The sequence below is a fragment of the Zingiber officinale genome, chromosome 4A, assembly GCF_018446385.1.
Source record: "Zingiber officinale cultivar Zhangliang chromosome 4A, Zo_v1.1, whole genome shotgun sequence".
NCBI classification, from domain to species: domain Eukaryota; kingdom Viridiplantae; phylum Streptophyta; class Magnoliopsida; order Zingiberales; family Zingiberaceae; genus Zingiber; species Zingiber officinale.
The window spans coordinates 161,833,125-161,905,213 of record NC_055992.1 but is presented as its reverse complement, the minus strand read 5'-3'; the positions used below and the strand labels follow the sequence as shown (position 1 = coordinate 161,905,213).

Here is a 72,089-nt window from a genome sequence, read left to right as displayed (position 1 = left end):
GCAAATTTATTTAAAGAAGTTAACAGAATATTGAGTTATAAGAGGAGAACTTAGGGCTTGATTTTTTTGGTCGTGACCTAATTCTTTCTCCCTTCTTCCTCTTCGTGCATGCGCCGATTCTGCCGAGCGAAGAAAAACAAAGCCCTAGCTTCGTCTCCGGCGGCCGGCCGACGGGGATTTCTGCGAGCTCTTCTCGGATTCAAGCTCCTCTCGTCAAGAAGGACCTGTGAGCACGAAGAAGAAGCTACGATTTCAAGAGACCCGAATCCTAGAAGCCTTCGTCTCCTTCGATTTGAATCCAAGAATCGTTGTAAGTTGCTCCTCACCTGCGGTAAGAGTAGCTATGGAGTTGTTCTTCTTATTAGTTTCTTGTTTTCCGAAGCATGTTGTAAGGGGCAACGCTTTGAAGTTTCTATCGTGAGTTGAGGTTTCGGATTTTGTGTAGAGAATTGTGATTGTAAGGATTGTTAGAATAGACCCAAGCTTCCGTTTTTTTTCTTCTTCCTTGTAATTCTACTGAAGCACTGAATCAGTTTATATAGGTTTTTGTTTTAAGTCTTCAGCAAGCTTAATTTGGTTGGTTTTGTGCTATGTATGGCATTCATGAAAGCTGTTTTACTAATTAAACTGCCAACATATATAGATATTAATAGTGGTTGTCTATTACTTGATGGTTCCTGATTTTCGTGGAGAAGCTTTTTGCTATAACCATGGGTAAGTTGTGACTTGATAATTTGCTGATTGGCCAAATATGGATTTTTGGCCTTTATCCTTTCAAGGTGCAGGGCATTATATAAGATCACTGGCAATCGGAGTATATGTACAATTCAATTTTGTACCATTTCTCTGTTTCTGCAGTGCTGAAATTTTCCAAGTAATCAGATCCCAAGAATTTGCATTCATTTATGTCATTCTTGGCTGTTAAAATTGGTTTCCAATAGCATGCTGTGGCTTCTTGTTTTTGAAGTTCTAGTAGTTTCTTTTATTTTAGTTTTAATGCATGAGTGCTTGATTGCTTCAATTGCTATAATCCGAACCCTAGATTTAGTTTGTGCTTATGGCTTTAGAATTTCAGTCTAGGTCTTGTTGATTATTCCAAGCACACAGATTTAAGTTTTTCTTGCCGCCACAACATGCATGAGATGGTTTAGTTTTAGTTTCCTATATATATGAAATGGATGGTTTAGGCTTCGGTGTTGGTGTTTTAGTTTCCATTTTTAATTGTCGAGGCATATGTTTAGAGTCAGCTAGTTTAGTCCTTTTAATACGAAGCATGCAGTGTAGGTTTTAATTCCAACAAGTTTTAGATTTAGTTTAAGCTTGTATGCAGATTTTATTAAGTATTAGTGTGCAGATTTTATTAAGCATTAGTGTGCAGATTTTATTAAGCATTAGTGCAGATTTCTGTTGAGTATTAGTATGCAGAATTTTGATTAGCATAGTATGCAAAATTTTTATTAGCATAGTATGCAGAATTTTAATTAGTATAATATGCAGATTTATTTTTGTTTAAACTGCAGTTTTGGAACTTCTCAAGCACAACAAATATAGTTTGTTTAAGTATTCAATTTCAGTTTGTTTAAGCATTCAATTCTAGGTTGTTTAAGCATTTACATTTCAGTTTTGTAAGAAGCAATCTTTTATTAGAAGTATTAACAAGAACAAGTATTTTACTTGAACAAGTATAAGAAAGATAAAGAAAAGAAAGAAAAAGGTCAAGGCCTTAAGTAGATCCCAAAGTCAAGACTTTAAGGATTTTTGACACACAAGGTGCTTGTTAAAATGCCGAGGCATTATATATTAGAAGTATTAAAAGATAACAAGTATTTTACTTTTATCAGTGGCACTGTACTAGACTCTCAGTTGTCCTTGGGTTGGGCTCCCATAGTCGTCCCTAGGTTTAGATAACCTAGTATGCTGGACTCTCAGTTGTGATGGTTGCTACTCGGAAAACCTATAGGTTCCACTGTACAAAAATTTTGTACAAAGGTCTGAACCTTTTCCTAGCTACCATGTGTTCTTTTAAATTAAATTTTGGATCGCCTGCGGAACTTAACACGTTTGATCCAAAACTTAATCTATTTGTTCTTTTAGGTTTTGACTTAGATCTCCTGCGGAACTTTACACGTTCGACCCAAGTCTCCTTAAGTTATTAATTCCATTAAATATTAATTTCCATAATTGGTTCCCAGTACTGACGTGGCGAGGCACATGGCCTTCTTGGATATGGGAGCAACCACCACCGACTAGACAAAACCTTTTATAGAAAGCTAATATTTAATTTCCTAAAATAACTTTAGGTTAACCAAAGAGAACAATCAAATCACAAGGAAAAGAAAAAACAAAAGAACACAGCATCGAAAAAACATATTCGAAATTCTAGAACGTAAGCCTCTTGTATTTGGTATTATTTCCATAAATAACTAGCATGATGTGGAAATAAAAATTACTAGTTATACCTTGTAGAAAAACCTCTTGATCTTCTACCGTATTCCTCTTCTAACCTCGGACGTTGTGTGGGCAACGATCTACCGAGATGAGAAACCACCAACCACCTTCTTCTCCTCCAAGTAAGGTTCGGCCACAAAGGAAAAACTTCACCAAGGAGAAAAAACAAAATACTAACCAAGCTCCAAGAGATGCTAGCTTTCTCTCCTCCTTCTTCTTCTTCTCCAAGTAGTATCCGGCCACCACAAGAGCTCCAAGGGGAAGAGAGAGGTTCGGCCACCACAAGAGGAAGAGAGGGAGAGGATGGCCGGCCACACCAAGGAACAAAAGAGGGAGAGAAATAATAGATGTTGTCTCATGAGGGCACTCTCACCCCTTCTTTTATATTCCTTGGCCTAGGCAAATTAGGAAATTTAATTACAATAAAATTTCCTTAATTTCCTTGACTTGATTTAATTGAGAAAAATAAAATAAAATTTCCCCAATTAAAATCAAGTGGCCGGCCATATCAATGAGAACAAAATTGGACAAGTTTTAATCAACAATTAAAACTTCCTAATTTGTTTCCGGAAATTTAAAAAATAAAATTTCTCTTCAAATCTCTTCATGGTTGATAAAAAGGAAATTTCTATAATTTTAATTTTACAACATGTGAATAATTTTTAAAGAGAAAATAAAATATCTTACCAATCTACAAATAAGGAAAGAGATCTAATCTCTTTCTTTAATCTTTTGTAGATCTTTTACAAGAGAGATATTTTAATTTTAATTCTCTTTAATAAATTATATCTTCCACATAATAAAAATTAAAATTAAATTTCTTTTTAAATTTAATTTGGCCTGTGCCGGCCACCCAATCTTATACCTAGGCCGGCCCTAGCTTGTTTCCCAAGCTAGCTTGGCCGGCCCCTATTGGGTGGGTATAGAAGGTGGGTATAGGTGGGTATAGAACTCTATAACTAAGAGGCTACGATAGGGACCGAGAGGAGGAATTGGTTTTGGTCTCCCGATAAAATTAAGCATCCCGTGTTCGCCCCGAACACACAACTTAATTTTATCAATGATAATTCATTCCACTAGAGAACTATCATTGAACTACCGCACCAATCCCAATTACATTTTTGGGCTCCTTCTTATTATGAGTGTGTTAGTCTCCCTGTGTTTAAGATATCGAATGTCCACTAATTAAGTGAGTTACTGACAACTCATTTAATTAATATCTAAGTCCAAGAGTAGTACCACTCAACCTTATCGTCATGTCGGACTAAGTCCACCTGCAGGGTTTAACATGACAATCCTTATGAGCTCCTCTTGGGGACATTATCAACCTAGTATCTCTAGGACACAGTTTCCTTCTATAATCAACAACACACACTATAAGTGATACCATTTCCCAACTTATCGGGCTTATTGATTCATCGAACTAAACCTCACCCATTGATAAATTAAAGAAATAAATATCAAATATATGTGCTTGTTATTATATCAGGATTAAGAGCACACACTTCCATAATAACCGAGGTCTTTGTTTCTTTATAAAGTCAGTATAAAAGAAACGACCTCAAATGGTCCTACTCAATACACACTAAGTGTACTAGTGTAATTATACAGTAAAGATAAACTGATACCTAATTACACTACGACCTTCTAATGGTTTGTTCCTTTCCATTTTGGTCGTGAGCTACTGCTTATAATTTATAAGGTACTGATAATATCATCTTCTGTATGTGACACCACATACTATATTATCTTCAATATAAATTAATTGAACAACTACAACTAAATGTAGAAAATTTGACCAAATGTGATTCTTTATTCATAATGAATGTTTACAAAGCTTAGGCTTTCAGTATACACTCCAACAAGTTGTCCTTGGGCTGGGCTCCCATAGTCGTCCTTAGGTTTAGATAACCTAGTAAACCCTACTAGATTCGGGACCAGCTATCTCGGGTTTAGTTAGGGATGCGCGCATAGCAAGTACAGTTGCCGGACCCAAGAAAAAAGTTGATTATTATTTTGAAGTATTATAAGTATAAGTTTTTGAACAAGTAAAATAAGTTTCACATAAGTATAAAAGTATTAAAGTATAAGTTTTAAACAAGTGAAATAAAAGAATAAGTTTAGAACAAATGAAATAAATTTCATTTTGTTTTAAATCAGCAAGTTTATTTTTCTTTTATGCTAGCATGTTATTTAGATTAGCTTACTATTCTTTGCTATTAGAAGAGCATGAGTAGCTTTACATGTTTAGTATTTCAGCCTGTTTGATTTCTTACTATTGGATGAACATGAGTAGTCTTCAGTAAGCATTCAGTTAGTTCATGTTATAGATATATATACATGCATATCGAATTTTTGTGAGTTAGATAGCGCTTACTAAGCATTTTGCTTATGGATTGCATTTCCTCTTATTGCAGATACAACAAAGGAAAAGATTTAGCAAAGGAAGGCGACAAGGTGGCGCGGATGGTGTGTGATGCCAGGACGAATGCATTAGATTAAGTCAAATGATGTACTTAATTGACCTTGTTGATGTAAGAATTGGATTTGAGTCAATTATAGAAATTTCACACATTCACTAGTTATCCTCGGAAAAATACGACTTGGGACTCGTTACTACAACACTTATCAATTTGGGGTGCCTCGTGACATGTAAAAAGGGCGACACCACTCCCCCTTGAGCAGTAACCTACTCCACAATGCTCATCTGAGAGCATTTATCATCCTAGCAATGAAGATAACCAATCTTCCATTGTTCCCCAATACTCGACCCTGAGTATTATCTATCACGAAGGTTTAACCCCCTTTCAAGGTCCTTGAAAGTAAATTTTCATGCATTCAAGGAGTAACGCCCCCTAAAAATATGGTCAAACTTCTGTCATTACACCAACAATGACTTGGAGTTTCTAAACAATTAGGAAAACCAAAACTTGAAGTTTTGAGGTACAAAATTCAATAATGAAACTAACCCCCCAACCTAAACTTCACCTAAATCTACCTTAACCAATCCATACTTGCTTTCATCATGAAAGCTCCCCTTAAATGTATACAAATGTATTCCAAGGGATTTGGAATGGTTGTTGGAACTTGAAGTGATTAAAGTGTTGAAATCAGGCTTTTCCAGCCATAATCAGACTTCCCAATCGATTGAAGCTACTTCAATCGATCCATTGATCGATTTCGCAAGCTTCTGCTTGTAGAAATTCCTTCTGAATTGATTGGCTGATCGATCCACTGACCCTCTGTTCACGGGAATTGGCTCCCCAATCGATCGACTAATCGATTAAAACCATCCCAATCGATCGGCTGATCGATTGGATTTCTGATTTTCTGAAATTTAGTTTCAGTGAAATTCAGAAACTCCCCAAAAATTATAAAAAATTACAAAAATCGTGAAAAATCATGTAGATACTCTTTAGGGTATACTCTATCAAGGAAAAATAGTTTTCTATGAAAATACTTCCTATTTTCAAAGAGTGACACAAATTTGAAAACTTCAATGTTTTCTCCTAGTTTGTGTCTAACTTTTCAATGATGAATACTATCAAAAGATAGTCTTCACCAAGGTTTTCCAAAAGCCTTTTAAAATCATTTTTAAAACCAATATCCAACCATGTTCCTTGGGCTCAATGTACATGATTTATACATTAGCTTTCCCTATAATTGGAAAACACATAACTATGTGTTTTGATGAACCTAAAACTCAACAAGATGCACTAAATCAACATCTTGAGTTTTGTTCACCATCCTAACATCTCACTTGTATTTAATGTGTATTAAAATACATACAAGTCACCTTATGGTTCTTTGTGAGATGTATATTTGGTTTTGCCCTAAACTTGTTGGAGTGTATACTGAAAGCCTAAGCTTTTGTAAACATTTATGTTAAATAAATAATCACATTTGGTCAATTTATCTACATTTGTTTGTAGTTGTTCAATTAATTTATATTGTAGATAACATAGTATGTGGTGTCACATATAAAAGATGATATTATCAGTACCTTATAAATTATAAACAGTAGCTCACGACCAAAATGGAAAGGAACAAACCATTGGAAGGTCGTAGTGTAATTAGGAATTAGTTTATCTTGACTATATAATTGCACTAGTACACTTAGAGTGTATTGAGTAGGACCATTGAGGTTGTTTCTTTTATACTGACTTTATAAAGGAACAAATACCTCAGTTATTATGGAAATGTGTGCTCTTAATCCTAATATAATAACAAGCACATATATTTGATATTTATTTCTTAATTTATCAACGGGTGAGATTTAGTTCGATGAATCAATAAACCCGATAAGTTGGGAAATGATATCACTTATAGTGTGTGTTGTTGATTATAGAAGGAAACTGTGTCCTAGAGATACTAGGTTGATAATGTCCCCAAGAGGAGCTCATAAGGATTGGCATGTTAAACCCTGCAGGTGGACTTAGTCCGACATGACGATAAGGTTGAGTGGTACTACTCTTGGACTAAGATATTAATTAAATAAGTTATCAGTAACTCACTTAATTAGTGGACATTTGATATCTTAAACACAGGGAGACTAACACACTCATAATAAGAAGGAGCCCAAAAATGTAATTTGGGATTGGTGCGGTAGTTCAATAATAATTCTCTAGTGGAATGAATTATTATTGATAAAATTAAGTTGTGTGTTCGGGGCGAACATGGGATGCTTAATTTTATCGGGAGACCAAAACCAATACCTCCTCTCGGTCCCTATCGTAGCCTCTTATTTATAGAGTACTATACCCACCTATACCCACCTTCTATACCCACCTAAAGGGGGTCGACCAAGCTAGCTTGGAATCAAGCTAGGGCCGGCCTAAGCATGGTTTAAGGTGGCCGGCCCTAGCTTGAACCCAAGCTAGAGGGGGTCGGCCATATTAAATTTAAAAGAATTTTAATTTTTATTTTTATTATGTGGAATATATAATTTATTAAAGAGAATTAAAATATCTCTCTTGTAAAGGATCTACAAAAGATTAAAGAAAGAGATTAAATCTCTTTCCTTATTTGTAGATTGGTGAGATATTTTATTTTCTCTTTAAAAATTATTATTCAATTCACATGTTGAAAAATTAAAATTATAGAAATTTCTTTTTATCAACCATGAAGGGATTATAAAGGGAAATTTTATTTTTTAAAATTTCCAAAGACAAATAAGGAAGTTTTAATTGTTGATTGAAACTCTCCTAATTTTTTCTATTTGAGGTGGTCAGCCATGATTAGTTGATTAAGAAATTTTATTAAATTTTTCTTAATTAATTATTGTCAAAGAAAGTTAAGGAAATTTTATTATAAATAAATTTCCTTATTTGCCAAAGCCAAGGAATATAAAAGAAGGGGTAGGGGTGCCTTCATGGAGACAACTTCTATTATTTTTCTCCCTCTCTTTTCCTTGGTGTGGCCGACCATCATCCTCTCCCTCTCTTCCTCTTTGTGGTGGCCGAAACTCTCTAAGGCTTGGAGCTTTTGTGGCGGCCGGATACTACTTGGAGAAGAAGAAGAAGAATGAGAGAAAGCTTGCATCCCTTGGAGCTTGGTTGGTGTTTTTCTTCTTCCTTGGTGAAGCTTCCTTGTTGTGGCCGAACCTAGCTAGGAGGAGAAGAAGGTGGTTGGTGGTTTCTCATCTCGGAAGATCGTTGCCCACACAACGTCCGAGGTTAGAAGAGGAATACGGTAGAAGATCAAGAGGTCTTTCTAAAAGGTATAACTAGTAATTTTTCCTTTCCGCATCATACTAGTTATTTATGGAAATAATACCAAATACAAGAGGCTTACGATTCTAGTATTTCGAATATGTTTTTTCGATGTTGTGTTCTTTTGTTTTATTTTTCCTTGTGATTTGATTGTTTTTTTCGGTTAACCTAAAGTTATTTTAGGAAATTAAATATTAGCTTTCTATAAAAGGTTTTGTCTAGTCGGTGGTGGTTGCTCCCATATCCAAGAAGGTCGTGTGCCTCGCCACGTCAGTATTGGGAACCAATTATGGAAATTAATATTTAATGGAATTAATAACTTAAGGTGATTTGGGTCAAACGTGTTAAGTTCCGCAGGAGACCCAAGTCAAAACCTAAAAGAACGAATAGATTAAGTTTTGGATCAAACGTGTTAAGTTCCGCAGGCGATCCAAAATTTAATTTAAAAGAACACATGGTAGCTAGGAAAAGGTTCAGACCTTTGTACAAAATTTTGTACAGTGGAACCTCTAGGTTTTCCGAGTAGCAACCAACAAAACTGAGGAATCATGCATAACTATCTAGGCATTATGAAACCTATGATCATCCACCTAGGATGTCACTTGGTGTCATCCCACTTGTTGAGATATGTACCATTCATGATAAATGCCTTTTGTCCTTAATTACAAGGAAATTAACATAATGCATGATGTTACATGGCATACATCAAAATTAGCAATTTTCAAAAGAAAAGCATGTTATAGCTACATGATGTATATATAACATAACATGGTATTTTTATGTTTTGCATAATAAACATGAATGCTACGCATGATGTCATGACATATGATAGGCAATCAATCATGACACTTAGCATAAGTAAAATATACCTAGATAATATATCTAAGTATCCTTAATTCTTAGCTTGACCTTACAATTAACCTAGATTGCCTATTTGTTAAAGAAATGCCAAAACCTAACTTGGCATGTCTTTTACCCTTTCTTATTTGTGCCAATTGAAATTAAGAATTAAATCCTCAAAATTTTGTTTGGCACATGTTACTCTCTCAAGGAGTAATCTTCTTAGATTTAAGACTTAGGTTTGCTCTTAACTCTTAAAGAAGTTATATAAGTCCTAACTTGACATTTCTTTTACTTTCCCAAGTGTGCCAATTTAACCTAATTTCAAATCCTCAAAACTTGGCACCTTTTTGCTCTTCAAGGCTTAATCACATTTGATTAAAGCATGGGTTTTCTCTTAATTCCTTAAGAAAGTATCAAAATTCTAACTGAATTTTTCTTATACTTTTCTTAAGTATGTCAATTAAGATTAAGTTCAACTCTTCAAATTTTGGCACATATATCACTCTTTCAAAGAGTAACCCAATAATCCTTTTCATTTTCAAAGGTTAATAATAACCTTGAAAATGCTCTCAAGTGTCAACTTTACCAAGGTTGGGTTAACTACCTTTCCAATTGGAGTTGACACTCTCTAAACTCATCTAGGGTGTAGAGAATATGTTCTTAAGAACCCAATACCTATTGGTGCTCCTTGGATGCTCTAGATACTCACTCGGGATGACTTCTCTAGATACCTTCCTAAGGACCTTTCTAGGGTTCTTAGAAGCCTTGGTCACTTCTACTAGGTCACTCCTAGGGATAACTTCCCTTGTAACCTTCTTTGTGACTTTGTTAGACTTCTTGGAAGTCTTAGTCACATTGGTCTTGTCAAGAGAATCTTTAGGGATTCCTTCCCTAGTATCTTTGACTTGGCCTCTATACCTAGGGTTGGCCCCATAGCTATATGGAACCCTATGAAAGGAAGTCACATCCTTCTTGACTTTAGATTTGTATCCCAAACCCCTATAGCCATTGGATGGCTCTTGTCTAGCTTTTCCTAGGCTATGCTCATTTTGACCCCTAAGCATGTTTTCCATTCTTGCTAAGGTCCTTTCTAAATTATCAAGTCTTGTCCTCAAGACTTGATTTTCACTCCATAAATCCCTAGATTTTGGTTTTTCATTGAATCCTTGAGCATGTCTATTTTTAGGCATATATCTAAAGTCCTTGGTGTCATTGCCTAAGTTGTTATTTACCTTCCTAACCTTAGGTGTGGTAAATCTAGCATGAGGAGGAATATATTTATCCTTAAGGCTATCATTCCTCATATTCTCATGATAAATATTATTAAGATGATAAGAATTATTTCTAGCATGTTTTTTATCATGTGTTAAAGGAATGGATTCATTAAATGATACCTTGGTTTTTACCTTGGAAGCTCCCCCTAGACTTGTGCTTCCTCCTTTGACTTTGGTTGTTTTCTTCCCCTTTGGACATTGGCTTCGATAATGCCCATTTTGGTTGCACAAGAAACACACAATATGTTCCTTGCTCTTTTTTATTGTGGGGATTGTCTCCTTGGGCTTCTCCTTGCCCTTGAGTACTACTTAGCTCTTCTTCTTGGCCAACTTGGTGTTGGATTGTGAAAGTCGATAGAGGGGGGTGTGAATATCGAAATCTTTCATCGAAAAGAGTGAGCACAGTGGAAAAGTAAATGCAACGCTGACATAGAACCTTTTTACTTGGTTCAGAGCCTGTGTCGACTCCTACTTCAAGGCACGTACTCATTGAGTACTTTCATTTGGCAATCCACTAGCAATTCGAATATAGATTACAAATTCAGTACAAGATTGCTAATAAAGAAATTGCCGACAATAAAAAGAATTAGAACAGAAAAGGAAAGCTTGTTGGGGATCACAGCGTCGCAGGAGCACGAGGAAGCAGATTGTCAATTCTGAGTTGTGTTTTGAGCTCTGCCTTTGACCCTCCTTATATAGGAGGCTCGGGGCACCCCGGATCCCTTCCGGGCGCCCTGGTGTGACGTAGTAGGCCCAACCAGCGAGCTCCACGTGTCAACGCCGCGATCAGGATAAAATTTTCCTCCGGGCGCCCGGACCACCTTTCTCCAGAAACTCCTTCTCCTGCAAGACAAGGTTAGTCTGAGGCAAATATATAATGTATATCCTGCAAAACAAAATATTAGCACAGTTTATAATTTTAACATAAAGAGTATGACTTAGATTCTGTCTTTCCGAGATCGGAATCTAGTCACGATCTCAACTTAGATTTTCGAAATGGATCTAAATTGGATCGACGCCTAAGTTCCCTTCCCGGGAACGCGTCCTCACAGTCACTCTCCTCCAGTGGCTTACCTTTACTTACCTGTTAGACGTCTAGTCAGCCCTTCGACCCGTCTGGACTTCGCACCAGCTATCCGGACAGCCCGTCGACTTAGCTGGACTTTGTACCAAAAGTCCAGTCAGCCCGTCGACCCGTTTGGACTTCGTGCCAGCTATCCAGTCGGCCCGTTGACCTAGATGGGCTTTGTGCCAGACATCCGGTCAACCCGTAGACCTATCTGGACTTCGCCTGCACACTCGATCAGAGTGTTAGAAAACGACAACCCTAACTTAACATAATTTGTCATTCATCAAAACCTGAGTTAGACCGTTAGTGCTAACCGCACCAACACTTGCTCTTGTAGTGCCCATGCTCCCTACACTCAAAGCAAATGATATGATTTTTATTTTTTATAATTGAAGTTTCTATACCTTTGCTTGTAGGGATGATGCTTGATTCTCCCTTTGATGTAGCTTGAATTGTGGAGGTTGCATCATCATCTTCTTCTTCTCCTTTTGAGGATGTGGGTGCTTCCACCTCTTCAACCCTTGAGGATGTAGATGCTTCCACCTCTTCCTCTCTCGAAGATGTGGATGATTTCTCCTCATCTTCCTTCTCCTCCTCTTCTTTTTCTTCCTTGAATGTTGCACTCGTGTCAACATCCAATTGGTCCTCCTCTTCTTGGACCAATGAGTCATTCTCCTTAGGCTCCTCTATTCCTTGGAATTTTGATGGGTCTTCATGATAGGTAATGATCTTTTTCCAAAGATCACATGCACTTGTGCATTCACCTATACTCACAATGATATTAGGAGGTAATAAATTTAACATGATTTTTGTTACCTCCTTATCCACCTCCGCTTGCTCCCGTTGCTCCTCGCTCCAATGTCAAGGTCAGAGGCGCTTCCCCTTTTTTCTTTAGGAGCTTCAAATAGGTCTGCCAATGCAACCCATTGGTTCCAATCCATTTGAAACCATGTCTCCAACCACGTCCTCCAATAATTGAAGTCTTCTTTGTCGTACGGAGATGGAATTCAGATATCCCATCCGAGCGGTCCTTCAATCTCCATCTTCTTCTTCCTCTAGCTTCTTGCTCTCTTGGCGGTTAGTTCGTAGAAGAGCGACCTCACTCTGATACCAATTGTTGGGACCGATGTGCCCGCTAGAGGGGGGGTGAATAGCGTTTTGTCATGCTTGCGTCGGTTTACTTCGTCTTGTTGTTGTGCAGCGGAATACTCAAAGATAAACACTCACAATGCTAACACCTAGGATTTACTTGGTATCCACCTCAAGAAGAGGTGACTAATTCAAGGATCCACACACGACACGCTCCTCCACTATAAAAACCTCCTTCTCGGTCGCAGCCGGAGGCGGAGCAGTCTCGTACAAACTCACACACAACAACACAACTCACACAAGAAGAAAATACAAGATATGAATGAAATACACCCTTCTTCTTGCTTACTTGTTGCTTGTTGTTGCCTCTTGAACCTTGGGAATGCACCCAAGCGCCTTCAAGAACTAGCGGTGAAGATCGGAAGAAGCTCGCGTGAAAATCGTTGAAAATCGCAGGAAAAGAACGCAAAGTTCTGGAGAAGAAAATGCTCCATCCTGGCTATATACATTGCCTCCAATCGATTGAAATCAACCCCAATCGATTGTCACGTCAGCACCGCTCCATCGCAGCCATCCATCACCTGCATCCTGCGCAACAGTCACTTCCCAATCGATCGACTGATCGATTGGGATTGCCCGAATCGATCGCTCGATCAATTCAGCGCCTCTCTGTGCTCTCACGTCCGCGTGAGAGCTTCTGCTCCCAATCGATCAGCCAATCGATTGGGAAATCCTCTATGCTCATGATTTCACATTCCAATCGATCGACTGATCAATTGGGCCTTCCCACAATCACAGCATAGTCCAAATCGATCGACTGATCGATTTGGACCCTATTCAATCGATTGCCCGATCGATTGAACACTCTAAACTTGACTCAAACTCAAGTCCAAAGTCCCAAACCCAACTTCCGGTCAACCGTGACCTGTTGGGTCTCCATGCCTAGCATTTGGCCACACCTGACCAACCTCGAACTAGCCTTCTAGCCTCCTCCATCAGCCTTGCGTCCCTCGGATATCTCCCAATCCTTCACGTCTTGCCTTCAAGAGCTTTCTTCGGCCTCATCCTAGTTGTCGGGCCTGTAGGGGATCGGACGGCAGGCTTGAAGGGGGGTTGGATAGACGGCACCCCCAAATACTCGCTTTCTACACTATTGTTAGTATGCGCAGCGGAAATCTAATACTAACTACAAATATGAATACAAAGAAAGCTTAAGACAAGAATAAGAAATGCAAACCAAGCTAACACGTTGTTTAACGTGGTTCGGAGATTAGGGCTCCTACTCCACGGCTGTCCGTAAGGTGGACGATCCCGATCCTTCGGTGGATTACTCCCCGGCAAACTCCGGCTAGCTCACGTAGCTCCTTGTGGGTGGAGAAACCTCACCACAACCCTCACAAGAACTCTTTTGACGCTAGGGCACAAGTAGACTACTAATAGAGATTAACCACCTCTATTTCGTCAACTCAAACCAAGCTCTCAAGCTTTGGTTTTATAGGCCACGGGTTGGAAAACCCCGCCTACCAGTCGACTGCTAAAACATGCAGTCGACTGCCCTCTGTGGAAATTCGACCGTTACATCCCAACGGCTCGATTCCACACATTCTGTTCGTTGCAAGTCGACTGCCCCAGTCGACTGCTAAAACATGCAGTCGACTGCTACAGTAGCGCTACAGTACTGCTACAGTAAAACCCTAAAAACTAGGATTTTACTCCGAGTACAATCTCTCGTGCACTCGTACCCTCACCCTTATGACTCACTTGATGCTTCCTTTGCAGCTTTGACCTTTTACCTTCAAGCCTACTTCCTTTGGCTCTCGTCCCTCGGATGCATTCAAGCCCGCGGCTCGTCCCCAATGCCATCCTTCGCGTATGCCTCGAAATCGCTTCCCTCGGCCCTTGTCCTCGCTGCCTTGTCCATGGTCCCTCAGATGTTCCATCCTTCACCAGACCCGAAGCCATCAACCTGAGTCACATGTGTATCCTGCAAACCTGCACAACTCAAATACACATATCAAATACAAGGGTGAACCTAACTTAAACCCTTTGCCCAAACACCAAAACACATGGTCGCACGGACCATTGGGATTGCTCCAACAATCTCCCCCTTTTTGGTGTTTGGCAATACGTTTAAGTTAGGGAAAACAAATAGCAAATAAACATGCTAATACATACAATGGACTTACGATGCCAAGGCTACACACTTGGACTTACTCCACCGAATGGTCTTACGATGCCAAGGCTACACACTTGGACTTACAACGCCGAATGGTCTTACGTTGCCAAGGTTACACACTTGGCAACCGCCGTAACAATGCATCATGCATTTGAACCTATCCCAAGGCTCTCCCTACACCTACGCTCCCCATGAGCTAGGATTTTTACAACGGGCTTTTTAAGAACCTATCCCAAGGCTCCCCCTACACCTACGCTCCCCATGAGCTAGGATTTTTACAACGGGCTTTTTAAGAACCTATCCCAAGGCTCCCCCTACGCAAAGGCACTTTCAGGTTTTCCCAACTAAACCTTACTTCTCCCCCTTTGCCTAACATCCAAAAAGTCCTCCAACAATATCCCAATTGTTGAAAACTTGTCATTCCAATTGACCCTAAACTTGTGTGTTTATCCCCCATGGATTTCATACACTTGTATGAGTTGACTTGGTCAAAATCCAGTGCTGAAAACAATTTCAGACTGGTATCAGTCGACTGCAAGAAGTGCCAGTCGACTGGTCGCTACTGGTTGAGCGAACAGAATGCTTCTGTTTCCAGCCAGTCGACTGCAACTTTTAGCAGTCGACTGCTAAAACTAGCAGTCGACTGGCACAGTTTTTCAGTCTTTTTTCAGCATTTCTGACCTAATTTCAGAAATGCACAAATAATTCCACAGACCTCCAAAAATCCCCAAATTTTGTGGAGAGGTCTGTTTTAGCCATGTCTACTTGGGAAAAATACATTCAAAAATGTATCTATCACCAATCCTAAGATTGACACAAAACTCAAAACTAGCTAAAAAGTTCAATTGAACCTTGACCTAAAGTCCTAGTTTTGGCTTCCTCTTGATGTATTTGCCCATATTAACCCACAATGCATCCCTAGCATTGGTTTATATGGCATTTATACATCCAAAACCAATTTTAATGCTATATGACCCCAATTGTCATATTTCTTGCATGAAACATAAACTAATTGTGCCAAAACCCTAGGTTTGAGACTCAAGTCCGTCTCCAAACCACTTGGCACATTCCATGGCTTGTCTAGACTCCCAAGTAAAACCCCCTTGAGATCCATTGGCCATAGGTCCCAAATTGTCTCTTAGAGCTCCCCCTAGAGCTCTTAGCCTTAGCCACCTCCCTAGGTGACTCATCCACAATGGCTAGGCCACATCGGTCCACCCCCGGTGACACTTGGCCTACAAACGTAACTTTCTTAACCTTGGACATCTTATCCTTGGTTAATTTCTTCTTACCATTAAATGACTTTCCCTTGCCATTAATTGACTTCTCCTTGCTATAGTCATATGCAACCCTAGCATAAGACTTTCCCTTAGCCTTGGAGACCTCTCCCTTGCCATGATCATTTGCCACCCTAGCATATGAACTCTCATTGGCCTTGGAGGGACTAGATCGGTATCCCAAGCCCGATCTATCATTGTTGGGTCTTTGGCTACCCAACATCATTCTTAATTCCTTAGATCCAACATTGAATCTCTTAAGGAATTGTTCCAACTTATCAAGCTTTCCCCTTAAAGCTTGATTCTCCTTCTCTAGGTTTCTAACCCTAGAGTTAATTTGTCCAAATTGGACATTCCTAGACCTACCCTTCCTAGGCATGTGTCTCCCCTTCTTGGGATTAATGCCTTGGGTCTCCCTAGGTCTATTGTTTCTAGATTTTTCATGCATAGATTTCCTAGGGTTTTGATCTACATTAACCCTATTCCTATCATGATATTTAAATCCAAAATTTTGCATGGGCATACAATGATAATCACAATCATTTCTCCTAGCATGCATGGGAACATGAAAATTTGAATTGCATTTCAAATTAGGGTATACCTCCCTTACCCTTGAAGCTCCCCCTTGACTTGAGCTCCTCTTCTTCTTCTCCCACTTCTTTAGATGCTCCAACTTCTTGAACTCTCCCTTCCTTGAGCATCTTGTGTGGTAGTGTCCAAGTTCTCCACACGTGAAGCATCTAATGTGCTTCTTCTCCTTCTTCTTCCTACAACTCAAATTAGATTCTAAAGGAATTGAATTGAGTTTAGGAGATACCTTCTTCTTACTCATTGGACACCTACTCTTGTAGTGTCCCTTCTCATTACATCCGAAGCAAATTATGTTGTTCTTTGACTTCACTTCGATGGAGGTGCTTGCTATGTTTACTTCCAAGACTTCATCTTCTTCACTTGTCTTGGAATCTTCTTCAATTCTTGAGGATGTAGATGATACCTCATCTTCCTTCTCCTCCTCGGATATTGAGCGTGACTCAACTTCCGTTTGCTCCACCTCCTCTTCTTGAGCTACTAAACCCAACTCCTTGGGCTCCACATCCGATTGGTCCTTCTTCTCCTCTTGGACCACTTCATCACTTTCTTCGGATTTTTCTTCTTCTTGTTGTGTAGGCAAAAATTCCTCCCATGGAAATTTCTTCACTTTACTCCACAATTCATGGGCGTTCTCATATTTACCTACACCTACCTACACCACTTATCACATTAGGAGGCAATAAATCAATTAAAATTGCTATTACCTTTGAGTTTGCCTCCGATCGTGAGGTTTGCTCCTCCGTCCAATGTCGTGTTCGTAGCTTCTTCCCTTTCTTGTCTTTAGGGATTTCAAATGGCTCTTCCACCACCATCATTGTGTCCCAATCCGTCTCGAAGAAGTTCTTCATCTTCACCATCCAAAAGGTGATATCCCATAAGCTTCCTCCTTCGAACTTTGGCGGATCTATCAAGCCGGTCATCTTTGCTTCCTCGGCGGTTAGTCCGACGGAGAGCGGCCTTGCTCTGATACCACTTGTAGGGGATCGGACGGCCGGCTTGAAGGGGGGTTGGATAGACGGCACCCCCAAATACTCGCTTTCTACACTATTGTTAGTATGCGCAGCGGAAATCTAATACTAACTACAAATATGAATACAAAGAAAGCTTAAGACAAGAATAAGAAATGCAAACCAAGCTAACACGTTGTTTAACGTGGTTCGGAGATTAGGGCTCCTACTCCACGGCTGTCCGTAAGGTGGACGATCCCGATCCTTCGGTGGATTACTCCCCGGCAAACTCCGGCTAGCTCACGTAGCTCCTTGTGGTGGAGAAACCTCACCACAACCCTCACAAGAACTCTTTTGACGCTAGGGCACAAGTAGACTACTAATAGAGATTAACCACCTCTATTTCGTCAACTCAAACCAAGCTCCCAAGCTTTGGTTTTATAGGCCACGGGTTGGAAAACCCCGCCTACCAGTCGACTGCTAAAACATGCAGTCGACTGCCCTCTGTGGAAATTCGATCGTTACATCCCAACGGCTCAATACTGCCCCAGTCGACTGCACCAGTCGACTGCTAAAACATGCAATCGACTGCTAAAACATGCAGTCGACTGCTACAGTACTGCTATAGTAACGCTACAGTAAAACCCTAAAACTAGGATTTTACTCCGAGTACAATCTCTCGTGCACTCGTACCCTCACCCTTATGACTCACTTGATGCTTCCTTTGCAGCTTTGACCTTTTACCTTCAAGCCTACTTCCTTTGGCTCTCGTCCCTCGGATGCATTCAAGCCCGCGGCTCGTCCCCAATGCCATCCTTCGCGTATGCCTCGAAGTCGCTTCCCTCGGCCCTTGTCCTCGCTGCCTTGTCCATGGTCCCTCAGATGCTCCATCCTTCACCAGACCCGAAGCCATCAACCTGAGTCACATGTGTATCCTGCAAACCTGCACAACTCAAATACACATATCAAATACAAGGGTGAACCTAACTTAAACCCTTTGCCCAAACACCAAAACACATGGTCGCACGGACCATTGGGATTGCTCCAACAGGGCCTTCCTTGCCAAGTCATACCAGGACTTACCTTGCCAAGACCACAAGCTTGGACTTACACCCTTTGCCAAAATCACACTTGGACTTTCCAATTGTCTGGCTCCTCACCAGGACTTTCTCCTTTACCAAGATCACACTTGGGCTTTCCAACTGCCTAGCTCCTCACCAGGACTTTCCACTTGCCTGGCTCCTCACCAGGACTTTCCAATTGTCTGGCTCCTCACCAGGACTTTCTCCTGCCTAGCTCCTCACTAGGACTTTCCCGTTGTCTGGCTCCTCACCAGGACTTTCCCTTGCCTAGCTCCTCACTAGGACTTTCCCGTTGCCTGGCTCCTCACCAGGACTTTCCCCTGCCCAGCTCCTCACTAGGACTTTACCATTGCCTGGCTTCTCACCAGGACTTTCTCCTGCCTAGCTCCTCACTAGGACTTTCCAAATGGCTAACATCCAGTTAGGACTTTCCCAGTCAAGTCTCCTGTCAACCTTGACCTGCTTGACTTGTATTCACATCAAGCTGGTCAACCCTTTGACCATCTCCATAACCGGACGATTGCTCCAACAATCTCCTTATATTGTCAAACATCAAAACTCAAATCCTGACTCAAGCTTGACTCAACTCAAGCTTAGTCAAACTGGTCAACCTTGACCTAGGAAAATTGCCCCAACACTTACCACCTTTCCATGTTGCATTATTGTTATCGCGTTACCGCGCTCGTGTTGGTTGATCCTAGGAATATCGTACCGGTTCCAGTGTACAAAATTTTGTACAAGTGTCGAACCTTTGCTAACAACCTATTATGTTCTTTAGAAATTAAATTCAGAATCGCAAACAGAACTTAACATTATTGATTCTAAATTTAACTTATCTGTTCTTTTAGGTTTAGACTTGGATCACAAATGGAACTTAACATTATTAATCCAAATCCACTCATGTTACAAATTCAATTAAATATTAATTTCAGAGATCGGCTTCCAAGTTAAACATGGCGAGGCACTAGGCCTTCTTGGATATAGGAGCAACCACCACTTCCTAGACAAAGTCTTTCAATAAAATCTAATATTTAATTTCCTTATATAACCCTAGGTTTAACCAAAAAGAACAATCGAATCACAAATTCAAAAAATAAAAAAAAAACACAAACTCAAATCACAAATTCGAAACCTAGAATTATATGCCTCTTGTGTTTGGTATTTCAAAAACTATACAAAGAAAACTAGTATGATGCGGAATAGAAATTACTAGTTATACCTTTTTTTGTAAACAACAACCTCTTGATCTTTTACCATATTCCTCTACTTATCTCGGACGTCGTGTGGGCGATGATCTACCGAGACGAGAACCACCCAAGCTACCTTCTTCTTCTTGTGAGTTTCGGCCACCACAAGTATTCCAAGAATAGATGAGGTTCGGCCACACCACCAAGCTCCAAGGGATGCTATAAACAAAACCTCCTTTCTCTCCATTTTCAAGCAAAATCCGATCACCAACAAGCTCCTTGAGAGTTGATGCCGTCGGCCACCAATGAAGAAGAAAAAGAGGAGAGGAAGAAGATGAGAAGGGCCGACCACCAACCAAAGAAATAAAAGAGAGGAAAACTAGAACATAAGTTGTGTGGTGAGGCATCTCTACCCTCTCTTTTATATTCCTTGGTCTTGGTAAATAAGGAAAATTTTATAAAAACTTCCTTATTCTCTTAGCCAATGAAAGGAAAATTTAATTAATATTTCCTTTCTTGTTCTATTTGGCCGGCCACCTCATGATCCTCCATCTAAGGAAAGTTTTAAACAAAAATTAAAACTTCCTAATTTGTTTCCAGAAATTTTTAAAATAAAATTTCTCTTTAAAAATTCCCTTCATGGTTGGTTATAAAAGGAAACTTTTATAAATTAAAATCTCTCTATTAAAACATATGGATGATTTCCAAAAAGGAAAGTTATCTTTAAAATTAAAATCTTCATCTCAATCTACAAATAAGGAAAAATATCAAATCTTTTCTTAATCTTTTGTAGAAACTATAAAAGGAAAGATTTAATTTTAAAACTCCCTTTTAAATCATGAGGATGGTTAAAAAAGGAAAGTTTTATCAAAAAATTAAAATCTTCCTTTCAACTACAAATAAGGAAAGATTTCAAACCTTTCACTTAATCTTTTGTAGAAAGCTATAAAAGGAAAGATTTAAATTTTAAACTCTCTTTTAAAACCATGGAATCCACATAAGAAAATTTTTAAAAAATGAAATCCTTTTAATTTTATTGTGGTCGGCCACATTTCATCCCATCCAAACCATGTCTTGGCCAACCCTTACTTGGGCTCCAAGCTTGGCTTGGTCGGCCATATAAGGATGGGTAAGAAGGTGGGTATAGGTGGGTATAATACTTTATAAATAAGAGGCTACGATAGCGACCGAGAGGAGGAATTGGTTTTGGTCTCCCGATGAAATTAAGCTTCCCGTGTTCGCCCCGAACACTCAACTTAATTTTATCAATAATAATTCATACCACTAAAGAATTATTATTGAACTACCGCACCAATCCCAAATTACATTTTGGGCTCCTTCTTATTATGAGTGTATTAGTCTCCCTGTGTTTAAGATATAAAATGTCCACTAATTAAATGAGTTACTGACAACTCACTTAATTAATATCTAGCTCCAAGAGTAGTATCACTCAACTTCATTATCATGTCAGACTAAGTCCACCTGCAGGGTTTACATGACAATCCTTATGAGCTCCTCTTGGGGACATCATCAACCTAGATTACTAGGACACAGTTTCCTTCTATAATCAACAACACACTGTTGGCGCGGTTAGTACTAACGATTTAACCCAGGTTTTGATGAATGACAAATCAGGTTAAGTTAGTTTGTTGTTGTCTAACACTCTGATCGAGTGTGTAGGAGAAGTCCAGACAGGTCGACGGGCTGACCGGATGTCTGGCACGAAGCCCAGCTAGGTCGACGGGCTGACCGGATAGCTGGCGAGAAGTCCAAGCGGGTCGACGGGCTGACCGGACGCTTGGCGAGAAGTCCAGTTAGGTCGATGGGCTGACCAGATAGCTGGCGAGAAGTCCAGACGGGTCGAATGGCTGACCAGACGTCTGGCAGGTGAGTAAAGGTAAGTCACTGGAAGGGAGTGACTGTGAGGACGCGTTCCCAAGAAGGGAACATTAGGCGTCGATCCGGCTTAGATCCATTTCGGATATCTAAGTCGAGATCGTAACTAGATTCCGGTCTCGGAAAGACGGAATCTAAGTCATATTTTTTCATGTCAAACTCATGAACTGTGCTAACACTTTGTTTTGCAGGAAATTTATTATACTTGCCTCAGACTAACCTTGTCTTGCAAGAGAAGGACCTGTTCTGGAGAAATGTGGTCCGGGCGCCCGGAGGGGATCCGGGCGCACGAGAGGCAAGTTTTATCCCGATTGCGCGTCGCCACGTGGAGCTCACTGGTTGGACCTGCCACGTATCACCAGGGCGCCCGGAAGGGATCCGGGGTGCCCTGAGCTTCATATAAAAGAAGGGGCAAGGGTAGAGCTTCGATATGAACTGAGAATCCAAGATCTGCTGCTCTGTGCTCTTGCGACGCCACGAAAAGCTCTCCGACTCAGTGCTGGTTTTGTTTTAATTCTATTGTCGGTATTTTCTTTATCTGTCAATTCTTGTACTTAACTCTGTAATATTCGAATTGATAGTGATTGCCCAACGAAAGTACTCACGAAGTACGGGCCTTCAAGTAGGAGTCGTCACAGGCTCCGAACGAAGTAAAAAACACCGTGTTCAGTTTGTCTCAATCTTTATTATTCCGCTGCACTTAACTCTTATTAACGCTGGTTTTTCGAATCGATATTCACCCCCCCTCTATCGACGTTTCACGATCCAACACACACACTATAAATGATATCATTTCCCAACTTATCGGGCTTCTTGATTTATTATTGAACTAAATCTCACCTATTGATAAGTCAAAAAAATAAATACTAGATATATGTGTTTGTTATTATATCGCGATTAAGAGCACACACTTCCATAATAACAAAAGTCTTGTTCTTTTATTCAGTCAGTATAAAAAGAACTTACCTTAAATGATCCAGCTCAATACACTTAGAGTGTACTAGTATAATTTTATAGTTAAGATAAACTAATATCAAATTACACTACGACTATTCCAATGATTTTGTTCCTTTCCATCTTAGTCGTGAGCTACTATTTATAATTTATAAGGAATTGATAAAATGATCTTCTGTGTGTGACACCACACACCATGTTATCTACAATATAAATTAATTGAACAACTACACTTAGCATATAAATGTGGACATTTGACCAATATGATTCTTTATTTCAAAATAAAATGTTTACAAAAGGCTAGAGTTTTACTATACATTCTAACAGCTCGTGCTTGGGGCGTAAGACTGCCATACCGACCGAAGGTCGTTGGTCACGAGAGCAGTCTCGCTTATAACTCTCATTGGGGTGGGAGTCTGGCAAACCCGATCGGGAAGGTCATTAGTCATGAGAACTTACTCACTTATAACTCGCACTGGGGCTCGAGTCTAGAGCCCGATCGGAAGGTCATTGGTTGTGAGTGCATGCTCACTTATAAGTCGCACTAGGGCGAGAGTCTGGAGCTCGACCGGGAAGGTCGTTGGTCGTGATAACATGCTCACTTATAACTCGCACTGGGGCGAGAATCTGGAGCTCGACTGGGAAGGTCGTTGGTTATGAGAGCATACTCACTTATAATTCAAACTGGAGAGAGAGTTTGGAGCCCGACCAAGAAGGTCATTGGTTGTGAGAGCATGCTCACTTATAACTCGCACTGGAGCGAGAGTCTAGAGCCCGACCGGGAAGGTCGTTGGTCGTAAGAGCATGCTCACTTATAGCTCGCACTAGGACGAGAGTCTAGAGCCCGACCGAGAAAGTCGTTGGTCGTGAAAACATGCTCACTTATAACTCACAATGAGACGAGAGTCTGGAGCCCGACCGGAAAGAGCGTTTGTCATGAGAGCATGCTCAAGGGAACATGCCCGTGGACTTACCTTCCGTGGCCTTTGTCGTCCCTTGCATGTATGACTCCTCCTCGAAGATGGGGATGTGGTCTAATTTGAATCTGGCCTTATTTTCGAGATAGGCAAGGAGGCGCCAAATTGACCGTCAATTTCTGCTGCCTTCCACTCCTCTTTCCGAGGTGATCGCATGGAATTTTTGTGCTTCGAGGCGTGTTGGTCGTGTTTTCATATCACCTTCATGATTTCCCTGTCTCTTCCATCATAAATGTCACTTCATAGGAAACCGCCATGTGTCTGAATGACCTCCTTTGATATGACTCCTGACGCACGCCTTTTGCACAGGCCTCGATGCTACCCTCCTTGCAGTGATCCAACAGCCCACCTTTGCGGCGCCCCTTTTGATTGTCCAGCTCACATCTCGATGCCCCCTCGTGGTTTTAGTTTTAAAACCCCAAAGGCGTTAGGTGGCAGCTCGCCGAAAACTTCTTTGCCTTCAACCTTCATCACTTCGGCTTGCTAGCCTTAGCCTTCGTGTGTGTTTCTCTTGTAAGTGCTCTTCTTCTCTTTTCTTCGTGTCTGTGTCTCTCAGGTTATGGCCAGAGAAACTCTAGTTCCGTGGTATGCATACTTTCGCTCCGATTTTGATAGGAGCGATCTCGAATATGTACATTCGAGTTTGCAACTCTCGGATGCTTACACCCTTCGTATCCCTGGTCCCGATGACCACCCTTGTCATCCTCCTTTGGGTTATGTAACTTTTTTTAAGGATCAACTTCTTGATAGTCTGTGCTTTCCACTTCATCCTTTCTTTTCGGCATTGATTCAGTACTTTTACGTTCTCCTTTCTCAATTCACCCCCAATGCCTTCCGCACTATGTGCGGGATGGTAATCCTATGCCGCTTGTATAATATTCCCCTAGCTCCACAGCTTTCCACCATTTCTATTCCTTGAAACGCTCGGACCCCGGTGTCTTTATGGTGCAATCACGACTCGAGTACAAGTTTTTCACAAGCATGCCCTCTTCCAATAAAGGCTGGAAGTCTCACTTTTTTATGTACAGCTTCCTGATCCTGTGGCTTGGCCCACCGAATGGCGCTCTGGTCTCCCTCCTTCTTTCGAATTATCTGATCACTAGCATTAGCCCGACTGCTTTGCCACCTCGGATAAGCTGAACGGGGTGCAGTTCCAGCTTCCCCTTTTGCTACGAGAAAGTGGGTTGCACACCTTCGAGCTGAGTCCCATTCAAACGGCCCTGAGCGCCCCTTTTGGTAAGATTAGCTACTCTCCCTTGGTATCTTCACTAACTGAGGTATTTTCCTTTGCTTGCAGAAAATATCATGTTCAGTGCATACGCCCTTAATTCCTCCACTCTGCCCAGTGACATCTTGCAGAAGCGTGAGAGGGAGATCACTGGCTAGGAGGCTCCTTGGGATAGCACTGTTGGTTGCTACTCGGAAAGCCTAGAGGTTCCACTGTACAAAAATTTTGTACAAAGGTCTGAACCTTTTCCTAGCTACCATGTGTTCTTTTAAATTAAATTTTGGATCGCCTGCGGAACTTAACACGTTTGATCCAAAACTTAATCTATTTGTTCTTTTAGGTTTTGACTTGGATCTCCTGCGGAACTTAACACGTTCGACCCAAGTCACCTTAAGTTATTAATTCCATTAAATATTAATTTCTATAATCGGTTCCCAGTACTGACGTGGCGAGGCACATGGCCTTCTTGGATATGGGAGCAACCACCACCGACTAGACAAAACCTTTTATAGAAAGCTAATATTTAATTTCCTAAAATAACTTTAGGTTAACCGAAAAGAACAATCAAATCACAAGAAAAAAAAACAAAAGAACACTATATCGAAAACAAATTCGAAACTCTAGAATCGTATGCCTCTTGTATTTAGTATTATTTCCAAAAATAACTAGTATGATGCGGAAAGAAAAATTACTAGTTATACCTTTTAGAAAAACCTCTTGATCTTCTACCGTATTCCTCTTCTAACCTCGGACGTTGTGTGGGCAACGATCTTCCGAGATGAGAATCACCAAGCACCTTCTTCTTCCTTGCAAATTCTGGCCATCAAAACTTCTTCTAGGATGAAGAGGTTCGGCCACCACCACCATGCTCCAAGGGATGCTAGAAACAAAGCTTTCTTTCTCTCCTCCTTCTTCTTCTTCTCTAAACTTGATCCGGCCACCATATGGGTCTCCACAAGAAGGATGAGGTTCGGCCATCAAAGAGAAGGAAGGAGGAGAGGATGGCCGGCCACACCAAGGAAGAAAAAGAGAGAGGAAAAATAATAGAGTTGTTCACCATGAAGGCACCTATACCCTCTCTTTTATAATCCTTGGCCTTAGCAAATAAGGAAATTTAAATAAAAATTTCCTTAATTCTTTTGCCATTGATAAGGAAAATTTATTTAATTAAAAATAATTTTTTTCTCATCAACAATGTGGCCGGCCACTTTAAACCAAGCAAGGGAAATTTAATTCAATCAAGAATTAAAACTTTCCTAATTTGTTTCCGGAAAGTTTATAAAAAATTTCTCTAATAATTTTCCCTTCATGATGGTCAATAAAAAGGAAATTTTATAAATTAAAATATTTCTTTTAAACATGTGGATAAAAAGAAAGTTATCTTTAAAAATTAAAATTTCTTCCAATCTACAAATAAGGAAAGATATCTAATCTTTTCTTAATCCTTGTAGAAGCTTTATAAAAGAGATATTTAATTTTTAAACTCTCTTTTAAATCATGAACATGATTAAAAGGAAAGTTTTTACCAAAATTAAAATCAACCTTTTAATCTACAAATAAGGAAAGAGATTTAACTCTTCTCTTAATCTTTTGTAGAATCTTATAAAAAGAAAGATTTAAATTTTTAAACTCTCTTTTAAATCATGTTATCCACATGAGAAAATTTTAAAAAATAAAATTCCTTTTTATTTTAATAGGGCCGACCACCTAAGCTTGAGTTCAAGCTAGGGCCGGCCACATGAATTCACCCATGAACCAAAACATGGCCGGCCCTAGCTTGGTCTCCAAGCTAGCTTGGCCGGCCCCCTATAGGATGGGTAAGAAGGTGGGTATAGGTGGGTATAGTACTCTATAATTAAGAGGCTACGATAGGGACCGAGAGGAGGAATTGGTTTTGGTCTCCCGATAAAATTAAGCATCCCGTGTTCGCCCCGAACACACAACTTAATTTTATCAATAATAATTCATTCCACTAGAGAATTATTATTGAACTACCGCACCAATCCCAAATTATATTTTTGGGCTCCTTCTTATTATGAGTGTGTTAGTCTCCCTGTGTTTAAGATAACAAATGTCCACTAATTAAGTAAGTTACTGACAACTCACTTAATTAATATCTAGCTCAAGAGTAGTACCACTCAACTTCATCGTCATGACTAAGTCCACCTGCAGGGTTTAACATGACAATCCTTTTGAGCTCCTCTTGGGGACATTCTCAACCTAGTATCTCTAGGACACAGTTTCCTTCTATAATCAACAACATACACTATAAGTGATATCATTTCCCAACTTATCGGGCTTATTGATTCATCGAACTAAATCTCACCCATTGACAAATTAAAGAAATAAATATCAAATATATGTGCTTGTTATTATATTAGGATTAAGAGCACACATTTCCATAATAACTGAGGTCTTTGTTTCTTTATAAAGTCAGTATAAAAGAAACGACCTCTAATGGTCCTACTCAATACACTCTAAGTGTACTAGTGTAATTATATAGTTAAGATAAACTAATACCTAATTACACTACGACCTTCAAATGGTTTGTTCCTTTCCATCTTGGTCGTGAGCTACTGTTTATAATTTATGAGGTACTGATAACATGATCCTCTGTGTGTGACACCACACACCATGTTATCTACAATATAAATTAATTGAACAACTACATTTATCACAAATGTAGACATTTGACCAATGTGATTCTTATTTCTAGATAAATGTTTATATCAAAAGCTAGGCTTTTAGTATACACTCTAACAAGCACCTCAGCAAGCATCTCTCCCCAGCAAACGGGAAAGCAGGAACCTCGGGAGGGAGCCTTTTGTTGAACCCCGTGGTTGTTTTGATGTGATCAACCAAGTTGGTTAGGTTCTGCTTTGTGTTTGACCCCTGTGTCTGAGTGTGCAGGAGCTTAGGAGCGCAGGAAGTCGAGCAGAAGACGCAGCTAGCGAGAAGGACGGCACGGGAAGGGAGCTGACGGGCTCGGTGAGCCCTATTTCGGTTGGTCGGAATCATCCAAAAGAACGGGACTTCGGAAGACGAAGTAAAGAAGCAAGCAAGCTGGAAAAAGCTGCCAGCCAGCTTGGAGGAGCCTCCATCAGGCTTGGAGGCGCCTCCAGCTTGAAGGCACCTTCTATTCCTGTTGGACGCGCCTCGGACCTAGCACAAGTGAACGTTGAGCTTTCAGATAAAGTTTTATTCACTCTCTCGATGGAGACGCCTTGGACCTTTATTGGAGGCGCCTCGGACATCCGAGATAGAATTCCCAAAGGCTATATAAAGGCCTCTGGAACTAGGAATTAGATATCAATTGTTCCATCAATTCTGTAATTAATTCCTAACAATAGTTCTGAGCTGTTAGAGTGTAAAAGGTTTCTCTGCCTTCAGAAAAGGCAATTCTTCTAGTGCGCGCTTTTTCATCGCCCTGGATTAACAACCTTCTTGGTTGTAACCAGGTTAACTCCCGAGTCTCAAGCTTTATTATTTTAATTTTATTATTATTGTTATTGCACTTTCGAGTCGAAAAATCCGAGGAGGGTAGTTTTAATTTGTGCAGATAATTCACCCCCCCCTCTTGCCGGCCTCCGCTACACCTACACCTTTCAACCCGCAGTGGAGCCTTCTACTGCTACCGTGGCTGGCGATAAGGCTCCCTCCCCATCCTCTGAGCGACCGTTGCACCTTCAACGCCAAAGGCGCTGCGTGACTCCCTCAGTCCAAGCATCCCCATAAAGGTCGTCCTCGTAGCGAGTGTCTGCCCAGGAGCATACACCCTCCCGAGTCAGCACTCCGACTTCTTCGACGGTCGTGGCCCCTTTGCTAATCCCCGCTCAAGCCGTGGAACCGTCATCCTCTCACTCAGGTGGTCTGCCCACAACTTCTGCCTCGCTGACCTCGCTGGCTTTGTTAGATCATAAAGAACGCTAGAGGGGGGAGTGAATAGCGATTGTTGAAAAATCGTTATCGAGTCAAAGTACGCAGCGGAAAATAATAACAAAAACAACGCTAACACACCAAGTTTTACTTGGTTCAGAGCCTTCATTAACTCCTACTCCAAGGGTCGCATGTGAGAGTGTTTTCGTTGGGCAATCCACTAATTGTTCGCAAAAGAGTTACACAATAAGTACAATAACTATAAAATAAAGTTACCGATAACAAAGAAAATAAAAATTGAGTCGTAAGTTGTCGGAGAAGCTTTACAACATCGCAGGAGCATCTTTGGAGCAGCGCGCAAGAAAGCAGTTGCAGAAGAAAGTTGTGTGTTGTACTCCTGGTGGAAGGTTGCTTATATAGGCAGTTCCAGTCATCTAGATTCCTTCCGAGCGCCTGGACCGCGACGTCAGCTATCCAATCAACGCGCTCTAAGTTGGCGATAAGATTGATTTTGGGCATTTCGGGCCCTCGGACCAACTTTTCCAGCAGCCTTTATTTCTTGCAAAATAAAGTTAGTCCGAGACAATAAAACTTATCTTACCCTGCAAAACAAGTATTAGCATAATTATAGTCAAGGGTAGTAATTAGATTCTGTCTCCTCGAGACCAGAATCTAGTCAAGATCTCAATTTAAATTTTCCAAATTGATCTAAGTTGGATCGACACCTACTGTTCCCTTAAACGGGGGAACGCATCCTCACCAAGTCACTCTCTTCCAGTGACTTATCTTAACTTACCGCTTTGTCAGACATTCGGTCAACCTGTCGACCTATCTGCACTTCATGCCAACTATCCAATTAGCCCGTTGATCTAGCTGGACTTCGTGCTAGATATCCGGTTAGCCCGTCGACCTATCTGGACTTCGTACCAGTTATCCAGTCAGCCCGTCGACCTAGTTGGATTTCTTGCCAAATATTCGATCAGCCTGTCAACCTATCTGGATTTCTCCTGCACACTTAGTTAAATCGTTAGATCACATTAAACCTAACTTAACTTACTTTGTCATTCATCAAAACCTGAGTTAGACTGTTAGTGCAACCTACACTAACATGCTTATCTGGTCCGATCAACCCGGCTCAATCAAGTCGTAGCTTATCCTCGGTTATATGGACTGAACCCGAGGTTCGGTCGACAAATCCCTTGGTCGAACCTGATCAACTCGCTGGAAATCTAATCCTTCTGTTCGGGGGTTCGGTCGACCGATCCGGACGTTCGGTCGACCGAATAAGGTAAAATACGATCCTGTAAAAAATGTTAGTCTTCTTGCAAAACAGAGTTAAACTAATAGCAAATAAAACAATATATATATGTAAAGATTAACTTTCAATAGCCTCCGGACTGTCCGATTCTGACTTTTAGATTTCCCGAAAACCCTTGGTCAAATCGACACCTGTTGTTCCCTTTTCGGGGCACACGCCCTCACTTACTCCTCTCAGAAGAAATTACCTTTTGTCAAACCGGTCCTCCAGATTATCTGGCTTTTTGATCGGCGTCCGAGACTCCAAGACTTTTGGTTGAACGTCCGCTCCACGACCCGTCCCGTCTTCGACCTAGTGTCTGCGACCTTCGAGATTTTCACCTAAAGTCCTCGACTCTAGGATTTCGCCCAAAGTGCTCTACTTGCCAAGGCTTTATCTAGTCCCCCCCCCCCTCCCCGACCAGGATTTCGTTGCCTAACCACATCTAGGGCTTTCCACCTGCCTAGAATCCACTAGGACTTTTGCCTAAGACAACTTAGGCCTTTCCTGCAAGCTCAGTTACACTTGTTAGATAACAATACAACTTAACTTTTGAACCCTTTTTCTATTATCAAAACACAAGTTCGATCGTCTGATCTTCCTACACCAACAATTGTATGTTGTCCAGGATAACAAATGTATAAAGAGAGAGAGAAATTATGTATAAAGAGAGAGAGAAAGAGAGAAATTTGATATACTACGTGCATGGGCGGAGCCAGCACAGGCCCAGTGTGGGCAGCTGCCCACACTGAGCCAGGACCCACTTAAAAAGTATTTATTAACATAACCTAGGAAAAAAAATAGATGATGCAGACGACACAAAAAAAAGAAAAAGTGTTTGTTCATTTTGTCTTGTTACAACAATATTTGATGCATGTTAATAACATTTTTTGCAATCCCAAATTCTTTATAAAATTTCATTGTACTTCAAATACATTATTGAACAAAAACATTAATTTTTTACATATTTTTTCTGTTGCTGGACTTAGGCATCGAAACCACCCTTAATTTTATGATTCTCTCCTCTAGTATTCGCTTTTTCCTAACTAAACAACATAACAAACATATGCAGTATGCCGAAAGCAAGATACATGTTGATACACTTCTTTTCTTGTTGTGTTTTCCATACAAGTATAAGAAAAAAAATTAGACAGATGATGCCAAAAAAAAATTAGGCAGATGATGCAAAAAAAATTTAGCAAGATACACGACAACATGACTTGTAAAGCGGAGAGCTTTAGTTGCTTCACTACTGTTGGGCTGCTGTCGGAACTGGACGAGGCACCCTCCGCAACATGTCCGTCAACGGTAGCTGCAATTGCCTACACTAAACTAATATCCTAGCTCCGCCCCCTGACTACGTGACTGCCTATATGTGACGCGCGTCTGCGACTAAGAGATCAGGTCGTTGGGTGCCCCAAAGTGAATGCACTCGAAGTGCCGTGAACACTTTTGGGTGACTCATGATAGGACAAACAGACCCGTCAAAAAATTCATCATATGACGGGGCGGGGTAGCCTGCCATCCTAATAGGTTGGGAAATCTTCAACCTAACTTAAACCAAGGTGGGGGAGAGTTGTGGGTTCGACGGACCAACCTATGACTCATATGCTGGTCCGTCGAACCCACAACTCACCTCGACCTTGGTTTAAGTTAGGTGGATTAGGCTCAGTGAATTTTGCACTTTAATTTTTAAAATTTTAAAAGAATTTTTCTTCTCAATGCCCCGTGTGGATCACGGGCCTAGATGGGTCATCACTCCTATACTCATCTTAAAATATGTTGATAAAATTTTAACACAATCCGTTTAAATTATTTAGCATAGCTAGAGTTGTAATCGAGCTAAGTTGAGCTCAAAAAAATAAAGAGGCTTGCCTAGAGCTTAATTGAGCTTGTGAATTTAATCTTGAGCTCGGCTCAACCGTCTAGTCACAAGCTCGAGCTTGGCTCGAAAAGCTCAAATTAAAATCAAGTTTTAGCTCGAGTTCGAGCCAAAATCAAAATAAAAGTAATTTTATAGTAATTTATTTATATGATAAATCAAACAATAACAATTATTTGATTCTTCAACCCAAAAAAAAAAACTTTTAAATCTTAAGATTTTACCTAATATTTACCATTAATTATCTGATGATACTAAATTATTTAATATTTACATAAATAAATATAAACAATATATTATATGTAGTCTGGCTCAACCAGACCTGAACTAGTATTGAGTAAGACTGAGATCGGCTAAATATTAAATGAGTCAGATCGAATTTGATCAACACTGAACTCGAGTTAAATTTTAATTAAATTATTCACAAATAATTCACGAATAACTTAACTCATTTACACTCCTACATGGAGCATGCCCATCCAACGACGAACTCGATCAAATTGACATCTCTACCTAATGTGTTTACATGGTAAGTATTAATTTATTTTATTTTTATTTTAAAAATATCATTTTTATTACTTACACATTACTTCAATTTCGTATGTCTATCCGGATTGGTTTGTTATTTTTATATTAAATTGTAAAAATAGAATAACATGCCAGAAAAAAAAACAGAAATATTGGAAGTTAAAGATTTTTTACATATATACAATTTTATCAAAATGTTTGGTTCGTTATTAATTATCGGAATTTTCTCTAAGTCAAATTATTTATTTCGCTATAAATATGGAGTTCCAGACAAGAGATCGCCACACCTTCAACGCCCGCCGCCGCCTCCTCCCTCTCTTCATGGTCATGGGTGATTTGAGTAGCAGAAGCCGCCGCCGCTTTCGCCGCCGGCACGCGCAGTCGGAATTAAAGGAAGAAGACTACCTGAGTAATCTCCCGGACGAGCTTCTCAGCCACATCCTCTCCTTCCTCCCTACCCTCGACTCCATCCGCACCTCCGTTCTCTCCCGCAGATGGCGTCACGTCTGGACTTCCGTCCCCGTCATCAACTTCTCCTACTTCGATCTACAACCCATCATCAAGAAGCACTTCTTCGTTTCCCGCGGCGGCGACTCTGTTTCTCGTCTTCACCTCACCGGACGCAGCATTGATCCCAAAAATCTCGTCTTCAACACGGACGACAAATCCTGCGTAGTCTGCGTTTCGTGTGAAAGACTCGTCTATGACTTAGTCAAATACGCCAAATCCCACGGTGCCCGGCAGGTGACTCTCCTCAATTTCTTCTACACGCAATGGAGATCTTCTTTTTTCAAACTCGTGTTCGATTGGCCATCGCTCGTGTCACTGAATCTACAAGTCGTCGGCTGCGTGGGTTTCATATCTAAGTTTTCCGAACGCATCGCCTTCCGATTGAGCAATCTCAAGACCCTTTCCCTCACACTGGGCGAAAATATTATTCCTACCGAGAGCTTGTCGAGGCTGCTCTCGGGCTGTCCTGTTCTGGAAGAACTAAGATTAAAAGCAAAATATTTCCGGCCCGAACTCGTTCAAATAGCGGCACCAAATCTTCTCAGATTGACTCTTGTAACTGCTCCAGAAAAACTTCAAATCGATTGCCAGAAACTCGAATATTTAAAGCTAAAACCTTATTTTAGTTCGACGAACTTGCAAATCGAAGCACCCTCCTTGACTTGTGTCCGATTATTCAGAATTTGGCGCTTGGGAACATTTGCCCAGACGTTATGCGATGTGACTACGCTGACTATTACTGTGTCGGATGAATGTCTTTCAAGCTTGGCTCCTAGATTCCTGGTACGTATGTTAATTTATATATGATCTTCTAATTCTCCTAATTATATATATTGTTTTAGAAGTAACAATCAATATTTTTGTTTGTTTCAGGGAAAGTATAAGGCCATCGTGCAAGGGTTTCCTGTCTTTCACAAACTGCTCCAGTTGAAGATCAAAATGTATGTGGCAGAGCAATTCAGCCTGGACATAGTGTTTGATCTTCTTCGATGCGCACCGAATCTGCAGTCGCTCGTTTTAACTGAGTCCAAAAAGGTTTGAGTTTGGGATAATCATTAATTAATGGCGATGTTTTCTTTAGTTGGCGCCTTGAAATGATCATCTCTTCAATTTCAGCGACCGAGTGATGAGTATTCCGATGAGTGGGAGAGGAGTTCATCGTCGAGGACTAATGAGCCTTTGGAGCATCTGGAAAGGGTTTCGATGAATATCAAAAGTAAAAGAATCCGATCGGCGTTTCTGAAGACATTATCGGTGACGGTTTCAACGTGGGATCGAGTAGCAGTCACCTACTAAAATTTGATGTGTTAGTTAATACAATTATCTCTATGCCGGTGCTTCTCCGCCAATTAGTTTTATTAAATTATTCATTATAAAATAAAATTTTATATAAATTGTCATGTAACTTTAGATGTGTAAAATTTGATATGTTAGTTAATACAATTACCTCCCTTAAATGAAGCTTACACTCTTCCAAGTCAACTCAATAAGTTTGGCAAACAGTGAGTGAATCATTAAGCTCATGCAATTAGTGACCATAATTGTCATAAACAAAGTCCCAACTACACAAAAGTTTCCCAATCAAGATTCAAGTCCCTGCTAATCAAGAATTTTGGGTCAAGATCACCAAACCTCTGGATAACAATAACTTGTATAAAAATTAACCAAAATTGCCTAGATGACGACACCAATGCATTCAGACACAAAGACGGACTACAAAAATGTAGAGTTGAAAAAAATTTCTATAGTTTAAAGGAGTATTTGATAGAGTATTTAAAGAAGGTAGACAATTGAGACTATATAGAAGTGATCATGAAAACCGAAAACATAATAAAGGAGTATTTGATAGAGTTTTTATGCTTTTTAAATTCTAAAACTTTACTCAGCCTAAAACTGGAAAGAAGAATTTGATTTTTTTTTTTTTTTTATAGCTTCTGTTTGTTTTTTTTTAATGGTCTAATGGCATTATACCCTTAATAAATTTATCACTTTATATAATTATCACTATACTTTTGAGTTTAATAAATTTATCATTTTATATAATTACCATCAGATATTTATTTTTTTTTAAATAATATATTATAGTTTTATATAATTTACATTTCTAAAATTGATTATACATATTTTTATGTATTTATATAAATTTTATCATTTTTTTATTTTTATTAATTATATATTTTTTAAATTATAAAAAATTTAATTTTAATACAATGTTAAACATATAATAATAATTATATAACGTGTATCAAAATTATATTTAGATAATTAAATAATATTAATTTATATAGTTTAAAGATATTATTATAAGTTTATATAGTTTAAAGATATAGTATTATCATTTAACTAAAAATTAAACTTAGAAACAATTATTCATCACACTCAAAGTTTACCTTATATTAACTTTTTTACTTCTATTTTCAAATATTCCATACTTTAACTCCTCCCTAACTTCAAAATAATCTTTATAAGAAACCCTTTTAAATAAGCAAAAGCCCTCTCAAATACTCCCTAAATTAAAGTCTGTTGGTTCTGTTAGTTAAACTCACTCAAATACAACACGGCAGCAGCAGGGATGTGGTGCTTTAGCATGAACATCATTAGCAGCTTCTGATGCATGCTAATCAATGTTATCATGGCACCTACAATGAATTGTATAAACTAAAGGAACTACAATGGGAGAGTGAAAAAAACTATAAATACATATCTTGAGTTTAGTTTATGAAGCATTTAAGAATACTACATATCATGCATTTTACAAAATATGATGCAACAAATTGTTGCCGCAGCTTTGAGGAAAAATAGGATAGGAAGGCAACAAGTGATCTCTATCTGCTGCCAGAATCAAGCCCATAGGATTTGATCGATCTCCAACGAGATTTTAGAGAAGAGAGTAGCAGTTTGTGTGAGATATTATGCTTGCGAGCACCCGCTTTTATAGTTCAGAGGGCATCAAGCGGAACAGATTTGAGGAAAGATTGGATGCGTAGCAGTAGTTCAGCCTTCACAGAATCCGGCACTGAAGCTGTAACAAAGCTCAATCAAATTGTTAAGATAGGGAAAGTGTGACAGAGAACAAAGTTTTAAAAGAATTTACCTGAATTAATGGAATTTGTATACAATGAATGATTACTAAGATGTTTAACAATAATAATATTTGTAATAAAGCAAGTGTAAGGCAAAAAAAGCTTCGAAGTTTAGCTGTGAAGCAAGAGACAATTAGCTCCTTAGATTTAATTGTGTATATAAATGTGGACCTCCTTGGATTAAGATAGCTAATTAGTTCCCAATGTTTGAAAATCTTAATCTTACATCCAGTTAACAAAGCTCCCTCTAGTGTTGTCAATTTATAAAATATGAAATAGAGCAACAGCAAACCCAAGCCGTGATAAAAATTAAATATCCAATAAAACAACCCACAAATCAAAGCAACACAAGCCGTGAGAAAAACTAAATATCCAATAAAGCAACACACAAATCAAAGCAACACAAGCCGTGATAAAAACTAAATATCCAATAAAACAACACACTTCAGACTTGAGAAAGAGGTGAAAGAGAAACAGTTGGGCAAGCCTAGCTCTTCTTCTCTCATATCTCAGGACACCTAAAGCCACCGCCAGAACACCAAACAGGCAATACCGTTTGTATCCTGTTGTTCATTACAAGAGCACCCTAAAGAAGATCACAAAAATGTGAAGAGAGCATGGTCTCTGTCAATTGGATTACCTAAATATTGGTTATTATTTAATTTTTCTTCTAAGCTTAAACCTATAGATAAATTACCTATGCTCAATTAATTACTATTCTAAACCACAATCCATCACACTTGTTGAGGTTACCTAACGTCTCTACTGACCTAGACATTCTCCCACCAACTTCCTTTCCTTTTTATTGATAAACACATCTACCTCCTCTTTAATGGAAGGAGAAACTGTGTGAAAAAGTTTTTCAGTAGCATCAAAGAGGAGGAGATTCTAGAAGGAGTCAAACAGACACTTTGACTCCCCTCATGCATGCCCATATGTTCTTACGTGATCTAACCTTTGATTTGATGTTGCACATGTCATTTACAAACATTTAAATTGATTGAGTAATCACATAAAAAGGTAGATATGATTGGATCCCCACCTATCAAAAAGTTTTCGCAATTGGCAAAGAAAAGAGTCCAATCTAGGGATGGAAAAGGATTACCACACCCTAGGGATGACAATGCAGTGGATTGCGATGGGGATTTTATTGCCACTCCCATATGAAATAGAACAAGTTAAAAATTTATAATTTCATTCCTCTTGCAAACTCATCCATTCATATATAAAGAAACTAGATGAGAAAACTAAAAATATAAGAGCTCATAAACTCAACAAAATCCATCATCATCACCATATTATTTAATGTTGAAGAACCGTTTAGTTTATTCCTTCCATTGAAAATTGGATGGAGTGTAAAAGAGTGAAGACTGTTGAAACAACTTCTTACAAGCTGATGTAGAAATTGCAAATTTGCTAGTAACCGAAATGCACAACTTTTCTCCAATGAACATTAAAAGTTGAAGATTTGAAGAAACAATTTCTTACAAGCTGATGTAGAAATTGCAAAATTGCTAGTAACTGAAATGCACGACTTTTCTCCAATGAACATTAAAAGTTGAAGATTTGAAGAAATGATTTCAAACAAAAGGATAAATAAATTCAACAAGGAAGTACTCACCTCTTCCTTTTGGAGTAATAACATGTACAAGGTCATCAACTGTGACATTATTTCTTCCCTTTTTCTTTGCATATGCTCTTTGAGAAAGACAAGAAGAAACAAAGGTTCAAAAAATCACAGGACCCAAACAGATAAAAAAAGTGAAGCACATGAAATTGTAGACAAACAGCAGCATGTTTGCACATATAGAACAGATTGATATGTCTTCGGACAACCTTAAGTTTCATTAAAATATTAAACACAATTGTTTTTACCGTCCAACTTTGATCATATCATTAAAACAAGTCAGAACCAAACACATCGAGTCTAAATAACTGATAGTAAGATAATAGTTTTGTTAAGCTAATCTGTTTGAATTTCATATCTTTGGATACAACTGTGTGGAAAAGTATGTCACCAAAACGGATATTCTATAAGCCATCAAACACAGAAACACTTATTTTGCGGCATTAATAATAACAAAGTAAATACTTCAAACCTGCAGAGCGCTCTCATCTCGTCCCTCCATCCGCACTCGATCAGCCTCTCCCTCAAAAGCTCCATCAGTTTCTCCTTCTCCCCAGACTCTATTAGCTGAAGAACCAAATTCAACTCATCCACATGTGCGAAGATCTCCATATGAGTATACACACAATCATCCCAATACAGAATAAATAACACTTTCTAAACCCTAAAACCCTTTTTTTTTTCCTTTTAGCATCTTTTTCTAAGATGATTCTCACAAAAAATTGCCTAAAGGCGAAACAGTCCGACACCTTGATGTTGATGATCTCCTGAATGGAAAGCTCTTTTTCCGGCTCCTCGTCCGGATTGGGTGTCGGGGGTCGGTTGATCGAAGGCCTCCTGCATGTCCGCGAGTGCAAGAGTTGGAAATCGAACAAATCGCGGCGTAAAAAGCATCTTCGAACTCAAAGCTGAATCGAAGAAGATCAACGACTCCGATGAACATGAAGAAAGAAAGAAGCGAAAACTTACATGAGTACGGCGTGCCCTTCGCTCGATCGGGAGAGGAAGAAGCCCTAGATTGGTTCTCTTCACGCCGTCGTCTTGCAGCCACCGCCACCAGCAACGCGAATTTATAAACGACAGGGGTGAAACAGCCGGTCCGGTCGACCACCATGAAGCGGAACCCAGCCATATTGTGTTCCGAACCGGACCGGTGAATCAGCCGGACAAGTTACCCATTCGTGGTTCCAATGAGTCGGATCATGTCCGGACCGGACATAGCGACTTAGCGCAGGTCCGATTTGAGTTTTTTTACCCTTTCTGCGTTATGTTTGATTTAATAAATTTTTTTAAAAAATAAATTTAAATAAAGTGTAGGCAATACATTATTTTTTAAAAAGCAAAAAATTCATAAATAAATACAATCTACTAATCATAACACACTAATCGTAAATAAGAAAACACAATCATAAATAAAAAGCAAAAATGTAGATAACACAATTCACCAAATAATAAATGCAATTTATAATTCATCACATTGAATTCAAGATCTAAACTATGGCAAGGATTACATGATGATTGAATAACAATTACATTAATACGATGATGATATGGGTAATTAAAAATGGAATGAGATCCTTGGATCATCTTCTTGATCCATTTCTGAATTTAAAAAAAAAAAGTAAATTAGTGAGAGACAATGATCTCCGTATATTAAATAAATGGGGGTCATTATTTCTCATCAATATAAATATTGGATCAAGAGATTGAGAGCATTTTCAAAATTATTGTTAATATTTGAAAATGAAATGTATTATTATTTATTTTTTGGAAGAGTAAAATATGTCAAAATTTGAGGAATTAAACTTAATTTAAATTGGTACACTTGAGAAAAACATAAGAAATGTCAAGTTGGGATTTCGGTATTTTCTTCAGGAGTTAAGGACAAATTTAAGTGATTACTTTTTGGAAAAGTAAAATATGTCAAACCTTGAGAAATTACACACAATTTAAATTGGCACAACTAAGGAAAGGTAAAAGAAATATCAAGTTGGAGTTTGACATTTTCTTAAGAAAATATAGACAATCTAGGATTAGATTTTAACTTAGCTAAGGAATTAAGGATACTTAGATAGGTTATTTAGGTATATCTTATTTATGCTAACTTGTCATGCTTTGTTTGCCCATCATATGCCATGGCATCATATTTTACATTCACGTTTATTATGAAAAATACAATAAAAATATCATGTCATGTCATACATACATCATATAGTTATAGTGTATTTTCTTTTGAAAATCATTTCTTTTTTATGTATGTCATAAATCATCATGCATTATTTTTAATTTCCTTGTAATTAAGGACAATGACATTTACTAACAAGTAACATTCTAGGTAAATGCTTGAAATTCCTAAAATGCCTAGATAGTTATGCATGATTCCTAGTTTAGAGCAAAACTAAAATCTACATTTCACAAAGACCATAAGGTAACTTGTATGTGTTTTAATATACATTAAATATAAGTGAGATGTTAGGATAATGAACAAGTCATGTGTATTGAGTCCCAAGAACATTGTTGGAAATTGGTTTTGAAAAGCACTTTAAATATACTTTGGAAAATCTTGGTGAAAGTTATCTTTTGATAGTAATCATCATTAGAAAGTTAGACACAAACTTGGAAGAAACATTGAAGTTTTTACAAGTTTTCAATTTTGTGTCAATCTTTGAAAATAAGATGTATTTTTTTAGAAAACTATTTTTTCCTTGATAGTATATACTCTAGATAATGTCTACAACAATTTCCATATTTTTTAGAATTTTGTAGAATTTTTAGGACATTTCTGAATTTCACTGAAATTGGATTTTAGGAAATCAGACCTCCAATCGATCGGGCGATCGATTGAGACGGGTATTGTCGTGAGCAGAACCTCGCTGAATCGATCATCCGATCGATTTGACCTTGCCTGGATCGATCAGTGGATCGATTTAGAGGCAACTTCCGCGAACAGAAGCTCGCGGAATCTATCAGACGATCAATTGAAACTGTGTCAATCGATTGAGTCTCAATCCAATCGATTGAAAAGGCTGATTTTGACAGAAACTGCCTGATTTCAGTATTTTGAGCCATGTTTAGCCTCTTTAACCACTCCTAAACCTTTGAAATATATTTATATACATTTAAGGGTAGTTTTCATGATGAAGATAAGGAGAAATCGTTAAAAAATACTAGGTTAAAGTTTAGGATGAGGTTAGTTTCAATATTGAATCTTTTAAATCTCAAAACTTCAAATTTTTTGGTTTCCTAAAGATTTATGGATTCCAAGTCATTGTTGGTACAATGACTGAAGTTTAAAGCATGTTTTTAGGGGGAACTACTCTTTAAAAATATGAAAATATTTTTCCGTAACCATAGAAGGTGATAAAACCTTCGTTTTGTAAAATGCTCAAGGTTAAGCATAGGGAAACAATGGCAGATCGGATATCTTCATTGTTGGAAAGCAGAATGCTCAAGGGTGAGCATTAGATGCAATGAAAGGTATGAGACCTTCATTATTAAAATTGTTAATGTTCAAGGGTGAGCATTGAAGATAATGAAGGGTATGAGACCTTCATTGTAGTGTTGTGAACAACATGTGAGGTTGTGAGCAACATTAAGTAACTCTTCAGGGGGAGTGTTTTTGATGTGTGCTAATAAGGTAAGAAAATATAGGGTTTAAGTTAGGCCTTCATTGCCCCTCTTGTAAAGTTTGGGGGAGAATGCTTTCTTGGAAAGGGAGAGAATGAAGAAAACTCTCATTCATGCATTGACATTAGGAAAAATTGAGGCTATGAGATTAGCATAACTTAAAGATATCGTCAAACATCAAAAGAAGGGAGATTGTTGGTACAATATTCCTAGGTCAAGGTTGACCAGGTTAACTGAGCTTGAGTTGGCTCAACCTTGATTCTTGATGTTTGGGTTTCGATGTTTAATAATATATGGAGATTGCAGGAGCAATCGTCTGATTGGGGAGATTGTTGGAACAATTCCCGTTTGGTCAAGGGATGATCAGTTTGATGTGAAGAAGAGTCAAGTAGGTCAAAGGGGTTGGCCGGATACTTGACTGGGAAAGTCCTAACTAGAGGTTAGGAAAGGAAAAATTCTAGTGAGTGAAACCAGGTGGAAGTCCTGGTGAGTGAAGCCAGCCAGTTGGAAAATCCTGGTGAGTAAAGTCAGGTGAAAGACCTAGTGAGTGAAGCTAGGCAAGTGAAAGTTCCGGTGAGTAAAGCCGGGGAGTGGAAAAATCCTGGTGAGTGCAGCCAGGTGAAAACCATAGTGAGTGAAGATAGGTGAAAGTCCTGGTCAGTGAAGTCAGGCAGATGGAAAGTCATGGTAAATGAATCCAGACAGATTGAAAATCCTAGTGAGTGAAGCTAAGCAAAAGGAAAGACTTGGTGAGTGAAGTCAAACACGTGGAAATCCAAGTGAGTCAAGGTTGGTCGGACACCTGGTGTTGAGAAGCCCAAGTAGGTCAACAAATTGACTGGATACTTAGCACAAAGAAATCGAGATGAGTCAATGTTGATCGGGCATCTGGTGGAAGTCCAAGTGGGTTATAGAGGACCGGACACTTGGCACGATACGGTAAGTCCAAGTAGGTCAAGGTTGACTGGGCACTTGGCACAAGGTGAAAAGTCCAAGTGAGTCAAAGGATTGACCAAACACTTGGTGAACAAGTCTTAGCAGGTCAAGGTTGACCAGATGCTAGGCACGAGGAGTTCCAACAGGTCACGGTTGACCGTATGTTAGGTTTGGGGCACCTTAGACTTGACTCGGACAAGCTAGGGTTGGTCAATTTGATCAAGTGATCAAATTGGACTAAGCCCAATCGATCAGCTGATTGATTTGGCACAGTGTTGCGACAAACAGTATCTCAATCGATCAATTGATCGATCGAGGAAAAATGTCGCAAGCACAGAACAGTCCCAAATCGATCAATCGATTGATTGAGTACCGCCAATCGATTAACCGATCGATTGGGGGCTGGAAATCACGTGTGACGCAAGAGAGCTGAATCGATCAGTCGATCGATTCATGTCATTTTCTAGAGAGCACGGAAGAAGGTTGAATCGATCAGCCGATCGATTCAGCCTCCCCAATCGATCGATTGATCGATTGGGAGACGACCGTTGCGCAAGATAAAGCCGTTGGTGAGCGTCTTCCTCCACAGTTCTTCCTCTCCACTTTTTGCAATCATTCTCGCAGGTTCACGCTAGTTCTTGAAGCTTTCTTAGAGCTAAGTGTTGCTGCACTTCCAAGGTCAAGAGACGTTCTACACAAGAAGAAGAAGTTAGGGTTTCGATTGTATGTTGTAAATCTTGTAAGATTTTACTTGTATTTGTTTTCCTTTTCTTCTTGTTGTATTGTGAATTTGTATAAGACTTCTCCGCCTTCAGTAGTTACCATAAAGGAGTGTTTTCATAGTAGATGAGTGAGTGAGGGTCGGATCCTTGGATTAGTCACCTCTTCTTGAGGTGGATACTAAGTAAATCTTAGTGTTAGCGTTACTTGAGTGTTTTCCGCTGCATATCATCATCACGAAGCAAGACAATGAAGCGCAATGAGATATTCACCCCCCCTCTAGTTACAAATCAACCCTAACATTTTGTAGTCCGTCCGAGCAGATGATCGAAGTCCCTCGGAGGCTTCCTGATGAGAGATCGGCAGAAATCATTATTTGTAAGTCCTTATGAAAAGACACTTAATAGGTCTTTATTAAAATATTCAACCAAGTGGTCATGGACATCCCATCAGCCACTCAGGAGGCCTCTGAGGGACTTTGATCATATGCTTGGACGAACTACAAAATATATCAATGTAGAGGAGACCCAGTCAGCTTGAAAGAAAGAAGTTATCCCCTGAGCTGGTTGCTGTTCACCAGCGCTGATTGGGTAACAACAATGTGCCCCCAAAAGGGCCCCAAGCGAGCCCTCAACAGCAACATCAGGAGTATCGACCACATGTGGTCCATCACGTGGAAGTTGAGCGGACAAGATTCCCCACCTGAGTGGCTGACGGGATGTATATGGCCACTTGGTTGAATCTTTTGATAAAGACTGGTAATTTCTCCTTGGGTCCTTGCTTGAGTGAGAACAAATTTACAATCATCTTTTGATAGCGACGACTACTGGCGAAGTGTTGGAGGAATACTGCTCGGAAGTTCTTGAATCTACAGATGGATCCTCTACTCGAGTTTTGTGTTCAACGTGTTGTCCTACAATAGAGATGGTCGGGATCAGCGTCAGACACTCGGCTGCCACTTATTGTTGTTACTCCACTGATCCTGTTCGAACCAGAAATCAACAGACGCTGGGCACGTGGCGCTCCCTGGCTCGCTGATGTAGATCTCCGACTGGTGGCGCGATGCTCCGGCTAACCTGCACAGAAGTCGGGCCGGGAAGGGGGTTCCCGGCGATGACCCTCCGACGCTCAAGTCAGGTAAATTACGATGAACAAGGTGGCTCCCAAAGTCTCAGAGTACGTACCCAGAATCCCCTGTCGATGAAACCTGAGGTTCTTTATATAGAGCTGTGAAAGTATTAGGCACGCGTACCAAGGTGCATAAGTGTCCTCTGTCCTATCCTAGGTATGCGGCTGTCAGAAAGCTTACCTGTCCTTTCCTAGGTACGCGGCTGTCAGAAAGTTTACCTGACCCATATCGCTACAGTCAAAGCATGCCCTCGATGGGACAGCAGAATCCCCTGTCACAAGATTTGGAGCATGGCACACACGTGAAACCTACAGGTTGTCAAAGAAAGAAATCCTCTGGCCTTTCCCTTTGCTCCAAACTTGTAGTCCGAGTGGACGGATACCTAAACATCCGACCGGACATCCGCAGTGGTTTACTTGTGCTTTGTGGAGACTAACAAACAGGGGTGCTTTATGACTGCGGTCGGTCAAAAGGTCAGCTCGGTCCATGACCTTTTTAACTGAGCGTCGGAACCCCGATTTGACAGGGTGCCTCCCAACTATAAGTGCTAGCCGGCCGGACCCCTCCGGGTACTCGATTCCATCGGCCGGCCGGCAGTCCAATCGGACCGGCCGTCTACGGCCGTCCGTCCGGTCGGACCACACTCTCCTCTGGGTGGGCGGCTGTTCCGGTGACTTCCCCTTGGCGTTGACTTTGCAAGAAAAAGGGGGGGCCCACTCTTACTACCGGATCACTTGCCTTCCCTTCAAGTCTAGTCGAAGGAGGCGCATAGTCCGACTGACTGGACTGTGAGTCTAGCCGAACGGCTCTTCCATGCTAATACTCTCCGCCCGGTCAGCGGCAGAGATATCCTTGAATGAATCAATGATGGCTTTCGCCGGATCTCCTCGCGTTCTGCGCCAATCTTCGACATCAATGTCGATCATACCTTCATTAAATGCTCCGAATGATTGACTGCCACGTGGAGCAATGCCATCAGAGTACGGAGGCGGTTGCATGATATTTGGATGTGACCGAAGCAATTTGAAATAAACGGCTAGATGTATGCATTGATTCCCGTGACCTGGATCCGACGGTGGAGGCCGACCGGCCCTCACCCTATAAATTCTTCGTTTCCTTCTCGCCTTCACACGCCTCCGTTACCTCTACTGTTGCTCTCTGCGCTGTGGAGCTCCGGCGATCTTGTTGCTGCCTTCTGACGCTCTCCGGCGCCTTTCCTCGATTCATCTCCCCTCAGTAAGGTTTTAGATCTCTCCTCCTTCCTTTCCGGTATCTAATCCGTATTTCTTCCCCTAGCTCGAGTCTTTGAAATTCCATTCCTTCGTCTTTGGAACTTCCTTTTTTGATTTATCCTGTCCGGATCATGGCCAGTTCCTCTCCTCTCGAAGAACAATCCCTAGGCCCATGGTATACTACCATGCGATCCCGTTTCGAACAACGGGATTTTGATATATTGGCTGACAATTTCGAAATCCCCGAGGATATCGAAGTTCGCCTGGCTGGTCCTGCCGCTCGGCCACACAGACCGCCGCGCGGTGGTTTCTGTGTCTTTCGCGACCAATTTACCGCCGGTCTGCGGTTCCCCGTACATCCTTTTATAGCAGACGTCTGCAATTATTTTGGCGTGCCGCTCGGAAGTTTAGTACCAAACACCTTCCGTCTCCTCTGCGGCGTTGTCGTTTTGTTTAAGATTCACAACATTCCCCTCCGACCGGAGGTCTTCTTTTATTTCTATTATCCTAAGCAAGCCGAGCCGGGCACCTTTATGTTCCAAGCTCGGCCCGGTTTGGTCTTCTTCAATAAACTACCCACTTCCAATAAACATTGGAAGGACTATTATTTCTATATCCGCATGCCCAGTCAGCCCAACTTTCCGACCCAGTGGCAAGTCAGTCTACCTCCTACTCCTGAGTTGAAGAAATTCAAGACCCGACCGGATTATCTTCACGCCGCAAATGTACTAGCCGGTCTGCGGCTCGACATCAACAAACTTCTTCACGAGGGAGTGATGTACATTTTTGGGCTGAGTCCTATACGGACCCCACTTCCGACCGGCTTCGGTAAGAATTTTGCTTGGGCACTTGCTTTAATTGCTAACTGATTTCTTCTTCTCTTCATGCAGCTGACATCGTCATGGACTCGGTGATGGCCGGCGTTCTGAAGAGGAAGGCCGCGGCGGCCAAGGAATTCAGCCGGTCGATTCTCACGAAGGAGAGAGCGGCACTCAGGCTGAATCGGCCGCTCAGGCCTCTCAACAACAGGCGGCCAGCGGAGCTACCCCCTCCAGGGAACCAACGGCCCCCGAGGAAGGGTCCGTTCGGGAGGAGGAACAGCCACTGCAAAAGAGGCGCCGGGTGGAGACTCCGCTGCGCTCGGCTACCTCCGCGGTCCAACCATCCGATCGGGCCGCCGTGGCTACTAAAGGAAAGGAGCCTGTGCCCAAGACCATTTCGTCCGACCGGACGCCTTCTGACTGGGACGAGCTGCCTGCTCCGGTTGAAGCCACTCCGGTCGACACTCTCCCCCCCGCTCGCCGTTCAGTCCAATGTTCGACCATCCACTCGCGGTCTTCTGCGCCAGCTTCTGATCCCGGTCGGGCGATCCCTGGTCACGGCCGCACAATACGGGTTACTCTTCATCTTCCGACTTAAGAGTTGCTACCAGAAGCCGACCGGCCCACCGTGCCCGAGCACACCATTACTTTGAAAGGGCCCCTCGCCGAGATGTGGGCCGACGCTCGGGCGCGCGTGGCAGTGATCCCCCTCTGAAACTTAGCCAACAGCCACATGCAAGCGGCTACGGGGGTAAGTTTGTTGTTTTTTCAAGTTTTGCCTAAATATTTCAGCTCGGCTTTTAACAACCGGGCCTTCTTACTTCAGAGATGGGTGGAAGAGATAGCAGTTTCCAGCCGCCTGGCTATGGCGGACGAGGAGATAAGACAACTGCGGGCGGCAGGCGGTCCGAGCGGCTCCCAAGGCCCATCCTACTCCGAGCTGCAAAAAGAGCTGAAGAGGGCTCAAACTCTACTAGCTGCTGAGCAGAAGAAAACAGCTGACCAGGCCCACGCCCTAGCCGAGTCCGAGCGACAGGTCAAGTCGCTTGACACAAAGATAACTCTGGCCACCACTCGGAAGAACACAGCCATCTCCGATCTGGAGAAGAAAAACGTGGAGGCCCGGGGCCTGGAGTTGAAGATAAAGGAGCTGACGGAGCAGCTCGATCGGGAGAAGGCAGGCCGCTCGGCCGATGCGGAGAAGATTGAACATCTGAATGAGGCCCTCACAAGCTCCCAGGCAACCTTCAAAGAATACCAGGATGCCGAGCCGAGCCGAGTCGCCTCTCTCCGACAAAGCCACATCCGATCGCCCGAGTTCTCGGAGAAAATTTGCGAGCGGATGTACTCGACTTTCGACTTGGCCATTACGGCCACTATGACCTATCTGAAGTCGAAGGGCCTTCTTCCGGAGTCCACCAATATTCCGGCCGGCGATCAGGTGGAGCTCCTGAGCAACATTCCAAGGGACCTCTACGACTACATCGAGTAATTCTTGTAATTTCGCCGCTCGGCTGAACATGAACCTTTTTGTACTTAGGTCACTCGGCCTAAGGTTTTAATTTTAATGAAATGCTTTCCTTTCGTGTACTCTATCTTTTTGCACTGTTCCCTTGCTAACACTTGTACTGTCCACTCGTCTTCTATCACATCATACCTTGGGCATTCGAGGTGCATTCTTGCAAGTGTTTTCCCCAGCTCCTCCGTTCGGCCGAATATCATTCTGTGTTGCTAGCCAGAATCGCTTGTTATAAGCCGATCCGAACCTTTTATACCTCGAGTCCGAGCGGAAATTAGCGTCGGTCTGACTCGGCGGAGAATACAGATAATTGCAGTGTCGACGATATACCGCTCGGATTATTTATAGACGCCGGCTCGTCTCTCTATTTTTAACGACGAAGCTCGTCGGTTCGTCCGCTCGGATTATTTATAGATGCCGACTCGTCTCTCGATTTTTAACGACGGAGCTCGTCGGCGCGGATATTTATAGCCGAACGGCGCGGCTCTCGATCTTTAACGACGGAGCTCGTCGGCGCGGATATTTATAGCCGAACGGCGCGGCTCTCGATCTTTAACGACGGAGCTCGTCGGCACGGATATTTATAGCCGGACGGCGCGGCTCTCGATCTTTAACGACGGAGCTCATCGGCGCGGATATTTATAGCCGAACGGCACGGCTCTCGATCTTTAACGACGGAGCTCGTCGGTTCGTCCGCTCGGATTATTTATAGACGCCGGCTCGTCTCGATTTTCGTCGGTTCGTCCGCTCGGATTATTTATAGCCGGACGGCGCGGCTCTCGATCTTTAACGACGGAGCTCGTCGGCGCGGATATTTATAGCCGGACGGCGCGGCTCTCGATCTTTAACGACGGAGCTCGTCGGTTCGTCCGCTCGGATTATTTATAGACGCTGGCTCGTCTCTCGATATTTAACGTCGGAGCTCAACGGCGCGAATATTTATAGCCGGACGGCGCGGCTCTCGATCTTTAACGACGGAGCTCGTCGGCGCGGATATTTATAGCCGGACGGCGCGGCTCTCGATCTTTAACGACGGAGCTCGTCGGTTCGTCCGCTCGGATTATTTATAGACGCCGGCTCGTCTCTCGATTTTTAACGACGGAGCTCGTCGGCGCGGATATTTATAGCCGAACGGCGCGGCTCTCGATCTTTAACGACGGAGCTCGTCGGCGCGGATATTTATAGCCGGACGGCGCGGCTCTCGATCTTTAACGACGGAGCTCGTCGGTTCGTCCGCTCGGATTATTTATAGACGCCGGCCCGTCTCCCGGATTTTAGCAACGGAGCTCGTCGGCGGATATTTATAGCCGACGGCGGGCTCTCGATCTTTAACGACGGGCTCGCTCGGCGGATATTTATAGCCGCCGGCGCGGCTCTCAATCTTTAACGACGGAGCTCGTCGGTTCGTCGCCGGATTATTTATAGGCAGCTCGTCTCGATTTTTAACCGGAGCTCGTCGGTAGCGGATATTTATAGCCGGACGGACGCTGGTTTAACGTCTGGGCTAGACGACCTTCAAGGCTAACTCCTTACCAGGTCGAGCGACCTTGGCCTTCCTTTCAGCAGAGGATACCCTGTGCTTTCATCTTTCTACTTCCTGCATCGCAAGTACATAGGCGACCCAAAAGTATATAAGTTTATATTTAGCGCACCTTTCACCCAACTTGGAGAATGTATTCATGGCCGAACGGCTCAGGGTCTACTTCGTCGGGCATTTTGGCTCGAATAAGTTACCTCCGTCCGAACGGCACGGGGCCTTCGTTCCTCGAGCGCTTGGCTCGACCCATTTACCTCCGGCCGAGCGGCGCGGGGCCTTCGTTCTTCGATGATAATGCCTTATATTCGCTCTTTTGACTTTTCATTTCTGCATTTCCAGTAATCAATCGAAAAATGTTCACAGGATGATTTACATAGGCACACCTTTCACCCCGCCCGGTAAGGCTGGAGGTGGTTCCAAGGGCCTTCTAGCTCCCCCCGTCCTCATCCTCCAAATAATACGCGCCTGAGCGAAGATTTTCAGACCCACGGAGCCTCAAGCTTGCTGACGTCGCCGACCGGCTTGACTTTCTTCCGCACCAGTCGCCTACCGAATGGATCTAGGAATGACTCGTCGGTTGTAGTTTTGCTTCATTCGTTGACGATAGGATGTCAACTGAACGACATCCCTAGTGCGTGCTTCATCGACCAAGTCCAACTCCAGTTGTCTCCGTTCGGCGTTGCACTCATCGTATCGCTGCACCTGATCGGACTCTACCCCCACCTCGACCAGGACGACGGCTTCACCGCCATATACCAAATGGAACGGCGTGACTCCTGTTCCCTTCTTTGGCGTCGTGTGAATGGCCCATAAAACTCCCGCCACCTCATCCTCCCAACTTCGCGCCGAGCGCGCAGAATACGGAGAATTTCCCGGTTGGCTACTTCGGCTTGACCGTTGCTTTGGGGGTAAGCCACAGACGTGAAGTGTTGCTCGATGCCGTAGCTTTTGCACCAATCTTCCAGCACCTTCCCTGTGAATTGCCGCCCGTTGTCGGAAACCAATCGGCGAGGGATACCGAACCTACAGATGATATGTTGCCAGATGAATTTCTTGACCATCTGCTCGGTGATCCTGGCTAGTGGCTCGGCCTCCACCCACTTGGAGAAATAATCGACCGCCACTAGCAAAAATTTCCTCTGCCCGGTCGCCATAGGAAATGGACCCACAATATCCATTCCCCATTGATCGAACGGACATGAGACGGTTGATGCCTTCATCTCCTCTGCCGGTCGGTGGGAGACGTTGTGATACTTCTGGCATGAAAGGCAAGTAGATACTGTCCGGGCGGCGTCTATTTGTAAGGTCGGCCAAAAGTATCCAGCTAGCAAAATCTTCTTGGCTAGTGATCTTCCGCCCGGATGTCCTCCGCACGATCCTTGATGTACCTCTTGGAGGATGTAAGCCGAGTCTTCCGAGCTCACACACTTCAACAGCGGGCGAGAGAAAGCCTTCTTGTAGAGCTGATCGCCGATGAGTGTGAACCGACCGGCCCTCCTCCTGAGCAGCTGGGCTTCATCCCGACCGGCCGGTGTGGCTCCCGAGCGGAGGAACTCTATGATGGGTGTCCTCCAGTTGCTTGGAAATGTGAAGCCTTCCATCCGGTCGACGTGCGCCACCAGCAGTACTTTTTCAATTGGTTGCTGAGTGGCGATCGGCGTTATAGAACTTGCTAGTTTGGCTAACTCATCGGCTGCCTGGTTCTCCGTTCGGGGAATCTTTTGAATAAGGACCTCTCGGAAAGTAGCTTTGAGTTTTTCAAAGGCTTCAGCGTAGAGCTTAAGCCGAACGCTGTTGATTTCAAAGGTACCAGAAAGTTGCTGAGCGGCCAACTGTGAATCCGAATAGAGAGTCACCCGACCGGCTCCCACATGCCGTGCTGCCTGTAATCCGGCTATGAGGGCCTCATACTCTGCTTCATTGTTGGTGGCTTTGTAGTCCAGCCAGACGGATAGGTGCATCTTTTCTTCTTGCGGTGAGATCAGCAATATTCCAATCCCACTTCCGAGTCGAGTGGAAGACCCATCCACATATATCCTCCACAGAGCTTCCGGCTCTGGCCTCTGCACTTCGGTCACAAAATCAGCCAAGGATTGCGCTTTGATTGCCGAGCGGGGCTGGTATTGGATGTCAAATTCACTTAGTTCTGTCGTCCACTTGATGAGCCGTCCGGACGCTCTGGATTTAACAGACTCTAGTGGACTGTTTGTCCGGACAATGATGGTGTGAGCCAAGAAATATGGTCGGCTAGGCTATAATCAAAGCAAAGGCCAACTTCTCGAGCCGGGTGTAACGAGTCAGCATCTTTTAAAATGTGGCTTAGAAAATACACCGGCTGTTGCCCGCCCTCACAAGTGCCGAGCCTACAACATGCTCGATGACAGATACATATAAAGTGACTCACCCCGATCGGCTTGGCAAGTATATGCAGAGAATTCAGATATGTTTTCAATTCTTGAACGCCGGTCACATTCCTCATCCCACTGGAACTGTAGCCTTGCGCAGATCTTGAAGAATGGTAGGCTCGGTCGGCGGTTTTGGAGATGAATCGGACAAAGCGCTTATCCGACCGTTAACTGCTGCACTTCCTTGTATTTCGGGAGGCATGTCTTGCGAGCTTTCACCTTGCTAGGATTGGCTTCAATTCCCGCTCGGTCACTATATATCCCAAGAAACGCCCCTTTTGCTCCGAACAAGCATTTCTGGGGATTTAGCTTGACTCCATATCTGCGTAGCGTTTGAAAGGTTTCTTCCATGTCCTTGAAGAGATCGGCCGCTCGGAAGGATTTGATAAGAATGTCGTCCACATAAACTTCCAGATTCCGCCCGATCTGCTCCCTGAACACTTTGTTCATCAAGCGTTGATAGGTGGCCCCGGCATTCTTCAATCCGAACGGCATCACATTGTAGCAATATGTGCCGTCGGCAGTCACGAAGCTAACCTTTTCCTGATCTTCACGGGCGAGCGGTACTTGGTGATAGCCCTGGTAGGCGTCGAGCATGCAAATTAATTCACAGCCGGCCGTAGAGTCCACCAGCTGATCTATCCGGGGCAAAGGATAAAAATCTTTGGGGCATGCTTTGTTTAAGTCCCGAAAGTCGATGCAAACTCTCCACTTGCCGCCCGGCTTGGAGACCAATACCACGTTGGCCAGCCAGCTCGGGAACTGCACCTCGCGTATGTGGCCGGCCTCCAGAAGTTTCTCTACTTCCGCCCGGATGATAGCATTCTGCTCGGCACTGAAATCTCTTTTCCTCTGCTTCACTGGCCGAGCGTCTGGTCGGACATGCAACTCATGCTGCGTTAGGCTCGGCGAAATTCCGGGCAACTCATGTGTCGTCCAGACGAAGACATCATGATTTCGTTGGAGGCATTGGATCAGCTTCTCCTTCTGTTCTTCCTCCAGATCAGAGGCGATAAAAGTCGTGGCCTCCGATCGGGTCGGATGGATCTGAACTTCCTCCTTTTCATCATAAATTAAAGCAGGAGGTTTCTCGGTTATGGCGTGTACCTCGATTCGGGGCGCCTTCCGAGCGGAACAAGCTTATGCTCGGATCATCTCTATATAGCACCGCCGAGCTACTAGCTGATCTCCACGTACTTCTCCTACTTTATCCTCCACGGGGAATTTTATCTTCTGGTGGAAGGTTGAGACAACCGCTCGGAATTCGCCGGTCGTCCCAAAATGACGTTGTAGGACGAGGGAGAGTCGACCACCACGAAGTTTATTGTCCTGGTCCTCCTGAGCGGCTCCTCTCCCAGCGAGGTAGCCAGCCGGATATGTCCGACCGGCTGAACTTCGTTGCCCGTAAACCCGTAGAGCGGGGTCGTCATGGGCAGCAGCTCGGCTCGATCAATTTGCAGCTGATCAAACGCCTTCTTGAATATGATATTGACCGAGCTCCCTGTGTCAACAAATATGCGGTGAATGGTGTAATTTGCTATTACCGCTTTAATGAGCAGCGCGTCGTCGTGGGGCACTTCTACTCCCTCTAAGTCTCCGGGTCCGAAAGTGATTTCCGGTCCACTTGCCCGCTCTTGGCTACAGCTGACCGCGTTGTTGGTGCAATATCCCTCAGGTCAAGGTTGACCTGGGTAACCAAGCTGAGTCTTGGTTTGGGTTTAGATGTTTGACAATAAGATATTGATTGAAGAAGAGTCAAGTAGGTCAAGGTTGACTGGATACTTGACTGGGAAGTCCTAACTGGGATGTTAGGCAAAATGAAAATCCTGGTGAGTGAAGCCAGGCAGAAGAAAAGTCCTGGTGAGTGAAGCCAGGCAGAAGGAAGTCATAGTGAGTGAAGCTAGGCAGATGGAAATCCTGGTGAGTGAAGCCAGGTGAAAGTCCTAGTGAGTGAAGCTAGGCAGATGGAAAACCCTGGTGAGTGAAGCCAGGTGAAAGTCCTAGTGAGTGAAGCTAGGCAGATGGAAATCCTGGTGAGTGAAGCCAGGTGAAAGTCCTAGTGAGTGAAGCTAGGCAGATGGAAATCCTGGTGAGTGAAGCCAGGTGAAAGTCCTAGTGAGTGAAGCTAGGCAGATGGAAAACCCTAGTGAGTGAAGCTAGGTGAAAGCCCTGGTGAGTGAAGCCAGGCAAGGGAAAATCCAGATGGATCAAGGAAGATCGGACATCTGGTGCTGGGAAGTCCAAGTAGGTCAAAGGATTGACTGGATACTTGGCATGAAAGAAAAGTCCAAGTAGGTCAAAGGGATTGACCGGATACTTGGCACAGAGAAAAGTTCAAGTGGGTCAAAGGGATTGACCGGACACTTGGTAAGGGAGTCCTAGCAGGTCAAGAGAGTGACTAGATGCTAGGCATGACATACCAACAGGTCAAGGTTGACCGGATGTTGGTTTGGGAGGTTTGGGACTTGGTTTGGACAAAAATCAAGTGCTGGATCGATCAGTGGATCGATCCAGGCTCTGGATCGATCAGTGGATCGATCCAGACCTGTCCCAGCGAACAGAGAGCCTCTGGATCGATCCAGAGGTCCCAATCGATCAGTGGATCGATTGGGACGCGGCTGCTTCGCGCGATAAGCGCTGGATCGATCCGTGGATCGATCCAGGCGCGTTTCCAGAGCACAGAGGCGCTCTGGATCGATCCGTGGATCGATCCAAAGCCTCCCCGATCGATTGGGAACATTCGAATCGATCGGGATCCGACCGTTGGCGTCGTTTATAGCTGCAGGCGTTCGATGGCTGCGGCATCTCTTCACTGATTCACTCCAGAGCTCTCGCCAACTCCTCCACAGCGCTCAGATCGCCAGTTCTTGAAGGATCTTGGAAGCTCTCCAAGTCAAGAGGCGGATCAAAGCCAAGAAGAGAAGCTAGGGTTAGGGTTTTGTACTCATTGTAAGCTTGTAAGCTTGTATTTCTTGTATCCTTTCCCTCTCTTCTTGTATTGAGTCTTGTAGGGCTTCTCCGCCCTTGGTAGTTACCATAAAGGAGAGTTTTATTTAGTGGAGGGTGTGTGTGTTGGTGTGGATCCTTGGATTAGTCACCTCTTGTGAGGTGGATACCAAGTAAAACCAACCGTGTTAGCGTTGTGTGTTTGTTTCTGTATTTTCCGCTGCACATCTTTGAAGGAACAAGCAACGCCGAGCAATGAGCGAACGCGACGAGCTATTCACCCCCCCCCCCCTCCTCTAGCTACTTTTGGTCCTAACAAGTGGTATCAGAGCAAGGCCGCTCTTCACCGGAATCATCGCCGGAAGGGTCAAGCATAACAAGAAAAGCTAGAGGGTGAAGAAGTTGAAGCAAATTCTTCAAGTTCAAGACTTTATCAAGCTCAACTTCAAGATGCAATTCCAAGATGGACTTGGATTTGACACAAGGGTGGCTCCACCATATTCATCTACAAGCTTCGATTCTTGGAAATCAAGAATCGAAAATTTTCTCATGATGGAGATAGAGCAATGGTTTGCTCTCATGGAAGGTTTTGAAGCTCCCACAAATTCCAAGGGCAAAGTACTCAAAAGGAGCAAGTGGAGCAAAGACCAAATCCAAAGATGTGAGGCCAATGACAAAGTGACCAAGCTTTTGGTCAATTTATTGCCAAGCAACATCTTGGAACAAATTGGAGAGTTTGAAGATGCCAAGGAGCTTTGGAGCAAATTGGCAAGAATTCATGAGATCCCCTCCATTGTACAAAATCAAGGAGAATCCAAAGAGGGCGACTCATTGGATCAAGACCAAGAGGAGGACTCCGAGGTTGAGAGATGCTCAACCTCCGAAGAAGAGGAAATCCAAGAAGCTTCATCCTCAAGGGAATGCACCGAAGGGAACAAGGAGGGAGCATACTCCTTGTTTCACATTCAAAATGATGAAGCCTCCACCTCTAGGATTGAGGGGGAGCAATTCTTGGTGACGCCGGATCAAGAAGAAGGAGAAGCTTCTACATCCGGGTCAAGAGACGAAGAGGAGGAAGTAGATTCTACCTCCACAAGTCAAGAAAAATCAAATGGAGGAGAATCAAGGTCCGATCAAGAGGAAGCTTCTACCTCCGGATCCAAAGAAAAAGATGTCACCCCTACAAGCAAAGGTATAAATATTTCAATTAATAATAAAAATCATATAATATGTTTTGAGTGTAGGGAACATGGGCACTATAAGAGCAAGTGTCCCAACTTGGCCAAGAAGAAGGGCCAAATGGCACAAAAGGGCAAGGAGAAGCTCAAGGAGACCACCCGGGACAAAGAAGAGCAAGGAGCACATTGTGTGCTTCTTGTGTCAACAAAAAGGGCATTACAAGTCAATGCCCCAAGGGGAAGAAGATGGTCAAGGCTCAAGGAGGCACTAGTCAAGGGGGAGCCTCCAAGGTAAAGAAGAAGGTAACATTCATTGAGCCTATTCCCTTGCAAAATGGTAAAAAGCATGCTAGGTCAAATTTTTACCATCTTAATGCGATTTACCATAAGAATAGGAAGCATGAGGGCTTTAAGGAAAAGCATGTGGCCCTACATGCCAAAACTACTATCCCTAAGGCTAGGAATGTAGGTAAAAACCTAGGCGATAACTCTAAGGATGTAAGATACAAGCCTAGAAACAAAAATGCTCATGAACTTAATGGAAAACCAAAAACTAAGGACTTAGTGATGGAAAATCAAGTCTTGAGGTCAAGACTTGATAAAATTGAAAAGACCCTAAAAAGGATGGAAAATATCCTATTAGGGCAAAATGAGCATAACCTAGGTTTAGGAGCACAAAGGTCATCTAATGGCCATAGAGGTTTGGGATACAAACCAAAGGCTAAGAAGGATGTGCCCTCTTACCATAGAGTTCCATATAGTTATGGAACAAACCCTAGGTCTAGTGGTCAAGCCAAAAATGCTAGGGAAGTCATCCCTAAGAGTATTTTTGCAATAAATGTGACTAAGACTTCTAAGAAGTCTAAGAAAGTCACAAACAAGGTCACAAGGGAGGTTATCCCTAGAGTTGACCTAGAAAATGTGACCAAGGCTTCTAAGAAGCCCAACAAGGTCACTAGGAAGGTATCTAGGGAAGTTATCCCTAGTGAGTACCTAGAGCATCCAAGGAGCACCAATAGGTGTTGGGTTCCTAGGAGCATCTTCTCTACCCCATAGATGGGTTAGAGAGTGTCAACTCCGATTAGAAGGGTAGTTAACCCAACTTTGAGGAAATTGACACTCAAGGAGCATTTTCAAGGTTTTTGTTAACCTTTGAAAATGAAATGGAATTATTGATTACTCCTTGAAAGAGTAAAATGTGCCTAATGGTGGAAGAATTGATTTTAATCTTAAATGACACATATTGGAAAATTCATAAGAACTATCAAGTTGGGTTTTTGGTATGTTCTTAGGCAATTTAAGGCAATCCGAGCCTTAATTTAAAAGTGCTACTCTTGTGGAAAAATGGAATATGCCAACATTTGAGGAATATGCTTAATTTTAATTGGCATAAATTAATCAAGGGAATAAGAAATGCAAACTTAGGCTTTGGCATTTACTTGAAGCACTTTAGGGCAATCTAGGTTTAAGTTGTAAGTTTAGCTAAGACTTTAAGGATACTTAGATAGTTAATCTAGGTATATTTTATTTATGCTAAATCTTGCCATGATTGTTTGCCCATCATATGCCATGACATCATGTCTAGTTTTTGCATTCATGTTTTATTATGGAAAATCCAAAAATACCATGTCATGACATTCATACATCATGTAGTAATAGGATATTTTCTTTTGAAAATTATTTTCTGTTGATGTATGCCATAACATAATCATGCATTAAGTTTAATTCCTTGTAATTAAGGACAAATGGCATTTAACGACACTTATTGACAAGTGACATCCTGGGTGGATGTCTAATATTTCTAAAATGCCTAGATAAATATGCATGATCCCTAGATTAGGGCAAAACCAAAATCTACATCTCACAAAGACTATAAGGTGACTTGTATGTGTTTTAGTGCATATTATATACAAGTGAGATGTTAGGATGATGAACAAAACTCAAGATGTTGATTTAGTGCATTCTTTTGAGTTTTAGGTTCATCAAAACACATAGTTATGTGTTTTCCCATCATTGGGAAAGCTAATGTACAAGTCATGTGCATTAAGCCCAAGGAATGTGATGGGATATTGGTTTTGAAAATGTTTTTAAAATGTTTTTGGAAAACCTTGGTGAAGGCTATCTTTTGATAGTAATCACAATTGAATAGTTAGACACAAACTTGAAGAAAAACACTAAAGTTTTTGCAAGTTTTCAAGTTTGTGTCAATCTTTGAAAATATGATGTATTTTCATAGAAAGCTATTTTTCCATGATTAAGTATGCCTAAATAATGTCTACACGAAATTTCATAATTTTTGGATTTTGTAGAATTTTCTAGGGGTTTCGGAAGTTGACTGAAATGGAATTTCAGCAACTATCGAGTCTGATCGATCCATGGATCGATTGAGTTCTGAATCGATCCATGGATCGATTCCCGCGAGCAGAAGCTCGCTGGATCGATCGGCCGATCGATCCAGGAGTCTGAATCGATCGGTGGATCGATTCGAAAGGTTCAATCGATTGGAACCCAACTCCAATCGATCCAAGTTCTTGATTTTGGTGGGAAGGCTGATTTCAGCATCTTTGAACCTCTTTGAGTCTAGGTAACCATTCAAAACCCTTAAATACATTTGTATACATACAAAGGGTGTTTTCATGTTGAAAACAAGGATGGATTGGTTAACGAAGACTAAGTAGAAGTTTAGGTTGAGGTTGTTTCAAATTTTGAATATTTGAACCTCAAAACTTCTAAATTTGGGTTTCCTAAAGGTTTAGGGATTCCAAGTCATTGTTGGTGCAATGACAGAAGTTACCACCATGTCTTTAGGGGGAGGGACTCTTTAAAGACATGAAAATTATTTTTCATGAACCTTGGAAGGTGGTTAACCTTCTGTTGTGAACTTGCTCAAGGTTGAGCATTTAAACTTGAAATGGGGAGAAATGGGGAGTGGATATCCTCATTATTTCAAGTGGACACTCAAGTGGTAGATAATGCTCAAGGTTGAGTAGTTGTCTACATTGAGGGAGAAGTTAAGGATAAATGAAGGGTATGGGACCTTCATTATCGTGTTGATCACAACGAGTGATGTTGTGAACAACGATGAGCAACTCTTCAGGGGGAGAGTCTTCAACAAATGGATTTGTTGAAGTGTGCCCAGAATTGGAGCATAGGTTGATGTGTGTCCAACGATGGGTTGATGTGTGCCAATAGGGGGAGAATGTATGGTTAAGCTTAGTCCTTCATTACCTATGGGAAAGTCATAGGGGGAGAATGAAAGGACTCATGAAAGGGAGTAAGTTAGGCTTTCATTACCTAGAGGGAGTTTGCCCTCTTAGGGGGAGAATGAAGAGCTTAATTTATGCTTTCATTACCTAGTGGCATGAAGAAGGAGGCTATGGGATTAGCCTAACTTACATATGGGATTGTAAGTGTTATTGTGGTATTGTCAAACATCAAAAAGGGGGAGATTGTTGGTGCAATATCCCTCAGGTCAAGGTTGACTGGGTAACCAAGTCGAGTCTTGGTTTGGGTTTAGATGTTTGACAATAAGATATTGATTGAAGAAGAGTCAAGTAGGTCAAGGTTGATTGGATACTTGATTGGAAGTCCTAACTGGGATGTTAGGCAAAATGAAAGTCCCGGTGAGTGAAGCCAGGAAGAAAAGTCCTGGTGTGAAGCCAGGCGAAGGAAGTCATAGTGAGTGAAGCTAGGCGGATGGAAATCCGGTGAGTGAAGCCGGTGAAAGTCCTAGTGGTGAAGCTAGGCGGATGGAAAACCCGGTGAGTGAAGCCGGTGAAAGTCCTAGTGAGTGAAGCTAGGCGGATGGAAATCCTGGTAGTGAAGCTGTGAAAGTCCTAGTGAGTGAAGCTAGGCGGATGGAAATCCTGGAGTGAAGCCGTGAAAGTCCTAGTGAGTGAAGCTAGGCGGATGGAAAACCCTAGTGAGTGAAGCTAGGTGAAAGCCACGGTGAGTGAAGCCAGGCAAGGAAAATCCAGATGGATCAAGGAAGATCGGACATCTGGGTAGGTCAAAGGATTGATGGATACTTGGCATGAAAGAAAAGTCCAAGTAGGTCAAAGGGATTGACCGGATACTTGGCACAGAGAAAAGTTCAAGTGGGTCAAAGGGATTGACCGGACACTTGGTAAGGGAGTCCTAGCAGGTCAAGGGAGTGACTAGATGCTAGGCATGACATACCAACAGGTCAAGGTTGACCGGATGTTGGTTTGGGAGGTTTGGGACTTGGTTTGGACAAAAATCAAGTGCTGGATCGATCAGTGGATCGATCCAGGCTCTGGATCGATCGGTGGATCGATCCAGACCTGTCCCAGCGAACAGAGAGCCTCTGGATCGATCCGTGGATCGATCCAGAGGTCCCAATCGATCAGTGGATCGATTGGGACGCGGCTGCTTCGCGCGATAAGCGCTGGATCGATCCGTGGATCGATCCAGGCGCGTTTCCAGAGCACAGAGGCGCTCTGGATCGATCCGTGGATCGATCCAAAGCCTCCCCGATCGATTGGGAACATTCGAATCGATCGGGATCCGACCGTTGGCGTCGTTTATAGCTGCAGGCGTTCGATGGCTGCGAAATAACTTCTCCGATTCACTCCAGAGCTCTCGCCAACTCCTCCACAGCGCTCACAAAGCTCAGATCGCCAGTTCTTGAAGGATCTTGGAAGCTCTCCAAGTCAAGAGGCGGATCAAAGCCAAGAAGAGAAGCTAGGGTTAGGGTTTTGTACTCATTGTAAGCTTGTAAGCTTGTATTTCTTGTATCCTTTCCCTCTCTTCTTGTATTGAGTCTTGTAGGGCTTCTCCGCCCTTGGTAGTTACCATAAAGGAGAGTTTTATTTAGTGGAGGGTGTGTGTGTTGGTGTGGATCCTTGGATTAGTCACCTCTTGTGAGGTGGATACCAAGTAAAACCAACCGTGTTAGCGTTGTGTGTTTGTTTCTGTATTTTCCGCTGCACATCTTTGAAGGAACAAGCAACGCCGAGCAACGAGCGAACGCGACGGGCTATTCACCCCCCCCCCCCTCTAGCTACTTTTGGTCCTAACACGCGTGGATCTGCAGCTGCCGGACGCCCGCCTTTCTGGCTCGGTTGGAATCTCCTCCGGTCGGCCCACCAGCAATAACGTTGATCTCGCCCCGGGAAGTATTGCTCCTATTTTCCTCCTCCCGAGCGGACGGTCGTGACCGTTCTCTGGACGCCCGGCGATTCTCCTGCCTCGGAGATCGGTGCCGATCGGGTGTCTGCTGATGTCGCCCCTCGGTGCGGGTCCGGTCAGCTTCATGAGTCCTACGTCTCCTGTCGATGGGAGGCGACCGTCGTTCGGCTTTCCTGGGAACAGGATTGGACACAAAGGGAAGACTTCGGCAATCCCTCGTGTTGTGCGTATCCGTCTGGTGGAAGGTGCAGAACATAGGGGTCCACCTCTTCTTTGGCTTTGGCCGAGCGGCAGCCACTTCTTGTACGTGCGATCTGGCATGCGGGGATCGAATTGCTTCGGCCCTCGGTCCTCTGGGTGGCTGCTGAGCGGCGTGCTGTTTCCGCTCGGCATGAACAGGTGCGCGCTCGGCTGGAATTTCCTTTTTCCGAGCGGCTTGTGCTTCTTCCACGTTTATATATTCGTTGGCCCGATGTAGCATGTGATCATAATCTCGGGGCGGCTTTCGGATGAGCGACCGGAAGAAGTCCCCATCCACAAGGCCTTGCGTGAAGGCATTCATCATCGTCTCCGATGTGGCCGTGGGGATATCCATCGCCACTTGGTTGAATCGTTGAATATAACCTCGGAGCGATTCTCTCGGCTCTTGCTTGATGGCGAATAAGCTGACACTTGTCTTTTGATAACGCCGACTACTGGCGAAGTGGTGGAGGAAGGCCGTTCGAAATTCCTTGAAGCTAGTGATGGATCCGTCCGGCAGCCTCCGGAACCACCGTTGAGCAGATCCCGAGAGAGTGGTAAGAAAGACTCGGCACTTCACTCCATCGGTGTATTGATGGAGCGTGGCTGTGTTATCAAACTTACCCAGATGATCATCCGGGTCCGTCGTTCCATTGTACTCGCCGATCGTCGGAGGCACGTAGTGCTTGGGTAGAGGGTCTCGTAGAATAGCCTCCGAGAATTGGCGATTGATCCGCTCGGGAGATGAGTCCGCCCGGGGAGCTTTTCCTTTTCTGTCATCCCGCCTTGGAATTTCGTCTGAAGAAGAGCCTCTATCTCTTCGAGCTGGTGCGGCTTCAGGGGTGCGAAATAAGGCCCGATGGAATGCGACGGTGGCTGGAGGTGCTTCCGCTCGGCCACCAGACGCAGATGTTGCTTGTTGCTCTGGCCGTTCGGCTGATGTTTTTTGTCTTTGCTCCACTAGTTTGGCAGCCCTCATCTCGACCAGAGCTTCGAGTTCTTCTGTTGAAAGCGCCACCGTGTGTTGTCGTCCAGCCTCGTCCATTGCTCTTGTTCGAATGCAGGTGCGTTCCCACAGACGGCGCCAATTTGATCCTGTTCGAACCAGAAATCAACAGACGCTGGGCACGTGGCGCTCCCTGGCTCGCTGATGTAGATCTCCGACTGGTGGCGCGATGCTCCGGCTAACCTGCACAGAAGTCGGGCCGGGAAGGGGGTTCCCGGCGACGCCTACCCGACGCTCAAGTCAGGTAAATTACGATGAACAAGGTGGCTCCCAAAGTCTCAGAGTACGTACCCAGAATCCCCTGTCGATGAAACCTGAGGTTCTTTATATAGAGCTGTGAAAGGTTTAGGCACGCGTACCAAGGTGCATAAGTGTCCTCTGTCCTATCCTAGGTATGCGGCTGTCAGAAAGCTTACCTGTTCTTTCCTAGGTACGCGGCTGTCAGAAAGTTTACCTGACCCATATCGCTACAGTCAAAGCATGCCCTCGATGGGACAGCAGAATCCCCTGTCACAAGATTTGGAGCATGGCACACACGTGAAACCTACAGGTTGTCAAAGAAAGAAATCCTCTGGCCTTTCCCTTTGCTCCAAACTTGTAGTCCGAGTGGACGGATACCTAAACATCCGACCGGACATCCGTAGTGGTTTACTTGTGCTTTGTGGAGACTAACAAATAGGGGTGCTTTATGACTGCGGTCGGTCAAAAGGTCAGCTCGGTCCATGACCTTTTTAACTGAGCGTCGGAACCCCGATTTGACAGGGTGCCTCCCAACTATAAGTGCGAGCCGGCCGGACCCCTCTGGGTACTCGATTCCATCGGCCGGCCGGCAGTCCAATCGGACCGGCCGTCTACGGTCGTCCGTCCGGTCGGACCACACTCTCCTCTGGGTGGGCGGCTGTTCCGGTGACTTCCCCTTGGCGTTGACTTTGCAAGAAAAAAGGGGGGGCCCACTCTTACTACCGGATCATCCACCATCTTTGCAACTTGGGCATTTATTAACATTTCCAACTCTTCTGGCATTAAGGTCACAATCGTGAGTTGTCTAACGTCCTCTATCTTCACGTTAATGCAGATGAGATTCTCATAGACGATGCCAAATATTATCCTGTTCGAAAGCTGAGAAGATGATTTGTTGGGGATGTGACTCTGTGGTTGACCAAACGAAGACTCCACGCTCTCCTACAATATAATGAGCATTAGTGTTGGGCCAGGAAAGGGTCCCGACATTAGCCCTTTGATGCTCAAGTCAATGATCGATTTAGGAGGAAAATAGTGAAGATGAATAGTAGTAATGAGCATGTAAGAATATATTGTTGGGTTGCAAGGTTGTAAACATAGTCCCACATTGGAAACACATGGGAAAGATCATGGGTTTATAAGAGAAAATATATCTCCATTGGCTTGAGGCCTTTTGGGGAGAGCCCAAGAGCAAAACCATGAGGGCTTAGACCCAAAGTGGACAATATCATGCAATTATGAAGATATCTAAATTCTTTTCGATCCTACAATTGGTATCAGAGCCCGGACTGCTAGAAGGTTTAACCACCGACTGTGCACAAGAGCTATGGTTTGATTGAGCCATGTGGGTACAATATTGACCTCGAACAAAGAAAGTGGGGGCTCCTATGTTCAGATCAAGAGGACCAGACACCAGGCAGGAAGTCCTAGTTGCGACTAGGCAAGGAAGTCCTAGTAGGTCGGGTGGACCGAGGGGCAGGAAGACCTGGTGGGTCGAGGATCGGACGTGGGAAGCCTATGGTCCTTTGTTTGAGGGGGGGATTGTTGGGATTGCAAGGTTGCAAACATAGTCTCATATTGGAAACACATGGGAAAGATCATGGGTTTATAAGAGAAAAGATATCTCCATTGACCTGAGACCTTTTGGGGAGAGCCCAAGAGCAAAACCATGAGGGCTTAGGCCCAAAGTGTACAATATCATGCAATTATGAAGATATCTAAATTCTTTTCGATCCTACATATATAGCGTTGCATACCTCTGCATGTAGATGTGGATTCCTTTGTATACTCGTACTGTTGCGTCTATGCTCAAATTCCAAAGTATTACTGATAAGTGATAGGTCATAAAGTAACTCTAAAACATGTCTTATAATAGGTATGCAAACCTCTAAAGATTGGACAGGATAAAAGTTTCGAAAGCGTGATGTGTTTGCAGGGTATCCTCTGCCCTTTTCAGTACAAATTTCTAAGAAAGGGTATGGTGTGACAGGTGTATGGGCTCCAATGTAGGTTGACTAGTGCCCCGCTTGGCCGGAGAACCACCATCTCAGCCTTATAGAATGCAGTTAACAATCTGTTCTACACTTGGCCTTTCCTTCTACCGACAAAGTGCATCCTGTCCGATCAGCCCTTAGACCTGATCAGCCAGTATATGACTCTAAACTGTATTTGCAAGCTATGAAGGGCAACCGCTCTGGAGCTTCGATCGACCCTTCACATCCAATCGACGATGCGAGGCCCGATCGCCCCACACTGCCTAGTCAGCTATCTTGGTCCCGTATGACTAAGTGTCTTCAACCGATTAACTTTGACTACTGTAAAATACTGAACTAGATAATAATTAAATAATAAAGTTTAATAGGCTAATAGCCTTAACGAAATTTTTAGAATTTTTTTTAAAAAATTCTGGAATTAATTGGAGCTCGTACAATGTATTTAGAGGGGATGCACTTATGGGTTCGAGAAATGCCTGTTTGGAATACCCAAATATGGGAGTTGATTGAGAAATTAAACCTTAGGTTATAAATATAAACCCTAAGTTTAACTCCTCATTTGCCCGATTTATATCCTCTCCTCTCCTCCTGATCCTAGCTGTCGCCCTCTCCCCTCTTGCCCAACTTGTGCGCCGACTCCTCCCTCCCAAGCCTCGCGATTCCCCTCACCACACCACCGCCTCCGTCCTCAGCATGGGATCGCACCGGCATGGCTCATCCCGGCGTCGGCCGAACCTCCTTCTCTCTTCCCTCTCGAGCCACTGCCGCCTACTCTCCTCAAGCAAGCTCCACAGCGCCGCCGCTTTTTGTCATCGTCAGCATCGCCGCTACCTCGCCACCTTTGTCGGATGTGGCTAGCCCTAGATTCCTTTGGGCAATCGCCTCTCCTTATCATCGGATTTCAGATCAAGAAGATCTAGAACCTTCTCTGCATTGGATTCAAGCTTGGTGTCGTTGCTTGATTAGGCTGATGACACACCGCCGTTGTGCCCTAGTTTGAATTCACCACCCTTCAATTGCCCTCTTCACCCGAGCGGTTTCCACTGTGCCAGCTACCATTGCTCCGACCAGCTTTGTTGAGGGCGATCCACAGATTTAAGCAACCTATTTCTAGTCATGGGTTCCTGTAATCGTGAGTTACCAGCAACCTACTTGGATTTGGGTAAGTTGAGAAGGTAATTTCATGTATGAACTATATTTGAGTTTAATAGTGAAATGGTTAGTGTCCTGATTCTAATTAGTTGTGAATGAGTGGGTTTGGATTTGTGTGTGATTACCATGTGGATCGATTGTTATTGAGATGAATGTTTTTGGTTGAATGGAGGGTAATCAACTAATGAATGTATTAGGATTGTTATAAATATAATCTTAACATGATTAAAAGGAATAGGTGTATCTACTTGAATTTAGGATAGAGTGGGTTGAACTAGAGGTTGTTTCCATGCAAATTTGAGTTCCTTTAATGATAATTATGAACCTGTGAGGTAGATTTATGCACCTTGTGATAGTTAACTGAATTGTTTGATTTACTTAGGTGTAGGAGCAATTAAAGGTTACCTACTAATTAATTAGTAAAGTCATGGAAGATGGGTAGATTGATTAGTATGTATATTATATAGATCCTTAGTTTTGCTTTGTATCTTGTATTTGTAGGATTCGAGTTGGATGTGGTCTTTTAGACTTGTTGCAGACGGTTAGTATGATCTACATATTAAGGCGGGTACTTCTTGCTTTGTTTCTTTTAGTACTTTGACATTGGTGCATGAACTATTTTGGATAAGAAATTATTTTTACCTTAACTCCACTCTTATTTTCCTGCGCTTGATACTTCCACGCGATCTTTGAGAAATTCATTTCCATATCTATGCAGTCTCTTGTTGTTGTCCATGATCAGTAGCAGATACTAGATACCATGTTTGCATATTTTGATTGTTGTTTAGTTATGTTTTGTATGGAGCATGTTGGCTTCCTATAGCATACTTGATTCTGATTATATATATATATATATATATATATATATATATATATATATATATATATATATATATATATATATATATATATATATATTTTGACTGTTGCATTTGGTACATCATATCATGACAGACATGTCAACGATCAATTCTCCCTTGCAGTCGAGAGAGTCGTTGACCAATGCCGCATCCTCGGCCACTCGACAGAGTGGTAGCTGGAGTTGGTGTCGCTTGTCCTGTCGTGCCGCACTCGACCACTTGTAGTTGGTGGTAGCTGGAGTTGCGAGCAGCAGTGACCCCCGTCGTTGTGTAGCTAGTTAGCTACTCAGCACCTGTCCATCCGGTCACTCGAGAGTAGTGGCGGTATTTGGGTGGTACAGTTGTCATCGATCCGACCTCTCGACCATACAGGGGTCGTGGTGCAGAGAGGTACGCGGGGGTGACCATCCGTGCATACGCTGTTATTATGTCTGCTTTGGCTGCTGCTGTTTACATATTGTTATTGCTTACTTATGCTACTGTGGTATATTTATGCTGTCGTTGCTTCTTGCTGTTGTTCACTTATACTGATATGCTGTCTTATGTTGAGATATGCTCTCGTCGTAGGTGGTTAGACTTTGGTTTATTTATTGGAAATGTTTATATACCTTACACATTACCTCTGTAGTTATGAGCAGTATTGTAGCAGATTAGTACTACTTCTGACCTCTAATTACTAGCTTAGGATATGGTTTCAGGTATGAGCATTTATTATGGTTCTGTTTTAGTATCTGTTATTTTTCTTTATGAGACTGTATACTCTTGACCATAGTTTGCAAAATCGCGTTCCGGATCGTAGGATCGTACGATTCTACGATCCGGAAACCCAAAATCGATCCAGGATCGTGCAGCATCGAGTTTTGCAGCAGAATCGCAGCAGGATCGGTAGGATCGGAATAGAATCGGTAGGATCGGAGCAGAATCGGAGCAGGATCGGTGGAAGCTTTGAGAGGTCATAACTTTTGACTCGGATTGAACCATGGGGCCTATAATATATCAAATCAAAGCTCGTTCAGAGATCTTTAATAAATTTCAAAATTTATCCTTAACCATCCTATTTCAAAGCCAAAAAATATCATTTAAATCCTTTTCAAATGTTTAGGAGATTTTATCTTTTTTTTTATTATCTTTTTCTCATCTTATTAGGGGTTTAAATTATTTAAACATATGTTTAACTATTTTTGAGTTAGTTTTTTATCAATAATATTCTGTCATTTATTTTCCTCAAAATAATAAGTTTTTGGATGCCTATTATCTAGTATTGTGTGACATCAACCAGTCTTTAGAAGATTATTTCTGGTGTTCATATTTGAATCAAAGGATTCAATAGCTTCTATTATATACGTTAGGTGCTTTGTTGGTCTGTAAATTGAATTATCTTATAAACCAAGGAAATATTTATTACATTGAATGTGTTATTATTATTGTATTAATAGAAATTTTATATTTTTTTTCATTTTATGATATGAAAATATAAATATTATTACTATAAGAGAATGTTAGTTGAATTACAAATTAATTTAAATTTGTACATGTAGTAATGTAATTTGAGGTATTGAGTATAAATGATTGCATATATATACAAAATTAGTTATTTATTTATATGTAAATGATATTTTTAGGTATTTTTTCTAATTATTAATCATGTATGATAAGATTTTAAGGGTTTTTGGTAGGATCGTACGATTCTACGATCCGATCCTGACCGATCCGATCCTGACCCTAAATCGATCCTGCGTAGGATCGCGATTCTACAAACTATGCTCTTGACTCACTCTCTAGTTGTAATTTATATTCATGCACTATCTTTCCTATACCCGTTGAGTTCCAATACTCACCACCTCGTAAATTAGTTTTTCTTTCGCCAGGTAGCAGTAGATGATTCATGGATGCTTGGAGAGATGCCGGCTACCAGTACTGGGTCCTGTGTTTAATCGGTTTTATTTCCGCTTTACTTGTATTTTTAGCATACAACGATTTTTTTTAGTATTGTATGAATTGGTCTGTGCTTGGAGTTGATTCGTGGTGTTTTGCTTTTCGTGATCTTGTGGTTGTGTAAGCCTAATCGGCTAGTAACCTTTAGTTGTGGATTGTGGGTTTTCTCTTCGTTTTTCCGCTGCGCTTATTTCTAATCGTGTGGGCTGTGATTTAACTGCGTAGTTGTGTTTATTTCATTTTTGTCCAGCCGGGTAGGCTGAGTATATTAAACTGCATGGTTATGTTGTTTCTATTATATGTATGTTTTAGTCGTGTGGGCTGATGTTTATATAGATATTATATGTATATTTATTGCTTCAAATTGTCATCCGTACAGGAGAGATATTGTCAGAATTTTATCTGACAGGCACTACAATATTAATCGATCTTTCTCCCTTTGATCCCCTCGTGTGTGTGTGTGGGTGGGGAGAAATTATATTTGGTTGGGAGTCTAGCATTGTATTTGGGATACAGAAATGACATCTATCGTATCAAAATTGGGTTTTGTGCATACGGGGCAAGGCTTCTTAAATTTGATGGTGCCTGTATACCTTCTGTTTCAGGGACACTGGTTATTTTTATCAGACGCGAGGTCTAAAGCATGTAAGAGCTCTCGTGGTATTTACTTGTCCGGCTGTAGCAACGATTGTTACTGGTGTTCTATGCCATTATTTGTGTTCGTCACTTTCCTGCCAACTCTAGCTGGTGCAACTTGAGTTGGTATATGATGTGTTGTTGCCCATTGTCAGGAATTTTGGAATCTATTTTTATAATTATTACTTTTAATCGGATTTCATTACTTTTATATGATGCCCTTTTCCTTTTCTTGTGACTGCCTAATTTCTAAATTACCCTTAACTTAATGCTCTTATATATATATATATATATATATATATATATATATATATATATATATATATATATATAGTTATATAGTTATATGTCCTGTGAATAATTAACATTTAGTGTCTAATTTTGTCATTCCATCTACTTTTAAAATCCTAAGCTCGATCATCGATTCGGAAATATGAGAATTCATATAGTTTCCTTTGTTTCTCCATCTTCATCCCTGTAAATTTCCCTCCAAGTAAACACAACTTTTTTTACCTCGTTGGTTATTTTTTTTTTTTTTGTATTTATTTATTTTTTTACAATATTATTCCAGCTCTGATATCTAGATTATGAATGCAAGACGATCCGTCTGTCTGTTTCGAAGGTCAGATTTTCTGGTCTAACAAATTCTGGATAAAAAAGATCTTGAATTTACTGATTGGATAAATTGAATCTCACTTATTTAACATATAAAATTTAATTCATCTAACTAATGAATAAATAAGAGATAAGATGATCCAGAGATCTGGACGGATCCTTCCCCGTCTGTTTCACCTTTCTAAAACAGAAAGGACAAAAACGCGCGTTTTTTACAACAAACCCAACGCGACCCGTTTCGGAACTAGCGGCGGGTTCGCCAGCTCAACGCGATCAACCGTACGTGTCTCTGGACGGCATCGGATGGCCAGCATCGCTCCGCCACCACGACGTCGTGATCGCAACACCCTGGAGGCGAGCCGACACGAGCTCCGAGAATGGCAAGTGGCGACCGGGAAACCCTCTCCGCCGCCGGCTCCGCCTTCAAAACCCTAGTCCTATGTACGCCTGCTCTACTCGAACCAACCCTCCTCCTCTCCCTCGAGAATTCAAAGTACAGATCTCGGCGAGAGAGGGACAAGGGCGTCGCGTCGCTGCCGGCCTCGATTCGCTTCGTTCGATGGGCTGCGGCGGGTCGAAACCGGAGATGGGCAGTGAGAACCTCCGGCGCAAGGCCATGGAGGTCCAGCGGCGCCTGCGGCCTGGGCGCCACCTCAGCATCGCCTCCTCCACCGATCTCCCCTGCTCCGAGGATGCGAACGGCGAGTATAACCTCGTTGCGACTCCCTCCTCCACCGCCGCCGTCATCGCGGAGGAGGAAGAAGGGGGAAAGAAGTTAGCCGCGATGGAGGCGGTAGAGGAGGCGGATACGGTGGAAGCGGAGGAGGAGAAGGGGAAGAAACTGCGGCGGGCGGTCGCCGAGGACGAGCAGTTTCCGGGGTCGCCGAGTTTTAGATTTTACTTCGCCGGGCCCACAGACGGGTCCGTAATCTTACAAAGAGGTACTTTTTCTTTTAAACAATTTCAAATTTCTCCTTCATCAGGGGTGTAATGAAGATTTTAACCAAACTTTTTACTATTTACCTTAAGTTAGCTCATTAAAATGGTTATTTAAATTTGATTAAATTTTAAATTTAATTTATTTAGATATTATTGATAAAAAAAGAATAACTTTGCATGCACTTCCTATTGGGAAACAAAACTTTGCATGCACTCCCAAGTGGTAAAAATCTTTATTTCCTCTTAAATTCAGTACATTAAATTAGAATCTAGTATATTTTCTATTAAATTGAGTACGATTCTTTTTTCACCTTAATTGGATGAAAACTATACTATATTTTTTAAAAAAATAGTACTCAATTTGATGAAAAATCTACTATATTTTCTTTAAATGGTAAATGGTGCTAAATTTTTAAGTAATTATATTAAGTAGGAAAAAAGTCGTGCTCAATTTAATAGAAAATATACTCAATTCTAGTTTAATGTGCTAAATTTAATAAGAATTATACTCATTTTTAGACTATTTGTACCGAAAAAATATCAGAGTTAATTTTGATAAAAAATATACTCAATTCTGTATAAAGTACTGAATTTTAGTTATAAAATATTGAATCTAATCGTATATTCGTCTTTAAACTTTTTATACCTAAAACATCTGAGGGGTAATTTAGGTAACAAAATTTACATGAGAGAGTTGAAATAAGTAATACTTTACATGCAGGGAGTGGAAACAAAGTATTTTGTGATTGAGGACTGCATACAAAGTTGTGATTGTGATTAGGGATTTTTTTTCTAATTTACCGATAAAAAAAACTTTATTAATAAATATAGTTCATAAGTTTTGTTTAAAAATTTGAAATTAGAAAATAAATTTATATGTTCTCTATGGATTCAGAGGATATTGAGAAAAGTAAACACTCTGTGGATGGATCAAAACACAAGAGCCAGCCTATGAACTCAACAAAAGAGGTACATACAAATAAAACTTTAATAATTTACACTAGTTACATGCATTTCCATCAATTTTTTATACTTTTAAAATTAATGACGCCATAAATCTATTTCCAAATTGTTTTTTTTTCTTTTCCTGATTTTACCAGGATTTGGATACTAAGCAAGGAAAGCCAAAGGCGAAGAGAAAGAGCAAATTGAGAGCATTAACAAAGGCTCCTATGATTCATATATTCAATGCGAGGAATTATTCCAAAGTTGCTCATGCAAGGGATCACCATGCAATGTAGTCGAGCACGAGTAGTGTTTTCACTATTGGATCAGCAAGTGAACCGGTGGCTCGATGAGTCGGGTCAAACAATTCGGTTCGGCCGCGGGTTGTTTGCTTGATTTGCGGGTTGACCGTTGCCTGGTCCATTTTCAGAAACACAGCTCTCTGAAGTTTAGCTTCATTTTATATGGATGTGTGTTGTGTTCTGTTGGGAAGGCTTTGAGATCATATTTCATTGCTATTCTCTTAATGATTTGATAATGTTTATTGGTTTATTCATTGCCTTGTAATTGTACATGGAACACTCTCAAGTGTTGATTTAATTTGGGAAATCCATTTAAGTTTGTGTTTATTCTTGACTATAGTTATCAAGATGCAATGGTTGATCGATCATTTTGCCTTGAAAAAGCATAAATGAAATTCAAAAGGTATCATCATAATTACTATAATATTTAATAATTATAATTGCAATTATTATTATTATTATTATGATTATT

The 72,089-nt window shown here is 42.1% G+C and overlaps 3 protein-coding genes across 3 annotated transcripts; 2 read left to right on the top strand and 1 right to left on the bottom strand.

Annotated features, from left to right (window-relative positions):
• Positions 1 to 32,646: 32,646 nt before the first annotated feature.
• LOC121973011 (putative F-box/LRR-repeat protein At5g02930) lies at positions 32,647 to 34,138 on the top strand. The gene is made up of 3 exons (XM_042524610.1): positions 32,647 to 33,625; positions 33,716 to 33,877; positions 33,959 to 34,138. Exons 1-3 carry the CDS (start codon positions 32,654 to 32,656, stop codon positions 34,136 to 34,138), a joined length of 1,314 nt encoding a protein of 437 aa, XP_042380544.1. The 5' UTR covers positions 32,647 to 32,653.
• A 1,385-nt stretch (positions 34,139 to 35,523) lies between these two features.
• LOC121972075 (transcription and mRNA export factor ENY2-like) lies at positions 35,524 to 38,657 on the bottom strand. Its single transcript, XM_042523681.1, has 5 exons — positions 38,522 to 38,657; positions 38,302 to 38,389; positions 38,025 to 38,119; positions 37,547 to 37,623; positions 35,524 to 35,864 (listed from the first exon to the last, which is right to left on the bottom strand). Coding segments are annotated over exons 1-5 (345 nt in total). The 5' UTR covers positions 38,524 to 38,657; the 3' UTR covers positions 35,524 to 35,781.
• A 26,285-nt stretch (positions 38,658 to 64,942) lies between these two features.
• Positions 64,943 to 71,879, top strand: LOC121973010. Its single transcript, XM_042524609.1, has 4 exons — positions 64,943 to 65,083; positions 69,622 to 70,372; positions 71,266 to 71,339; positions 71,471 to 71,879. The coding sequence occupies exons 1-4, from the start codon at positions 64,943 to 64,945 to the stop codon at positions 71,609 to 71,611; spliced, it is 1,107 nt and encodes a 368-aa protein (XP_042380543.1). The 3' UTR covers positions 71,612 to 71,879.
• The last annotated feature ends 210 nt before the right edge of the window (positions 71,880 to 72,089 follow it).

Coding starts and splice junctions, on each gene's coding strand:
- LOC121973011 (XM_042524610.1), top strand. CDS start 32,654: ATGGTCATGGGTGATTTGAGTAGCAGAAGCCGCCGCCGCTTTCGCCGC. Junction 33,626..33,715: donor GCTTGGCTCCTAGATTCCTG/GTACGTATGTTA, acceptor TGTTTGTTTCAG/GGAAAGTATAAGGCCATCGT. Junction 33,878..33,958: donor TTTTAACTGAGTCCAAAAAG/GTTTGAGTTTGG, acceptor CTTCAATTTCAG/CGACCGAGTGATGAGTATTC.
- LOC121972075 (XM_042523681.1), bottom strand. Junction 38,120..38,301: donor AGGAGATCATCAACATCAAG/GTGTCGGACTGT, acceptor TTGGTTCTTCAG/CTAATAGAGTCTGGGGAGAA. Junction 37,624..38,024: donor GAGATGAGAGCGCTCTGCAG/GTTTGAAGTATT, acceptor TCTTTCTCAAAG/AGCATATGCAAAGAAAAAGG.
- LOC121973010 (XM_042524609.1), top strand. CDS start 64,943: ATGGCTCATCCCGGCGTCGGCCGAACCTCCTTCTCTCTTCCCTCTCGA. Junction 65,084..69,621: donor CCTCGCCACCTTTGTCGGAT/GTGGCTAGCCCT, acceptor TTTCTAAAACAG/AAAGGACAAAAACGCGCGTT. Junction 71,340..71,470: donor CTATGAACTCAACAAAAGAG/GTACATACAAAT, acceptor TGATTTTACCAG/GATTTGGATACTAAGCAAGG.